Source organism: Drosophila bipectinata, chromosome 3L, assembly GCF_030179905.1.
Source record: "Drosophila bipectinata strain 14024-0381.07 chromosome 3L, DbipHiC1v2, whole genome shotgun sequence".
Lineage (NCBI taxonomy): Eukaryota > Metazoa > Arthropoda > Insecta > Diptera > Drosophilidae > Drosophila > Drosophila bipectinata.
The window spans coordinates 20,515,893-20,576,840 of record NC_091738.1 but is presented as its reverse complement, the minus strand read 5'-3'; the positions used below and the strand labels follow the sequence as shown (position 1 = coordinate 20,576,840).

Below are 60,948 nucleotides of genomic sequence, written 5' to 3'. Positions count from 1 at the left end.
GCACCACTGCAGCCGCAATTCGCAGGAACAGACATCGAGGGATCCTCGCTATACAGTGGACTTGCTGGCAAAAAAAACACAAGTGACTAGCACTTCCTGTCTTGAAATGTAACAATAAAATATGGCCTTTATTAAAATAATTCTTCATTTAAATTTTCTTAGGATTTCAAGGTTAAGTATCTTAAAAGTATTTTCTATTTGGCAGTGTAGTCCTTAGCTAAAATTAAAAACTTTTGGATTGAGTTTACTGAAAAATAGAAAACATCTAGAGTGCTTTTAAACTCCAATGAAAAATGTATTTTCTATATAATTTAATTTATATTAATCTTAAGAAATTACTATTTATTTTACTTCATTGTATTTGTTCTTATATTACAATATTTGACTCCTACTCTGACTCCTTTTAATGAGATTTATCATATATCTTCTTTTTTGATTTAAAAAAATGGAACTTCCTTTTGGCCCAAAATAGTCTTCTTTTGAGCCATAAATCGAACTTCATTGCCGTCGATATGAGTCCATTTGCCTTGAAATGGTCAATGATTTTTGCATCTTTTGGTTTTTGCCAAAAATTATTTATAAAGAAAACAAAATGCGAGAAAAGACAAAAGAAAAATGCAGAAATCTACTTTTGGTCGCCACGTTTTGCACTTTGCATAAATTGTGTGAAGTTGTGGCTCAAAAACCAAAATAAATGCGAACCGAATTCGAATTCGCTTGCCAGAGTACTCCTCGTATCCTGGACGGCCCATAATCGTGTCCTTGTACAACAAAAGCAATTGCTACTGTTCGCCGCATCGTGGGCCACATCATGTGGCATATATCATGTCGTTGAGTCGAGGCGTATTGGCCGTAGACATGGCCATTGCCACGCCCCAACGCCCTCGAAAAATCTCCCGAATCTGCGCCTGCGCACCACCGACCGTCTCGCAGCAGAAATTTGCATAAAATTATGCAAAATCATGCAATGCGCTTAGTGTTTGTTGTCTGTCTGTGGGCCCGAGTGCGCTTCGTTTTATGAATGGAATCGCTTGCAGATGAGGCTGAGATGGTGATGTGGCTGTGGCTTCGGATGAAGACAAGGATGAGGATGAGGATCATCGAGCCAGTTTGCCTGCCTGCAACTTGTTGCCGCTGTTGTACATTAATGAAATTTGTTAGTATCACGACTTTTATGCCTGTTGCCTGCCAAGTCGGCTTTTGTTTCTCCAGTTGATTTTGATTTTCTTCGTAGCTGGCTTTTTGTTGGTTTCTGGTTTTTCAAAATTTGCATTACAATTCAAATATTTGCACATGTTTATGAAAGGTTTATGAAGCGATTATGCCATTTTTGGTAAGGCTTAGATTTGGTCGAGTATTTGGCAGTTATTTTGTCGTTCGGACTTTAAACAGGAAGTAATTTTTAAAAAGACATTGAAGAAGAGTTTTAAGAAACTAACATGTCTGTTAAAATGTCTCAGAAACCCTAGTTCATTGACCTCCAGCTAAGTGTGAAAATGTCAGTCCTTTTCTTGAAGGATCTCTTCTTAAACAATGACATTTTTAGAACTCCCACCAGTCCCTTTTTCCTTTCCACACTCCGTGTTTCATCTCCAATCCAATTCCAGCACAAAGGCCGTGTCAATCAAAGTTTTTGTCACAATGTCTTGGTTCGACGCATTTAATCGCGATTTTTAACATATCGATCTGGGGTTTTCGTCAGCCAGACGTCGGGGGCACTCGAGGGGCGGTCTGGGAGCAGGGTTTACCCAAACTGGGTAAGCATTTAGCCAAACGATGATGCGTATCGGGATAGCGCTCTGGGATCTGGGATGTGCCCGATCTGGGATGTGTCTTTGGGGTGTTCCGTCAGCGGGCGAAACTGTTTTTGGTTTAAATGCTGACTTTTTCGGGGCTTATCGCATTACAAAATGAAATAAGACAGATGAAGGAAAAACAGCAACTGCGCATATCTCGGCTACGATCATACCCACACAATGCGTGGAGTTTTCGGGATTGGGTCTGGGTCTGGGATTCGAGATTGGGTTTCGGTTTCTATCTCCACTCGGGAGTCTGTTTGATGTAATTTATGACAATTTATGCAGCGTTAATGTCGCTGGTCGCCTCGCTGATCGATGTCTGTCACTTCGATCGCGTTCTACGGATGCTGGCTGCTTATATAAACTGCCAGACCAGACCCAAGATTTTTATCGTGAGTCTCCACCCCAACCCTAGAGGTGTCCCCCCCTCGCGGCCAGTCAGTCTGTCTGTCTTTGGGGATCTCCACTGTATTTGGCACCGCCAGCCCCGGGTCCGAGTTATGTTTATCAACAGCGGCTGTTGCATTTATAATTGATCTCCGATCGCCCGATTTGCATGAGCTGCTGCGAACCAAAAGAGGCCAATCGATCGCATGTTTTATGGATGTCAAATACAATTGCTACAATATTCTAAGTGGTTCGCCCCGAGTTGCGCAAGTCCCTTTTTCTCCGTCCATATAAAATATGTACATTCTACAAATAAAATTGTTTATACCCGTGTCCCCAGAAAAAACTGTCCGTCAAGCCCAAAATGTAAAAAAAAAAAATATTTAAAAAACAGCCAATGCCAAAATGAAAATCAAGTTGCTGCCGCGGTGGGAGAAGCCTTTTTCGATCATGGTACCGAATCGGGAATGCCCTTGGTTTGTTTTTGTGATCTTGCATTTAAAGATTCATTGAATATTTGGTCCGTTTTTAAAAACTTTAAACCCGTGGCAGGTAGTCTAGGAATTAATCCAAACTGAAGACTTCTATTTCCGTTTATATTTTACTGAATCATGGAGGAGTATCTTAAAATTCTTTCCTGAAGTTATGGTTATTTTGCACTACTTTTCACCCTAAGATATATATTAAAATTCTTCGAAAACTAATCACAATGCTGGGTCGTAATATCAAGGGTATTTAGCAAAAAATTTTTATTGCTGGCATATATAATTTATGCACTGAACGTTTTGGTTGGCAGCTCAAATAAGGGCATGTCTGGCCAGTGGCCATCGGCAGCAAAACGGCGACAACAGCAACAGCAGCAGCAATCGCGGCAGCGGCAACTGCAACAGCAGCAACCAGGACATGCTTGCCATGCATGCAGCAATGCGGCAGCTCTTGGCCTTCAATTAAACAGCAACAACAGCAACCATATAAAATACAATAAATAACTGCCCGGTCCGGAGCAAATGAAGAGATATAAACCAAGACCAGCCCCCCGCGGCCTCCCACTTGGCTTAAATGCACTTAAAACAAATGTATTTAATAATAAATAATCTAATATGTAGACTAATATTAGTTTCCAAACCTCAAAAAACGAAAGTTAGGGTTGCTTTTATTTTTCTTAGCTTTGAAGTATCCCCCTTTTTTAGAGTCCCTTTTTTCAGTATCCCCCTTGTTTTTTAGAGTGCATGGCCCTGCTGCATACGCAAAACGCATATGAGAAGGCCAAATGAAAATAAAAGACAGGCCAAGAAAAGAATGAAAACCGTGGCCAGAAAACGCCCCAAAACGTACAATCACAGCCTTCCAAAGCCGTTGTTGCTGCGTTTTCGCACGCACCGCAAAAAATGGGGGCTGCGGCGAAAGGGGCGGCCTGCCACGGGGCTGGGCGGTGGGCGTGGCGGCAAGGGCGAGGGCGAGGGCAGCACAGGCGTTCGCAACGATCCGCGATCGCTGGTGAAAAATTCCGTTTGTGACAATGATAAAATAGTTTAACCTCGGCAAGAATCGCGTTTTGAATTTGAAATGCGATTTTTGTGGTTGCGTTTTATTTTTTGACTACGTTTTTGGTGTTTCGTTTCAAAAATTTATATGTCGCTGACAATTGACGGACTGCCGTGCTTCGGGCTACTGTTGTCTTTCTGGTTGGTCCCAGAAAGGGAGGAGGCTTCTGAAAGCGGAGGCGGCTAAGGAATTGGTTGGGTGTTGCTGCCCCTCGGCATTATTTGGTGACAGTTCTGGTGACGATGCCACATCGTCATTGCTAAGGTTTTCTCGCTTCTTGTTTATTTTTGGGTCGTCTGTGGGGGCGATGCGATGTCCGTGGGCTGAAGCATGTCCAGAATTTTGGTTGAGTTTTGTGTACAGAGGTTTTCCAGAAAACTAGATAAGTGTTCAAGAAGGAAAAAATTAGTTGTAATTTAGTAGTTTTCCGTCCTTTAATAACAAGTAAATAAAAAAATAAATATAAAAATGTATTGTAAAAAACAAAATTCTGCCGCAGAATTGAGGAATTCTCATTGTTTCTTCAGAGTAAGAATTTGTAAACCTATTTGAAATATGTACCAATTTTTTTTTTTTTAGGAAGTGTTGTTTAAATCTAAAAACAATTGCTTACGAATTAAAAAAAGAAAATTTATGCAAGTATATTAAGAAAAAATTCAAACTTTTGGCAATATAGTTTGTAACCTACTTTTTTTACTTTCTTTTTTTTTTTAAATCTAATCCTGACTATAAAATTTAAAATACTTTGAACTTTTAAAACTCGCATTTAGCTAAGTTGTCCAACAAAATAGTGAACGTTGTGCAAATAAATAAATTGTAATGTAAATAAATTTTAAAATGTATAATCTGGAAAAACTGTAAAACAAAATGAAACAAATGGTACATTCTGGAGGATTCTTATATGTTTGCATCTGAATAGCCCCCATAGATGGCATGACATACGTGCTTTTATCGTCTGGATTGTATATCTGGCCGGTGTGTGAATCCCAGATTACCGCCACAAGACCAGTAGCCCTAAGCCCAGTCGCAGTTGTAGAGGCAGAAACGCTGAAAACAAGTAGCTCATCGTAAGCTGCAAACATATTTTGACTACGAAATCAGAATGGCTATGGGGACAATGCAAACGTCACGGCGACAATATAAATAAAATAATTGCCGACATAAATAAATTCAAAAATCTTGTAGACAGCTTTTTTATTCACTTATTTCTTTGTGTTTTGGTCTTTTGAGTTGTGCGTGGAACAGTTTGTTATTTTTTCATATAAATTGTCTCTTTTTTGTGTCTCCATGACGGGCTGTGGCTGCCTTGGCATTATGTGCGCAAATTTTTAATGACATTTTGCATGCTCATGTCGCGACTGCGACGGAACCGAAATGCAGGCAGCTCTCCTAGGCTTTCATTGTCGCCGATGCTGAATCGAAAACGAAAGACTTAAGACACGAACTTGCCACGCAGTCAGGGTGAGCTGCATTTTTTTTTTGCACAATGTGTATTTTTTTCGGTTGAGTGTGGTGTGTTGTACGCGTGTTTCGGGACAAATTCTATTTTTATAAACAATTTAAATTCAGGCAATTGTCAGGGTGTGTTCGAAGCTCGACGACAGCAACAGCAACAGCAACAGCAACAAGAAAATTGTGTCTGCATTTTTCGCGCCTGCTCTTGTGGCAAATTGACAACAATTGCTGTTATTAGCCAACTACTCGCAGTACGGAGAGCTCTGATTTATGCAGCTGGAATGTCTGTCAAGGGCGTGGACACTCGCTATAGCCGTTGTGGCGAGTAAGACACGAAATACTTCCTCTTTTTAATTGACTTCTAAGCGAGAGACGCCCTTTTACGAAAGCTTTTCAGGATCTTCTTTACCCTCATGAATATTAATCGGTGGCAGGGTAGCTGAGATAATACTCGCAACGTTTGCACATCATTCACACATTAGGTTGGGGATTAACATCTGGGATGAGGAGTTCTGGGATAGTGGCTTCGATCCTCAATTTGTTGACTTAGCCGCCGTCTTGCCCCAACTTCCCCATAATTCCCCGATCTACGCCTAATCAGGGAATCAGCGTCAAATGTTGTGAGCTTGATAGCCGTCGTAAAATTTGGACGTAAATAGGGAATAGAATAGCACCTTGTGGAGGAAGCCCCTGGCCACTTTAATGGCAATCGTAAAATGGCAACAAGCCCTGGTCCAAATTAATGACTGTGTGTGGGTTATTGTCATGGAAAAGGGCTATCCAAAGGAAGTAATGAATCAATTAAACAGGCAGCATCAGTGAAACGCCATTAAAGTCTAGGAAGAAAACTCTCCCAAATGTGATTATCGCGGGATGAGAGTTCCTTCAACCTGCTCTACGTATAGTTTCTTTAGGCGTACGATAGTGGCTGCCCAAAAGTAATTCCCCCATGATTCGCTGAGCACTCGAAATTGCCTTCGTTATATGCGCCAATTAGACAATAACTAATGAATTTATTGTGTGAGTCGTGGATGTCGGCAAATACTCGTATCTGTGTGCGGCTTACATAGAGTAGATTATAATTGCATGTCAGCTAGCCAGGCTGATGAGTTTTCTCACCATGTCTGGGACTGCTGCTCCTCCCCCTCCCACACTGGCATGTATCTGGGCAATTAAATATCTCTTTTTGCGAGCCAACTTATTTTTTAGCTGATTACTATATTTATCCGGGTAGCCGGGCATTACAAGAAGCCGAACAAATTAAAAGGAATGCAAAATATTTATTGTTTATGATCGTTTACCATAAATCGAACAGAAAAGAAAAAAAGAGCCGACCATAAATATTTGTCGATATGATTGAGTGTTGACAGCCGACAAATTGCCAAAAAAAAGCGGCAAGGAAAAATATATTGTTATTATTGACTTGACCAATTAGCAAGCCCCGAGCTTGGAAATTTTTACTATGATACCCCACCCGACACAGCCCTCAGCCCCTCTGTGTGTATATTTCTCCCAGATGGGGTTTCGGCCTGGTACTGTTGGTTTTGTGTTCTTGTAGTTGGGTTCGAGCATGAGCGTGAGCGGGTTTTCTAATTCGCCCCCAAAAAACCGACGCAATTTTTTAGTGGCTTTGTTTTTGGTTTTTCTCCTGTCCGATCCAATCACGTGCAGTGCTCGACAATAGATTCTCTGTCGTTAAACCTGTGAGCAGTTAACGATATTTTGTTTTCTGTCCCTCCCGCCTTAGCTGCAGGTGCAAACTGTACTCTAAGCCATGTTAATATGGCCGCCATGCCGGGGAGTTGGCTCTGATTGTGGCCACTGTGATTGTTTTGGCTTTTTTGTTGTAACCACGAGTGCGACGAAGAGCAATAAAAACAAAGCGAACGCCAAATGGCCAGCAGCATTATACAATGTGTTTGTACAGTCAAATCGGAAATAATGGGCCTCAATTAATGATTCGAATATATTTCATTTAAGTGCTAAGTTCAAAGACTTGTATTTATTTTATTTATATTAATTATAACAAATTTATTGAAATAAAGCTGGGAAACAAATGTGTCGAATGTTTGAAAACTTGTTTAAAAGCCTTGCTGACAGAAGGTTTGCACAAAAGGTATTAAATGTTAAATGTTTAAATATGTTTTTATATTTATTGCCGTTATTTGAAACTGGTATTAATTCTACAAAGTTTTAATATCAATTTTTTTATTCATTATACAAAAATGTTTACACCTTTCCTGCTTTTAAATTGCACTTGAAATAATGACTGCTTGTTTTCGATACAATATGATATGTAATCTATCTTACAGTTCCACCTTCAAGAGTTTTCACTGTATTTATGGGAAAAGCACCAAAAGACACCACACACACACTATTGCAGAGTGGGGAGGCAGTCAGTGAACTCATATGGCCGCCGCACGAATAACGTTTCGTGACAACCGCCAACAACAATTGAAGGTTGAAGTTACACAGCTAGTGCGTGTGTGCCTTAGTGTGTGTGTGGCAGTTGGGTGTGTGTGCGTGCAACGCCATTCGGCCGTACCACAAAATTATATATATATTTATACACATAAAAATGAAACAGAGGCCACGCAGCAATCGCAATTGGCCCCATCCAACCGCCATCCATCCATCCGTTCACCCACTCCACCCACAAGTCAGCCTGCATTGTGGTTTTGTTTTTGCTGCCACAGCTGGTGCAACTAGCTTTAGGTGTACGCCTGATTATTAACATTATTAAGGGGCAGCCGTGGGTAAGTGGGGTGGGGACTTAATTTTCAATGCCTTCGTTTTGATTGAGGAAATCGGTTGTCGCATTGAAAATTCAGTGAAATTTTCGAATTGGTTAAGGCCAAATGGACGTCATTTGTATGCGGGTAGTGCGGTTTTACTCTGTGGTCTCATATATTTACTCTTTAATTGAGGCGAGAAAGGGGTTAAGAGCTTGAGGATTGACAGGTTCTTGGTTAAGGTTCTGAAAAGTAATATTCAATTATGACTTTGGATAGAAAGTTTTCACAAGTATTTGTATCTAGAGAATCAGCAATCGTGACATTTCGGTTCTCTAATAAACCGAATTGTTAAATGGCCCATCTATACATTTTGTATATTAATTATCTTATATTCTCAGTTCGAATTTCTCACCTGAATGCCAAATATTTAAATGAAAACAAAAGACTTAGGCAACGAACTTGTTGTCGATAGAGAGGTTTTTGATGTTTCTGCTTAAGCCGCATATTTAGAGCAGCAGTTGAGCAACGAACTTGTTGGTCATCAGGCGGATTTTGTTGATCAACTGCACTGGGGACCCTGATTAGCCAGGTGGCCCTCCGCCTCCTCTCCGGCTTCGGGGATCGAAACCAAAGGGGATCTCATCCAATTCGATCCGATCCCGCCGAGATGTCTGTCAACGCAGACGCTAAATGCGGGGGCCATAAAATTAGTTGATGCTGTTGGCTGCCGTTTTTTATGGCGTTTCTTCTACGATTTTATAACGCAGCCCCCTTTGTTTTGTTTCAAGAGCGCGTGTGTGTGTGTGCCGGTGCTGGTGCTGGTATGTCAGGTCGTTTCCTTCGACAATATTTTCAAATTAACAACATTAACAGAGACCTTTTAATTAAGTTTCTTCTGTGTCGCTCTGGCATTGGGAAACTTTATCGATTTTGTCCGCTGATTGGCCCTCCGCCGCTCGGGTTCGGCTCGGCCCGACTCGGCTCAGTTTTTGGAGACACACATGTGAAAGCTTTCTGTTACAAATCGGCTAAAATGACCATCAGGTGCCGGGCCAGACCGTCTTAACTGCCTTTTTAGCTTTCGCTCGTTATCGGTCTGACCTCTTCTGTGGGTTTGGTCATTTTAATGGCGCACAAAACCAAAAATCGTTCCCATGATTGTCGCCAAAGTGTTTTCGTTTCATTCATTGGCTACGTGATTGTTGTTGTCCCTGCCGCTTTTTGACTATTTTTGTTGTCTTCTTGAATACATGCTCTGCTACAAAAAGTGGCCAACTGAAAGAGGAATACTTTCCTGATACTCATCAAGTTATCTATCAAGTATTGCCACCACTGTTCGCTGTTTGTCTCGTCCATTCCTCTGCCACCTCGCACCCGAAAAGAAATCCCCCATCAGGTAAATAATTCTACGTGTATGTGTGTTAGGCGCTTAAAGCTTTTTAAGGGTTTTTAAGATTTTTATCTAACAAACTCGCTGTGCATACTTAATTATGTATTTTGAAATGTGAGACAGGTTGGCAAGGCACCGGACCCGGTATCTCGCTATGTATGTATATTAAGGTACGGAGCGACAACTACTATTTCTGAAGTCTGGGACCTGGGACCAGAGCTACTGTCGTTGACAACTCGGTGGGGATAGCAGGTGCAGTACAGTTTCGAGATCGACCTGAAGATTCGATGTGACTTTTTTTCCAAGAGGTGAGAGAATGTCAGAAGGTAATGGGCAGAGATCAGTTTCGGATATTGGAATTTTTTGGTCATAAAATCTATTACTAAAATTTTAAGGGAACCAAGAACTTTTTGCAAGGTTTCGCCTGCCCTTGCAAGGCCTTGGAGTGATTTTCGTAAAGTCCTCAGATTCTTATTTAAATGCAACAATGTATTGTGATTAAAAGCCTTGAATAATTCCATTTATTTATCGTGACCATCGCTGCAGTCTTTTTCTTCTTTTGTAACTCCATTTATAAGTTAATTTAACATATTCAGGCCACTGCAGTTGGCAGAAAGAGGACTTCCCCACTGCGTATGCGTAATGCATATAATTTGTAACCGAACCTTAAAACCCCGAACCAAAAAACAAAGAGCAAACCTTGGGGCATTCAAATAAAGTTGTGAAGTAGCGCTGGCGTATAAATAACCGTCACTTGAGCAGCGCAGGGCATTTGCGATTCTATTGATTAAAATCAAAAATGAAAAAATGGAATTTATACATCTCCATGTAACATTCGAATGTTAGCCAGAAGCGAGGGAGATGCCGGCCCGATACCGGGCCATAACTATGTGCCAGACCATTTCATTTTTCAACAATTGGCCAAAACTACGCCTCAATAACCAAAACGGGGCGTGTGCTGCCACAAAAGTAATGAGCAGTTGGCCACGCGCGCTCCAAGAGGCAGAAAAGGGGCAAAAAGGCATTGTCCCTCCGGCGAAATCAGAAGGATGCAGCGAGAAGAGGAGCCGGACTTGCTGCAATGGGCTGCACTCGGGTCTATAATTATAATTGAAATAAATTGATTTATTTGCTCAATATCAAACTCGCAGGCGACTCCGCTTCGACTCCGGCCCGAGCTCTATGCCAAAACGCATAAAGCCATAAAGAAAAATGGCAACAATACAATTCATGGCAATTCTCCGCTCGGCGTTGTTGTGCCTGATCGTGTATAGGTGCTTAATTGTTGTTATTGGTTTTTGGTTTTTCGTTTAGGTCGGGCCAAAACAAAAACAAACCAGCTACGAAAAATATGTGTGCCGCTGGCCAAAGTCCGGGCCCCAAAGAGTCCAACTGCAATGACGATGACGACGTCGATAAGGTCATGAGCAAGTGTCATTGCAGCGCATAAATTATGACAAGGGGTAAGGATTGCAAAATAAATAAGCCTGGCACAGGTTGTCTACAACATATGCGGAAATTTTGAAAAAGTCGAAAATAGATGGCAATGGATGGGAAATGGTTTTTGGAAGGTATTCCAACCGATTAATAAAAGCCAACTGCTTGAGGAAAATCCACGTAAGACTTTACAAAATCGGCTTATTCAAAAGATCATCTTTATTACAGTTTAGTAAAAAAACCTCTTCAACGTTAGAATCCACAGCTTAAAAGCCACTTCTAAACGCTTTGTTTGTCTTTGGCGCCATCGTCGCTTGAACGGCCATTATGTCTTATCATTAAAATATTTTTACGCCGCTTTAAATTATTATACAAAGAGGTACAAACAACAGGAAAATATGAAACGTTTGCTGGCTACTGTTAAATGAGCACGTTGTGCCTGGTCAGTCGCGTCCGTGTCCGCGTCCGCGTCCGGGGCACTCCTCTTTGGGGATCTTTGGGGCTGCCTTCTAACAAAACTTACAAGTGATGGAACTACATAATCTAAAAGCAGAAGCGACCGCATCAGCGGCAGCACCAGCAATAATAAAATTGAAACTGATCGCATTTCAGAATGCTCGGCACGTCGCGCAGTTTATTAAAATAACTTGGCTAGAGGGACGCACAGGAATGGACGGATCTGAGGGATCTCTGGGGGGGAACCATCACCTGCTATGGGTAAAGAAAAATTAGTTTAATCATAAAAATGCTCGACATCGACAGCAAAAGTAGAAGCAAAGGCAGACGCTGAAGCTGAAGCAGAAGCCCAAGTAGCCAGCTCAGACAACTCTTTGGGGGCAGCTACCTGTTTTGAGCAAGAAGATGACTTCAATTAAAAGCTTTTAACAATATCACGTACGGCGAATCGCGGGGGGCTACTGGGCAGAGGGGGGCCAGTGGTCCGAGTCTGATTACATCACAGTCCTGTGGCGGCCTCAATGAATGAGTCTCCTGCTTTTTTTGCTTTCATTTTTTTTTGTATTTTTTGCTCTTTTGGTCGGTTATCAGGTGTAAAGCATCGCGCTCAAAGCGGTTTCAATGAAAACGCGTTTGTGTCCGAAGTCTTTTGATTTTCACCACATCTCTGGAGGATAGTGGAGTCGCCGATAGGATCGCCGACTGAGAGTTGCACGTGCTACAACCACCCCCGGTCGCCTCGAGATCAAAGCGGGTTATCCCAACTCCAAAAAGAGCAAGAGCTGACCATGTCACGTCAGGGCGTCAACTCTTTGTCGGCACAAGGCCTTTTTCTCTGCTCCTGTCACCGCCAGCCAAAGTTAATAACAATAACAGTAACAGTATAAACCATTCCAACCGCAGTCACAAAAACGGTTTCGGCCATCGTTTCGTTTCGATTATAAAAATTTCATTTATGTCTGCGATTTTATTATTTTTATTATTTATTTGCGATTTTTGTGCAATTTGCGGCGTCCGTTTTTTGTGTGTTCGGCCCTCCAGTGGCGCGTGCGACTTACGCAATAAAAATCTTCTCTTATGTTTCAATTAAAATTCAGTTGTCCAAGCTTTACAACAAAGTCTGGAATTATGTAATTGCGGCTGGGCATTCGAGGGCATTCTGTCAATAAGAGAGTGATTAAAAGTAAATGCTTAGTATAAAAACAAGAATGAAAGGAAGCGCCTTTTCGAGCGTGCAATTTTTATGGCAGCCTTGCCCAAAACTCACCACGAATTCCACCCCCTGTGGGCAGACGGTTCGTGTACAGGCTAAGACCGGCCAAGGGGTTGGAAGGGTTCACTTCCGCTTCCTATAAGACTTTAAAGCCACTAAGAACATGAGAGGGAATAAAAACAATTGGAAGAGTTGATTGGCCTTTGATGTGTCAGGAGGCATTCGGACGAGGAAAAAAGTGTCAGTCGGGAAATGTGTGCCACTGTTTTTGTCGCTAATGATATGCACCCTTTGGGCTGCCGAGGCCGCGACCCCTCAAATACGATGGATATCGTTTGACGCATTCGTTTATTTTTTGCTGTTTTTCGAAGGAAACCCACATGCGTGCCGTGGTTGTGCCATAGTTTTGGGTTCTGTTTGAAGTCCTCACCTGGGCACAGGAAGAGCAGTATGTACGAATAGGAAGAGGCCGAGGCCGAGAACGCGTTGCCCTTTTGACTGCATTATGCAAATGCGCCTTGAAAGAGATTTTTATTGACATATGTTTCTGGCTTTTTGTTGGGACGGAGCTGGTCCGCTTGTATATGTGTATCGCCGGGTTTCCTGTCGCCACTTTGGTGGGTGTGAACAGAGTTTTAATTTTCATACATTTTCCAGCGGCTATACTTCTAGGGCTGGGCTTGGGCTGCACTCGGATTGGGTTGCGGCTGAAAGTGAGAGCATAGCACACACAAAAGTGAAGTTTATGGAGATTTAACGCCTTAATGAATTATTTATTTTTCTAGTTTTTCCATTTGCCTGACTTTTCCAATAAATCCAAACGATAATCGAAATCGTGGAACTTGCAAGATCTTGAAAGTAAGTTGGATTTCCAGCTTGAAAGTTTTGGAAATACTTTACGATGCTTTTATGATTAGTCGTTATGATCAATATTGAATATTTAACTATGAATTTATTGGTATTTTATTAAACCAGTTTAGGATTACAGGCTAGTCTTTATGACTTTAAAGGAAAGTAGTCTTAAAACACTGTCTTTAAATATTTTTAGATGATTTTGGTTATGCTTCCAATTGGTGTAATGTATTTTTTAATCCCTTAAATCTGCTTAGCAATCGTCAACCTAACTACTTAACAGGCATTAAAAGCCTTACCCCACAAACGAAAAAAATTGTGTCCAGGTGTTGCAACACTTTTTTTCCGTACCTCCTCTATGGTATTGCCAATAATTCACGACCCTGACTGGTTAGCTCTGCCTATGGGACGTGTCACAGCGCCGCAGAGATAAATTAGTTAATAAATAAAAAAGGGAAAAATGCTAACTAATTTGCATATTTGCCCTTTGCGAGGCCTCATTGACAGTTGGGCGCCGGGAGATCGCTTCACCGCCAAAAGCCAATGAGGCGCACCGAGAATGCATTTAAACCCGAAAAGTGGCTGGCGGGCTGGCCCGTTTCCACCATGTTACCCCTTCGACAACAATTGCCATTTTGTGCCCGGCTTGCGTTTTCGTTTTTTTTGGCGGGACGCGGAAATTTTCTATTTTCGGTTGAGCTAATTTGCATATGACAGCAAGGATGTGTTCGGTGTTCGGTGCGTGTGTGTATTGGAATTTGGCAAACTCACGGTGTGGCTGTGGGGTGCCGGCTGTAGGTAGCGAAAGTGAAAGGATCCGAAAGGATAAGCGCCCTGATTGCAATACCCAGAGACTTTTAACGGTCGCTGCATGCAAAATCGTAGAAATTGAAATTGCACAGCACACCCAAAGAAAGGAAAAAAAATGATAAATGGGTTGGTTGCATCCACGGGGAGACTACAATTCGCATTTGCCTATATGCAATTTGCCTACATGAGCGATATAGTTGACCTTGCCAAAAATAAAGACGGGAAATAAAGGGTTGCTCAAGGGTTGTCTTCTGAGGCGGTCTTCTTCAGCTCGTCCTCCGTCTCGCCCTTCTTAGGAGCCTCCTCGAGAGTTGTCTGTTTTTTTTGGCGCGCAAAAAATAATCGAAAGTTGGGCATATGGTAACGAGTTGTCCGAGGCCTCCTTCTACGCAAATGGGTTGCAGCTGAGGCTGATGACGATGATGATGCCTCTGCGATGTGTCTTTCTAATGAAACGTTTGTTTGCAAATGAGCTGCCAGCTAGATCCGGCGAGGGATGGGGGCAATAAGATAGGGTTAAAAATCGGGAGGGAAGATGATGTAAGGATTATTTGCATGAAACTCATTTTGAAGATGATTTAGGTAGGACAGACAGGCTCTGGGGAATCTTGGATTAATTGTTTCCCAATCCATGAATCGATTTTGAACGCTTCAGTGATTTTAAAATATACAAAGATCTTTGAAATTAACTTTTAGACCGTTATTTTTATCTTTTCTAGACTTATAATTAAGACTTATACTGCATATTTTTAATAGTTATGTTTCTCAGCTAAAGAAATTTAACTAAAGGTTTGCCATCTTAAAATTAGCATATTTTGAACCAAAATGATTTTTTTGCGTATGACATTTGTAAATAAAATTTGTCATTATTTGAAATTTGTTAATAAAAATACACACATATTTATTTTCCTAGACTCCAAACTCTAGAAAATAGCCGGAAATATCTGCAACCTTTTATGAAAACCCACCTGAAATATTTCATTTATTTACTCAGCTTGAAAATTTGGCAAAACTTGAGAGATTACCTTCATAAATCTCAAAAGATTCGATTAATGCTAAATTACTGGAGGTTGACATCCAATACGACATCCAAACTACACCCACTACGTAACACACTTACTTTTATGGCCAGACAAATAAAATAATGCTGCGGTTTTTATAATCCTGTTTAAAAGCAATAAATGCCTTCGAACAGAATAAAATTGCTTTGCATTTGCCACAAATTAGTCGTCCCCTGGAGCCCCCACAACCCACTCATATAGGGAGATATACTATGTGCACTCCGAAGTGTGTTTGTGTGCATTAATTGTATTGCGCGATAAACAAAGCGATCAAAAGCAGACCAGTTTATATGTCTTGATTCGGAAATTATGGCACTTTAATTACCAAAACAGACCCCGAAGTCTACGGCCTCTCGCTCTGGCGCGCCGGCCAGAAGAAGCCCGACAACAAATTAATGCAAAATAAGAAGAAAATTATGCTAATAATTATAAACAAGTGCGCCCAAAAGCGGCCACTGAACGAGGTGTGGGACAGAGATAGCAGGCGGGAGAGACAGAGAGGGTGGATATAAAAATGCAGCCCAAATGCTAATCGGGCTCATTATCATCCAAATCAACGGCGCCGTGGTAGCGGCGGCCACGAGAGATCTTCCCATTCATAAACGCAGCGCTTAGATGTTTTTTTCCTTTGCGGCGTGTTTTTTAAAGCATTTTTTTATTTACTCGCATGCGGCGCATAATTATGCAACAAGTCCTTTCGTGGCCACAAAAACCAAAACGCGGCGCGTGCGCACTTAGCATATGGCACTCCGAGGCCGTGGAGGCACAAAGCACAAAACAGGATTTTTTCCATCGACATTTGAAATTTAAATACAGAGTTTTTTCTACCACTCGCTGATGGTATTTAGCGCCGCCACCTAATTATCATGTAAATTTTTGTCTAAGGACGAACAATGCGACGAGTGACTGTGACTTTGTTTTGTCACCGGGTTTTTGGAATTTGGAATTTTGGGATGGAAAACGGTTGGCTTATTAATTATGCCCAAGTGCGTGGCCAAAGGATATGGTCATGGAAAAAATGTAAACAAATTCATGCAAATAATGTTGAACTCCGGCTTGTCTGGCTTGTGTCTGGCTGCCAGGATGACCTTAGTTTGCATAATTTTTGTGATTCGACTTCTTGACCTGCCACACGAGGAGGTCTTGGATGGTTGTGGCGGGTGGTTGACTTTAATATTAGGGACTTTATCCAAATGAAACACATTATTTTGTAGTGAACAAAAAATTGTTTAATTTATTTCTATCTGAAAACAATAGCTTTGTTTTTTAAAAATATCTTTTATAGTCCCGCTCTCCATTCATTCATTGTCCAGAAAACATAAACTTTTGAGAGGTTTTCCGTTCGATTCTTCCCTTTGTCCCCCAACGCTCCAAGCCGCTCCACTAAATCAAAAATTGCACACTGAGAGACAAAAGTGGAATTTTACGAGATGCCAGCTCCCTTAGGTATGCAAATTGGTGGCAATTTCGCAAAGTGCCCATAGAATCAATGGAGCTGACAGATAAAGTAAATCAATAACTATTGTAAGCGGGCACATAATTTAACTGTAAACTAGTCAAAACACCGTCACACTCACAAAAGCCGAAGAAAGGTGCCTTTTTATGAGAGATAATAGACTGATATGCATAACAAAAATAAACGATAAGCGGTTTGATTTAAATCAGCAAGTAAAGTGAAGTTTTTGTCCACATTGGCTGGAAATATAAGAATCTTATAACCTAAGACTTTAACAAAAAATTAAAAAAAAAGGTTTAAAAAAACAGCCATATTTGTATATCTCATTCACACATTTTTGCCATTTTTCTGCTGCTATTGGCAGCAATTTTAATTCATCTTGTTAACACCAGCAAGTAGAACATGTTTGTTTAGTTTTTATTTTATTTTAGCACAAAATAGTTTAAATATTCTGGAAAACAAAATGACAACCCCAGTTCCTCCCCCTTCCCGCACACACCCTCACACACTGGCAAAGGGAAAGCAAAAGTTGTCTGACCAAGGAGCTGCAAGGAACTGAAACAAAGCTCCCAAAGGGAAAGAGATGTCCTGCCCGAAAGCTCCACCGGCACTCCAGTATCCAGTATCCCGAGTCCATGCCCGGAGAAATCGAGAGCTGCGCCGTCTGTTCCTCTCGCCCTCTCGCTCGCACTCCGGGCAATTAAAAATGTCACTCTGCATGGGAATGCACTGAAGAAACGCTTCGAAGCCTCAGAGCCGGCTCGGCGATTGTCTTTTTTTTTGTCCTCTTCCACTCAGTCAGTCAGTCAGGCCGTCTTTTTTTGTTGGACTCTTTTTGGGGGCGTAACGCTGGAATACAGCGAGCCCAATAGAGCGCAAGTCGCCTTCCAGTTGACGGGCCGCAGTCCGTCCCGCTCTGCGCACCGCTGGCTGAGCTACTCTAACGCGCTGGTGGCTGGAAGCCGAGCTGAAAACTGGTTTCCCAGCGCCAACCGCCAGGGGTGCGCGTGTGTGTGTGCCTGTGGCAGCGACGGCGGCTGCGGATGTGTGCGTGCGTATCTCACAGATACTCGGGACCGTCGAGAGCGCTCAACGTAGCGCTGCGGTGCGAGACATGACGTTAGTTCACTTCGATAGCTCTACGAGTCTGCACGTGAATTTTCCCTGGGCTCTCGGCTGTCGTCTGGCTTTCTCAATTCTCAAATTCAATCGGAATCGGTCAACCAACAAACACGCACGCACACACAATCAGAGTCTTAAACTTGAGTCTTCATCTCAATCTGAATCTGAATCTGAATCTGAATCTTAATCTGAATCTGAATTCGAGTCTCAATAACGCATCTCGCATACCGCATCTGTGTAGCTGCATCAGAGTTTCGGGCTTATTTGTGAACAGAGAGCAAATGATATGATCGAAAGCGAAATTTCCATAACGAAATACGCCAAAAAGTGCCAAGTGTTTAAGAGTGCTAACTAATAAAGAAAATAAACAAATTGATGAAAAAGTTAAGTTGAAAATCTCGAAAAGAGTTAACGCAGCCTAAGGAGTACTACAACTAGTCAAGAGTGATTTGCCGACGGAATTTATTTTTGGTTCCATAAACTTGTTGAGCGCGCGCTGCGGGAGCCACGCCCCCGGAAGAATTAGAAGATTTTTGCGCCTGCCACGTTACCCGTAAAAGACGTCAAGACGGTTGCCTCACGGTTCGAGTGGAATGAGCATAGGGACCCTGGTCTTCCTTTCGATCGATCGGTCTACAAAGTCGTTAAACTGAGCCCCAACTTGGAGCCCTACCCCGCCAGCGTGGAGGGCCTGAACAGCCCCAGAGCGGTGGGGATGGCCGCTACATCGTACATGACCCCTCCGAGCGGCGACCTGGACATGGCCCTTGGCGGCGGTGGCTACCACACCTCGTCGCCGCGCTCGGCGGCCGATGCCGGTGAGATGAAGTACATGCAACACCATCACCATCACCATGCCGCTGCTGCGGCGGCAGCCCATCATCAGTTGCCCTCGTCCCCGTCGCCAAATGGCCAGGGCAACGGCACTGGCGGATTGGGTGGCCTGGGGCCCGGCTCGGGCCTGGGTTCCTGGAGTGCCCTGCACCCGGATCCGTGGTCGCTGCCGACCCATCACACGCACCATCATCCCGCCGCCGCCGCCGCTGCCGTCGCCTCGGCGGCCGACACAGTGAAGCAGGAGATGTCCCATCTCTCGCAGCAGACTCGCATCCAGCAGGGCATGGCCTCGCCCTCGCCCCACGCCGCCTGGCACGCCCCCCATGCCGGCCACTATGCGCCCACGGGATCGCCGCTGCAGTACCACCATGCGATGAACGGGATGCTCCACCATCCGGGCCATGCGGCCGCGGCAGCCCACCACCAGAGTGTGGCGCCACTGCATCACGCCCTGCGCGGGGAGTCTCCGCAGCTGCATATCCACGCCCACCACATGGGCGGTGGCGACCGGGATGCCATCAGCGGCGGCGAGGAGGACACTCCGACCTCCGACGACCTGGAGGCCTTCGCCAAGCAGTTCAAGCAGCGACGCATCAAGCTGGGCTTCACCCAGGCGGACGTCGGCCTGGCCCTGGGCACCCTCTACGGCAACGTCTTCTCCCAGACGACGATCTGCAGATTCGAGGCTCTGCAGCTGAGCTTCAAGAACATGTGCAAGCTGAAGCCGCTGCTGCAAAAGTGGCTGGAGGAGGCCGACTCCACCACGGGATCACCCACGTCGATCGACAAGATCGCGGCGCAGGGACGCAAGCGCAAGAAACGGACCAGCATCGAGGTGAGCGTGAAGGGAGCCCTCGAGCAGCACTTCCACAAGCAACCGAAGCCCTCGGCCCAGGAGATATCCTCGCTGGCCGACTCCCTGCAGCTGGAAAAGGAGGTGGTGCGCGTGTGGTTCTGCAATCGGCGGCAGAAGGAGAAGCGCATGACGCCACCGAACACCCTCGGCGGGGACATGATGGACGGCATGCCGCCGGGCCACATGCACCATGGTGGCTACCATCCGCACCACGACATGCACGGCAGCCCCATGGGTACCCACTCGCACTCCCACAGCCCGCCGATGCTGAGCCCCCAGAACATGCAGTCGGCGGCAGCGGCGCACCAGTTGGCGGCCCACTAGCAATCAGAAATCCAGGAGTCGAACTCAGCTGCAGCTGCGTCCACTCCTGCATCCCTCAATAGTCTAAGCCAGCAACAGCAGCAGCAGCAACAACAACAGCAGCAGCAGCAACACCAGCAACAGCAGCAGCAACACCAACAGCAGCAGCACACACCCAACACACCTTCGTCGAGTGCGGGATCGTCGGTGACGATGACCAGTCAGGTGATGTCGCCGCAAAGTCCGCTGGGCAGCTCCTCCGCTGGCAATCAGTCTAACAACAACAATAACAACAATAGCAGCACCAACAATAATAACAACAACAACGAGGAGCAAGTGAAACACCATCAGCAACAGCAACAACAGCAGGCCTCCAGCATAGCAGCCGCTGCAGCAGCCGCCATGTACATGGATCCCATGCGCTACCAGCATCCGCACCACCCGCACCCGCATCCTCACCAGCATCCGCACCTGAATCCCGCCCACCATCCGCACCTGTTCCACACCAGCGACCAGTTGCAGCATCCGCAGCAGCAGTCCGGCGGCGGCGGCGTCGGTGGTGGCGGCGGTGGCGGTGGCAGCGGACCCGGCAGCAACTCCCAACTGTCGCCCGGCGCCGGCAGCAATAGCGGTCTACCGCTCCAGCCGCCCAGCTCCGCCTCGCCCGCCGGCTCCGCCTCCAGTGTGCTGGGCGGTCACCTAAATCTTAATCCGCTGCACCAGCACCACCACTACCAGCACCACCACCACCAGCAGCACCACCACCATCAGCAGCAGCAGCAGCAGCTCCACGCCCGCCGCCTCTTCGAGCTGAGCCTCCAGTTTGGGGCGGCGGCGGCGCCGGGAGCGGTCCGTCACTTCAATAGCTTCGGTGGGGCGGGCGGAGCGGGTGGGGAATAGCATTCGTCGGCCGCCTGGTTCGGCTACGAGTCCTCCTAGGACTCGGTGTCGAACGGGTGGCCGCAGTTCAAGCGGGAGCAGCCCTAGAGCCGTACAGTCGAGCTTCTCCAACGTCAACTCTTCCGAGGCCAGTTTCCTAAGAGCTACGACGTCCTGTAGCCAGTTATTCGTTTGAAAAAATTATTTTAAAGACTTTAAAGTGAGTAAGCTTGAGGTTGGAAGAGTTCGACTGTCTAAGGAAATCCATAGAAATATTAAGTAAGGATGTTAGTTGATGGGGAGATCCTCTTTTTTACCAGTGCATTAATCTGTGTTAACTTCAGCTAAATAGGAGCAGGGAGCCGGGAGCAGGGAGCGGGTAGGAGCGATGGGGGCTGCCATCCACCAGTTTAGTTTGTTTTAAAGTTTGAAAAACTTGCTTAAATTAAATCAAATTAACTAAATTAAATGTAAACGAAATTTCCTTTGTATAAAAAGCGAAAGAAACACGCAATTCAAATCAAACGTGAAACCAAGTGATGTTGTTTTAACCTAAAAACTTAAAAAAGAAAACTAAACGCTAAAAATTAAACTTAAATGAAGAAATTAAAAAACAAAAACTAGTTAAAAGTGCGACCCAAGTGTTAATGAAACCAAAAAATGGAAAGAAGAGTAAAGAAAACACATTCCTCAGCTGCTCTCCAAAAGCAAGGTAAATGTTTCCATGCCCAAAAGTCCGCAAATATTATTTCGTTCAACACTATGTCGGCGTCTACATAGATCAAGTTATAACGCTCAAGAAAAAAATGAAAAAATAAGAGAAAAACACGTCAGCAGCAGTAAGACAGTTTGGTCGGTTATAGCTAGGGTTCTAGGTTCTTAAGCAAGCCGTGTTTATATATATTATATATATATGCAGCCAGTAGATTGTACTCTAAAAAATTTATATATAAACAAAAGTAATAATAAATAAATACACGAAACCAGAAAAATGAAAAATGTAGAATTTAACGCGCGGCGAAGTAAAAAAAGACGAGATGAAGAAATGAATTAAGTAAAATATGAAAATCGAAAATCCAAAACATCTGTAAATAAACAACTTACAGTTAAGTCATATTTTTAGCTTTAAATGCAATTGTAGATTTTTTAATAAACCCTTAAAAAAATGATAAAAATCCAACAGAAAAAAAAACAAAAAACCACATTTATAAAATATAAATTGTAATTTCTAGGCGGTAATTTTTAATGAATAGGCACGTGAAGTTTAGTTACTTAGTACTGTACTTTCTATATAAGCAAGGAATCGAATGGAAAACAAACAAGAATATAGCTAAATCTTAAAATTTAAACAAACAAATAATCAAATACCACAAATGCTAAATTGTAATATATTAATTGATGTACATTAAAAAACCGAAGGCAGCATAAATGCTAAACCACAAAATTGAAATTATTTCAACAACAAAAATAAACGAAAATTGTGTAAAAAAATCGTATATGTGTCTTTTGATTTACGATAACTTTGTTGTATAAATTTTCTCTTTAACATTTTTTTATTTTTGGGAATAACCTTATATTCTAGAATCTAGGATCTACGTTCTAGAAAGTAAAATAAATTTCTGTTTAGTGTACTTTGTTTTGGAATGTTGACAAGAAAAAGAACCTATGCTATAAGAGCGTGAGAAGTGAAACCGAATATTTAAGATTAAGCCATGCCCTCAACTGTATAATAAATTATATATACACTCACACAGACACACAGAAATGGAAAAATGGAGGCACCAAGTCAACAAAGAGGTGCACTTCCCACCCACACAAGTACTTCCACACACACACACATGCAGATGAAAAACCAAGAAGAAAAAATAAGCAAAAAGTAAAAAAAACTCTTAAAAACAAATAAAAATGAATATTATTCAAAAAAAGATGGTCCTTTTATTATTATTTAATTAGCGTTCAGTTTGTTTTCGTTAATTTTTCCCGTTTTACGCTTTTTATTTCTCATGTTTTTTGTTTGAAATTTTTTCCCCTCGCTCGCTCTCTGTCGGTTTTGGCCGAAAAGTTTACGAGTCGTTGGTTTTGACAGTTTACAGGATTTTTACGGCCACCTTTTTGCAGATCCTGGGTTACGATAGGGCGTTAATATCGATGGATTCGCGATAATTGGCCGTATTATTAATTTCGTTTGTTTGCTTAAAGTGTTCGCAAAGCCATTAAACAATTAAGGGGCATATTATAATGCGATTGCCTACGTCAGCGAGCGGGCAATTGGCAATTAACTAACAACACCCCATTGGCGATCGAGTTATTGGGCTCGTTAATGAAAGTTGCCATTAAAAAGCGTGGCATTTCGTGAAATTGCCGTTTTTTATAAGGCCTTAAGTGCTCTGCTCGGGAAGCAGGCTTTTGATGGATCTCTGGTCAACGCTCAATCATCAACCGAATTTGACGTCAATCGGTGGGCGATTAAAGTGACAGCTTGCCAGATTTACGCGGTCAGCTCGAAAATTTATTTGCTTGGGCACACTGAAAAATACGATTTTGAAGGATTTAAAAAAAGGGTTCCTTTAGTTGGTGAACCCAAAAACAATATCATAAAATGCCTTAAAATGTGTCTCATTCCGTCTGCCCATTGCCCCCTGCCGCCTCATTGGAATCTAATGTGCCGCACGCTTTTAACATTTAATTCATAATTTAAATGCATATTTCATTGGATGTTGATTAACACACATGTGTGCCGAACACATGTATTTGCCAGTCGAATTGATATTGATTAGTAATTCTGCATAAAAATTGCATCAGCCTGTAAATATATCCTGAAAGCCCCCAAAAACCAGCCGCCTCCGCCACCCGCTTTTGTCATCATTTGGCACGAAATAAACTCGCATAATTGAAAGCCAGTTTTAGGCTTAAGTATATAAACAATAACCAAACAGCAAATAATAACAATAATATATATAATACAGAAGCGCAAGTGCAATGATTTTTATTTATGTTGAAGCGAGACAATTTCATGGAAATTGAACTTTCGGCGCGTGGCTTATAATGTTTCAATAACAATCCTACAGCTCTGTGCACTCTGCCATATATTATATCGCCATATATAATTATTCTCTATGCTCCCTTAATTATTTTCTAACAAAAACAGAAAAAAATTGGACGATAGACGATAAAATGAAATGAAATTTAATGGGGAAACAACATGGCTGCCCACAAGCCTATTTATACTTTTATCTATTGCCACCTGCTATTTTGGGGTTGCTGAAACACACTCAGATACTCATACTCATACTACAGCCCTCACACTGAGACGCACACCCACTCGTGTAGATAAAACCTGCCCCTCGGGCTATATAAACTTTTATATGGAAAACGGAAAGGAAAGGTTTTTAATGGTCATGTGCTATTTAGTTGAAATACGCTTAAAGAATTTATGGGATTTTCGGGAGGATTGTCGAAGCTGAAGCGGAATTGGGTGAAATTCCTTTCAGATTAATCATAGTTAATGGATTTAGACGGTTGATTTAAATATGAAACACACTGTAATTCAATACCCTGCCTCCAGTTTATAGTTTCGTGCTTCATAAATGTGAAATTACCTGGTTTTAGAGTGACTCCGTATTTAAGAGGCGCGCATTCAATATTATATGATGATGATAAAAGAAACCTCAAATATGCGAGGGCAAATTGTAGTTTTCATTGGTTTTAATGTTGCTGCCGTGCGTGCCAAGTGCGACAGCGGCAACACCCCCTACACCCCATTTGGCCAGCACACCCTCCCCCGTGCTGGTATCTACTATATAGCCATATAACCATAGAGCTATAGAGAGAAACCCAAAACCCCTCCTCGAGGCAAATACCACCGACATTTTCATTATTATTTCGAGTGGAGTTGCTTTTTTATTATTTCGCGTGGCAAAGCAACACGCCGCCTGCTTTTGTACATTTCACTGTGTACTGTGTGTGCTTTTTGGGCTGCGTGCATACAACCGTGTCAATAATTACCCGTGGGACTGACACGACCAACGAGAATCATTCAAATGTTGCAAGAGCAGAGGCACCGCCGCCGCCACCACCACCACCACCACCTCCGTCACTAACAATGGCTAAAAACAAAAGCTGGGCCAACCCAGAGACACAGAAGCTGAGCCAGAAGCAGAAGCCACGGCAGAAGCGGCAGAGCTGAATCTGGTAACAGAAGTTGGTAACGCAGCTGAGAGAGTTGGGCCACAATGGCCAAGCCAAGCCAGGCCAGGCCGGGCATATTGCCATTGTGGTGGCTGGCGCAGCTTTTTCTTTGGCTTTGGCAAAATGGCTGACACTAGTCAACGTTACCCAAAGTCGGGCTGACGAACTGGGTGACTGACCATCTCTCAGGGGCGGACTGAGCAATACCAGACATTGTTATCAAAAAATTATCAGAATATTTAAAGGTAAGCATCTACATCCAGTTGCCGTTACACATTTAAATTAAATATCTTCTAATTCGGTTATTATATTATATATTATGATATGGCTTACAGACAATACTAAAATTATTAGAAAATTGTTAAAAATAAGTGCCTTCCAAAAATTTGAAAGCCATTTAATCTCAAACCCCACCAAAACCAACCCGAAACATCTTTAGTCCGCACCTGCTTTTGGGCCACACACTTTCCGTCAGTGGAACTTGGCTTTTGGCTTCGGCTGGGCGACTTTTTCACTGCCATCCGGAGTGTCGGGGACTCTGTGCTCATTATCTATGCTTCCTTTGGGAATTTTCATTTTCTTTTTCGCTTTTTATTTTATTTTGTTCGTTTTTTCCAAGTTCTGGCCGTGTGCGTTCGTGTGCGACAGTTTGGCTCGAAAACAAAGCCAAGAAATGCTGGAAAACACCATCCATCCAGATGGGAAGTACATATAAAAGAATATATATAGGTATACAACTTTATACTGGGACTGGGATTTCGCTTCGCCCCCAAGTCTGGTATTATAAAACCTTATACTAATTACTAAATTTATGGGGCTTTTAACGCAGCTCTCGGATACGTATTATTCGGAAAGTCAAATGCAGTCAAAAGCGTTGGAAATTCTTTTTAACTACCCACAAAAAAAAACTAAAAACACTGTACAGATGTTCGTCTTTGAGGAGAGATATACTCCCACCAGCGAATTAAGCTGTGACTGTGTGGAAAATGCAAGCGAAACAAGCCACAAATTGGGATGCGGCAGGTGGAGGTGGTGCCGAAGGTGGTGCGGTGGTGCGGGGTCGCCATCCAACACCTTCGACAGTGGAGGCACTTACTTACAGCGCTGGATCAGCAGACACCTAGACAAATAATGCGGGCATGCTATATATGGCCGATCATTGTGATATATGTGAGCCAGGGGGATGCCGAGGGGGGCTATTAAAATGTTTGGCTTGAAACCAAAGGGAATATTTATTGGTCATTCAATTATCACCTTTCCTGATTTAATGATGTAATGAAAATGCTTTATGCTACATAACTTAAACGTAACTATTTTGAACGATAGTATTCCAATAGCAAAGAAAGTAAAGAAAAAAATTAAACTTTAGAACTAGATGTAGATTATGAAAAAGACTTACTTTTTTAACTCCTCATTGAAGCATACTTACTAAAGAACTATTTTTGAATAGATGTGTGTATTTCAAATAATTTTATAGATTTTAAAGAATTTATTTTACAGAAAATATACTATTAATTTGTAATACATATAAAAATACATAAATGTTAGGACTTTAATAAGTAAGATGCAGGTTTTTTTTGAGCAGTACTAATTACCAGTTTTTTGAAGAAAATAATTACTTATTACCTAATTATTTTCTCATTAGTGATGATGAACTACTGTAATTTAAGTGGACGTTTTGTTTGCCGTTTGATATATTTTTATGTCTTCATTAGTATAAGTTATAAGACCACCCTCGCACCCATCTCGGCATCTATCGCCTCTGAAACAAACATCTCTCTAATAAGCAAACGCAATTGATGCCTGAACCATGACATTGTCGCCAATCTCCGGTCTACGGTCTCCGGCCTCCTCGGATCGCCTTTTACGTCTCGTGTTCACTCTCGGCTGAAAACTGTTGAAAATGCGCGGATTATTAATGGCTTTATAAGCTGCTGCTATTGCCGCTGCCATTGCGATTCCGCACCTTGTGCCCCGGCCCCACCTTTGCCGGGGTATTGGCAAGCAAATTGGCAGCCAGAAGTCGCTTGCTTGGCAAAGAGTAGTCCGAGTGGAGTCCAAGTCCACAGCCAAGACCGCCGCGATCGAGCGGCGCAGTGTCAAAGCCAACCACTTTGCGATATTTTTCTTTTTTTTTTTAAATGAACGTACTACTGCTGGTAAGGTTGTTGCTGCTCTTTTCGCTGCTGTTTGCATAGATTTTTAACGTATAAATAAAAAGGCAATGGGTGGGGTGGTGCTGGCAGGGGTGGTGCGCAAATAAAGTCAAACTGTGGGCCACCCTGGCCAGGCTTCGTACAAGATTCGATCTACAAAAAGAAAAAAATTAAATAATAATGTTTTTTCTCACACACTATTTGCAGACAGTCGCAGACGCCGCTTGACATTTTGCCAATCTGTCTGTCGCCCAAACTGGCAACAAGGTCGCCCAGCGCTCAAGATGGCTATCTAAACGCCAAGTGCACTGAACGAAATAAGTGTACGAATATATGTATACTGGGGCTTTCTCATAATTGTAATGCAGAAAAACTTTGGGCTTAACTTTGGGCATAATGTCTAGTAGAGAAAAGGATAGAATAATTATCTATCTAATTATTTGTAAAAGGTTTAACCATTTTATGGAGGACCTGGTCATTAAGTTGATAGCTGTTATTCAAAGTCTTAAAGAAAAACTAAAGATGTATATTTTTTAAAAGTTTTTTAAATGCTCAATTTTCTCATAAACTTTTAACTCAATGTGATAAAATGCCATACATGGCCTTGAGAGATAAATCTTCGGGATCGAACATTTTCCAACGTCTGAGATCTTGCATTATTTTAAGCCTAATCTTAGCAGATGTTTTTAATAAATTCCAAATAAATTCAAATTTAAAATTGGCTCATGTTAAAATACAAATATCTATTATTAGTTTCAGTGCACTCCAGGTGCAGTGAAGAATTTGAAAATTTGAATCTCGTTCCGGCAGAGGCCGTGAACGAATGCCAGCGGCACTCGGCGGTCAAGTGCATGGGGAGCAGCTGATTCCGAAGCGATGAGATGCGATGCAGAGGAAGGCAGAGTCGTCTGCGCAGTGACTGCCATAAATCTCTTAATGAAAACCGGCAATAATCTTTTTGCCGGCGGCCAAACCGAAGAGCATCCCAAACTCCGGCTCAAGCGAGAAAAAATGCGCAAAAGAATTAATAAACAAAGTAGCCGGGCATGTTGGCATGCCCCTCCGTTCTCGATGGGGGGATGCACTCCAGCTCCGGCTGCAGCGCCGCATCCAATGCCCTGCTCCAAGAGTGGGAGGTGGGCGAGTTATTTGCTGCGCATGCGCGCACGTGCTGGCTGCCTTAATGCGCTTCGGTATCAGGAGATGTCGATGCGACGCAGTCACTGTTTTCCGTGGCCGCACGTTTTTGCACTCGGCCATCCATCCGCCGCTGCGCATGCGCATCATCAAAAGGCAAACAACGACCAAGCCAGAAACTAAAACTGCAACTGCAACAACAACGACGACTCATCAAAGCGCCAGCATCGAACCAAGCGACTTCTCCTGCATTTGCATTTCTAATTTTTCCAGAATTTTTTGCATTTGCAATGCAATGCGAATGACGCCGCGGTGGCTGGGGCGTGGAAATGGTAAAGGTGGAAAATGCTGAGGCGCCGCTTCAGCGTTTCCTCGTGCTCACATTGCTGCCCCAAAGCCATTGCTTCTGACCTAAACAAATTTTTAAAAAATGTTAAGAATCAGTGCCGAATGGAAATTTAATCAAATAAAATGTAATTTATTCAAAACTTTTTTTCTTTCATTAGTTACTCGATTTTCTGTTTCAAAAAGACTTTGATTCAACTTTTAAAAATAGTTACAGAGTTACAAGAATAGTTATATTCCTTCCTTAATCGAGTATTAAAAATGTTGTAGACTAAATGGTCTAATTAAATATAAATTATTATTTGGTATTAACTAATATACTAGATTTATATTTTTTTGATAGTTTTCCTTTCCCTGCTTCATGCGTTGTTTATAGGCTTTACTTACAGCTCTCTTATGAGTGGAATATAGTAGACAAAATTAACAGAAACTAAATGATACTGTTTTATCTATATTGAAAAAAAAACCTATCAATCGAAATTTTGAAACAAGTCACTGTTACGCTCTATAATTTTTGCAATTTTTGCAATTTCGAAAAACTTTTGTTCTATTTCCTCCATTTTACTAAAAAACTTTTATGATATTTCTCAAACCTTTTCGAAGCTGCCGCACCTACAAGACGTTGTTACACTTTGATTAGATGCAAATCTGATTAAAAATCAGATTATAAGAAAGAGCTTCGGAGCCATAGACCTCCCAGCTATATGAGCATTGTCGTCAGGTTGTCTAGACTTTCAAAAAACTGACAGATCATCACGCACCCAAAAATATGCGTTGATTCAGCTGTAGCCCGGCAAGAGCAACAACCACATAACCAGATCGATGAATCTGAGTTTTCAAAAGGCAAAAACAAAGCCGGACAGGTGAAGAAGTTGAGTGTTGTAACCGCATGGGACTTTTGCTGGAGGAATGTTGTTAGTGTCGGAGGCAATTTGACTACCGAAAAGTATTAAACAAAAAGCTCTCCCAGCGTGACTGAAAATCAATACAAACAGTCCAGCAAACAGAGGCTAAAAACAAAAAATAAATGTTTAAATATTTGCAAAAGAAATCGCTGGAACTGAGAAAAAAGAAGGAAAAATACAGAAATAAAAAAAACAATCTTTGGCAACGCGGTAGCCATAAATCAAAGTCGCGTTAATGAAAGCGCAATTAAAACGGGCTACCAACGTTGGGGTGTTTGGAGTTTTTGTGGAGGGGCTGCTAGGGGCTGGGAGGGACGGAGGGCAGCATATTTGGGCCAGCTTAAAGCGCAGGAAATTAAATTTTATGATGCCGAGTCGCATTGGCAGCTAAGTTGGCCATTTGGCCATTTGGCCAGACCCAGACCCCAAACGCAATTGTTGTAGTTGTCGCGCCACTGCCGTCGTCGTTGACTGCAGTTAAATTTTTGCAGTCTTTTGCGAGCTTGTAGTTTCTTTTGCTGTCTGAAAAGTTGCACAAGGTTGGCCGACTGCACACAACCAACAACAATAAGAACAGAAACTGCCACAGCAACAGCCACAGCAATGAAGTCGCGCCACACCGTTGACGGCTGCGAAAAGTTTTATGCAGCGCCACTGACACCTACACACTATACCGCACCGAGAGTCTCGGTAATATATATAGCTATATAGCCATGGCTATATAGCGATATGGCCATAAGCCCGACCGGGCCAGACTTGACCTACAAAACGCCAAATCGCGTCGTCTGTGATTATGGCGCCCTGGGCGTAAGTGTACCTCGGACTTTAGTTCTGGGCTTAAACAAACTGCAGGCTGCAGCCAATTGGCCGTGACGTCATAGCCGGATCTAGACGGATTCCTCGGCTTAGCCCAAAAAACAAAGCCATTTCAAAATGAGTAGTCATAATAAATGTGCTCATAAAATAAAGAAATGAGAAATGGAACTGAACTTGGATACTCTTCAAGGAGATTTTTTGAAATTAATTGAATTTATGTAGGAAGCTTATGATTTTTTTAAAACAATATTAAATATTTTAAAATAAAAAATGATGAGGCTTTGTTATGAATTATCCTAGGGAAATCCCATTAATGGTAAAGTAAACATAGAGCCGTAAAACACGAATCCCTAGAACCTCGTTAGTAGCCCAGTCGTTCTGCCGAAACTGAACCGATATCGATTGGGTCTACTCGCACCCTAACCGAGGCTATAAACATTTCAGCAATTCACACAAGCTGCTTAATTGAAATCAAAAAGTAAAAAAGCAAAAAACCAAAGAGGCAAAAAAAGGCAGCAAAGTCGCTCGGTAGGCCGGTCGTCGCCTGTTTGGCTTACTGACCATCAGCTTCATTACCATTAACCAACTGTGGCCACAAATCATGCATTTAACGCCTTCTTAACAGGCCAGTCGGCATCGGCGGTGCAGCGGGGCAGGTTGGAGAACTGAAAACTGGGCACTGGGAATCTGGGAATCAAGGCATCGGGGATGTGGTTTCGGCCGGGTCCGTGTAGCGCCTGCAATCAAAACTGGCAATAAGCATGCAAAACAGCCACGGCAAACGAAATGAAATGAAATCAAACAGGCTTGGAATTGGACTTGGACTTGGGACTGGGATGGGGATTGGGAGGGGTGCTGACCCTGGCAGTGGCTTTTTTTCGCTTTTTGTGGTCAGGTGTAAGTCTGAGCCACGTTTATTGAGTTGTACATGGTGCTAGGGATGCATATTCAAAAGAAAATATTTTAGGAAAAATAGTTTGAAAAAGATTAACAATATTTAGTTGATGGGTAATCGGGCCATCTTATTTAAAATATATTCATATCTTTTTCGTCATTTGGTAGTGTGTTACTAATATGGTTTTGCCAACCCTAACAGGAGCCGGAGGAGGCTGGTCGGAGCCTGATGAGCTGTTGATGCTGCTGATCGTGCCTGTTGACAATTACACAACGAATAAAAACGGCCAGGGAGGCGGCCAGGGGGCTACCTGGCCTAATGGAGCGATCGTTGGCCAATTTTATGGGTCTTCGGCAGCAGGCACTTGGCTACCAGTTTGCATGAATGAATGAATCTGAAGCCGGAGACTCTGATTCGGACTCGGAGGCCCATAAAGATAAAAAAGGATTTGCTAAGTGACGGGCTTCATGCACTGGCTTCTGTCCGGGATTCTGTCCGGGACCCTGGCTTTCTGTCAGCTTGTAAATCAATAGGAAGTCACATCATCATCATCGTCGTCGTCGTCGTCGTCTGACCACAAAACGAGTTAATTCGTAGTGAAGACAAATCAATCCATCAGATTAGTTGGCATTAGCCATTTGAATGAAATACGAGAGGGAGTGTTTCTCAGACATTTGTGATTTGGTGCCTTAGGTGGGAGTGAGGGTATTTGGAAGAAGGGCTGGGATTGTAAAAATAAATTAATATATCCATTAATTATCAAATAAATATTAATCACACATAAAGTCAACATGTGTTAATCATATTTGGTTTGTATATTTTTCAGAAAAAAATTATTATTGGTATACATTTTATTTTAAATCTGATGTTGTTAGTTTAAGGTATATAATTTTAGAGAATCCCATCTTCGATTCAGCTTTGCCTGAATTGGTTGAATTAATTCTTGTCAATGGCCCAACGACTCAATCATAGCTTCGACAAATCAATCCATCAGATAGTTTAGCATACGAATTTGAAACTGGACTCCACAAAAACTTTATTTTCTGTTGTGTTTTTTATGGACTTGGCTTTGAGCGGCGTTATCGATTCCAGCATATACTTATAGCCCGATAGCTGTATAGTCGTGGTCACTTAATTTCTACAAAGGAATATAAGACTCGGATCGGCGGAGAGTAGTGTCTCTGGCCAAGAGTTAAAGACCAAAACCGACCGGGCCACAAAATTAGCCGCTCGTAAAAAACCTGACACAGGCGCACGTGCCGTTTTTGAAATACCCGTAGTCCGAAAAAAACGCTGAAAAAAGCCACAAAAATCCGAAACGCCTCAATACAATAACAACAGGCTAAACGGCTAAAACCAAAAACAACTCGCCGGAGACAACAATAATTTCACTCCGCCAACATCGTCATAAATACCTTGTCTTGTGTGTCTCTGCTGGCCGTTGACAATTTTGCGCCAAATTTATTAACCAGAAATTGATTGGCCAAACGGCAATCATCTATGGCCCGATTGTGCTTCTCTTTCCCTTTGCCAGCCAGCGACTTCATAACTTACTATTAGCCAAAAAAAAAATATATATTGAAAAAAGATACAAAAAACAAACTACTTTTATCAGGCCCGGCGTTGTTTTTTTATGGGGTTTCGATAACGTTTTGGTCCGTTGAAATTTCGCATAATTATGATGCCTATAAATTTGTTTTCTTTCATTAGTTAAAGTTTAAGTTTTTGTTGTTGCTGGTCCTCTTATTAGACGAAGGTCAACGACGACATAAAAAGCCAAATTTTATTTCAGTTGCCAGCAAACCAAACAAAACGACCACATTCTGGCAATGTGTGAGTGAGCGTCAGGTTTTTGTCTTTCGGATTTGGGGTTTGTTTTATGAACATTTTAAAATCGATTAAAGTATATGATTGCCAGCTTATAGGGGCTAATGCAGAGTTTGTTTTGATTTGGTAAAAATTGTGAAACACTAAGTGGATTTTGTTTTAATCCTGTTTCTGGCTAAATGGGTCAAAAAACTACACTTTTCCCCAAAGTGTAAGAAATGTTTAAATACCCACTCTTTCCACTCTACTCTGTTTAATGGCTACTTAAAAATTGTTTTATTCGTGTCTGCCATTGTTTCGGGTTTATAACTAGCCTATTTGTGCAATTGCACGAAATTGTTTTTCGAGTTTTTTATGGATCCATTAGTAGATACAAATTTCAGAGCGGTACGCGCCATACGCCCTAAGTAGATCGCTGCCCACTGCGCGGACTGATAGGGAAATGAGCTCCAAGGGGGGGCCGCCACTAAAACTAATACCGATGACAATTTTTGGGTGAAAGTTTTCGTTTCAGTGGATGCGATGCGAAATAAAAGCCGTTTAGAAATAGAAAGTAGGGCGTGGCAGTAGTACACCCTCCAGCCCTTTCTTTCTTTCTGATAGTCCCAGTTCGAGTGCAATTTATGTGCCAAGTGGCCGGGGTCCATCTTCTGGCTTAAGTTCCCCCATTTTGGCCAGTGTGGCGAGGTGTTGGTGTTGGGCTACATCAAATGTGCAAACAAGCCACATAAATCTCATATAAAGCGAAATTATTTTTTACTACTCAATTGCAACAGCAGCCCGGCCAGCTCCCCGCCACCGAACAAAGGGTCCTTCCCGGGGCCAAGTGCATAAATCTCGCACTTCCCCGCCAGACTTTTTCGGCTCAGCTGAACTGAACTCATCTTGGCCAAGTCTCGGTGCTGGCCAAGAAGCAGCGGAGTTGGCGCTCTGCTCTCAATAGTTTGTTACGGCTCCGAGTCCGATAAATAATTGCGTACATTTGAACAAATCGTGTTTGATGTTTGCTGTTTGCTCTTGTTGTGTCTGAGCTGTGTGTGTTGTGTGTAGTGTGTTGTCTTGCGTTGTTTTTCCCTCTCGGTGTGGTGTTGGTTTTTATTGGCTTGGCCGTATTTTTCGGTTTTGGTTTTTGTACAATTTTTTGTTTGGTCAGTGCTTTTATTGCTACACATGTTGTTCAAAAACAACAAAATTTAAAACAAGTGAAGAATGGTCGAGTGGAGCAGGATACCCGACGGAAGTGATTCGCTATAGATACTATATATTATTATCATGTTATAAATAAACAAAATTTTTTACAAATAATACGACTATAATCTTCTGAGTGCGATTACTTAAATATACTTTTTCCCATTTTTTATAAAGAGTATTAGATTATTCGCAGAGTTGTTACCCCGCCATACATTGATTTGTTTTTAGTGCGTTTTCATTGAAATTTATTGCATTTAACAAAATTAGCTAAGCAAATTTATTAAGCACTTTGCTTGGCCAGCATTTGTTTTATGAACCCTTCCATCCCGAAGCAGGAGAATGAGGGGAATCTGAGCTTTGGGCCATTGATGAATTTCTTGGCTTCGGTCTGGTTTCTGGCTTTTTGGCTGCGATGGCCACGTGTAAGGCATTTCAAATCAAGCCAATCAATGAACCCATTAAAGTTTAATCACAATCACGTAAATAAAATGTAGAACTTGTCGCATAAATTATGTGATTGCCGGCCACAGACAAATATGTATAAACCAACAAATTTTTGTTGAAAAAATTAAGCTGAAATTTTTTTCCCTGTTAATGAATTGCAAATTTATGCAACATTTCGAGGCGCGCCAAAAAAGAACTTGACTTCTAGTTCATTTAAAGTTTCCATATAAACACATATATATATTTGTCCATCTGCTATTTATATGTTTTGGCTATCATCGTAAAATCCAAAATGTATTAAATTAAGAGGAGCTTGTGGCCTGAAGACCACAAGAGTTTAATGAGAAAGAAACCTGACAGCTCCTCTTCCAAGTCCGAGTCTGATTCCTATACCAATTCCAATTTCCAAAAATGTAACTTTCGAATTTAGCGGTACGCCTTTTTATTGAAATCCAACAGCGCTTAGATTTCTTGGTCTCCGGCTTCGGCTCCGACTCCGACTCCTATGTGGTTGTAGGTAGCCCATTCTTTAGGTTGTCAACTCGATGAGACATAAATTTACAAAAAGGCCAAAACGAAAAGCTGAAACTGAGCTCAGTCTCAGCCAAATGGCGGCAAATGGTTTTTGGACACAAAGGCGGCCCCATCAGCCCAACCATCCCGGCCAGCTCCCCCAACCTGTCCCCTTTCCCAGCGAGTGCGACTGCGCCATGCTGTGTCACTTGTGCTCCGACTAACTTGCTTTTTTCTATCCGTTTCTTATATGTATATGTTGCCCATACTATGTATTTCTTTCAATTTCATTTTTGGGCTAATCAACGCCATGACCAACCGACTCTGAAACTTCGGGGTAGCTGCCATAAATTTCCGTCTTAGCCCACATGTAAAGATGGAAGAAATATATATAAACACACATGGGCAGTTGGGGACTTTGATCGGAAAGGGTTTGAAGCTGGCTTAATTACAGAGTCTCGATAAGGCGTCGATGGCTCGGAACAAATATCGCTCTCCCTCCGGTAACAAGTGTCTTGGCGGCTCTTTGATTAGCCCGAACGCTTATCGATGCGATTGATCGAGTTTGCTGCGGTGGCCCCATCCTATGGCTTTTGTTTGGCTTTAATTTAGCGCTTGTTTTAGTTTTTATTAAAGATCTCCCGATGATGCTCTCGAGATGTGAAAAAATAAAATGTTTGTAGCTGGTTTTAAAATATGATTAACTCTATGATGAGCTCTCGAGATGGGAAAAAATTGAATGTTTGTAGCTGATTTTAAAATATGATATAATACCTAAAAAGTGTTTTTAGAAGCCAATCGCGAAGAATATTGTTCTTCCATCACATAAAATGACTTCCCCTGGGTTTATTGTAAATAAACTTATAAATATTAATTACCATGTACTATCTAAAGCAATGAATTTTGGGTACGTTTTCGAAAAATTTAAGTTCTTAAATTGTAATATTTCTTATGCGTATGCTATATATTTTAGATCCAGTAAGCCCCATTTTAGATCCAGTCCCAGACATAAAAATAATTTTGTGTTTTAGTATCAGGTTGAGCTTGAAATGAATCCGAAAGAAAAATTAATTGAAGAGTCGTAACCACTCCTTATCTTGAAACCCAGAAAATTTCCCATTTTGATTGTGACCGGCTCTTCATTTTTATTGCTGATCAAATTTGTTGTGGGAAAAGTTTTATTTCAGCAGATAGCGCCGGCAGCGGGCTGGCGATCTTGACGAGCTAGCTAGCCGGCCAGACGAGGCTGACTCAACGAGGCAGGCGGGGCCACGCCCATTTTCAGATCAGTCAGAGAGCTATATCGAGATATAGTGCTCAGACCAGACCCTACAGGTTGCCGCAAAAACAAAAAATGCAACTGCCAATGCAATTGTCGTTGGTTGTTTGTAGTTTGTGGTTTGTTGTTTGTTGTTGTGGGTATCTGTGGGCATTACTCAGCGACGGCGGCTGAGCAGCATTTTTAATTGAAATAATTGCGGGTTGAGTTAATTAAACGATAAATAATGTAATTGTGTATAAAAAGGCGATTCACAGAGACGCTGCGGCGAGTCACGGCAAACAATGGGGGATAGCAGTCTGACAGTTGGATCTGTCAGAGCCAAAGCCACAAAAATATTGCACACATAGGTTGGGTTGCATAATGCACATAATGCACACGATGTCTTGACATTCTTAACCGCAACTCAAGCCTGAGACTGGGCCTCAGCCGGAGTCTGAGCTGAGTCTGTAATTAGTGGCATATTTGTTTCAGCTGCAACGGCAGCAGAGTCACAACACCAGCCACACTCACAATCAGTTGGCCTGTGATTGATTATGGCCACATTTGATTTGCCTGCTTAATGATGTCGATGGATCGGATCGTATCGGATCGGATCATATCGTATCGGACTGAAAAGGTGGAGACTCCCGCTCGTGAGTCAAAGACAGAGCGTGGGTATTTTCAATTTCAGACTGGCACCGGGGCGATGGGGAGAAAAATGAATTGCTCCATAATCGAAGGCGCGTGCGCAGCGCACCCGTTTCTCCCATAACCATAATCGATTTGAAACAGTTTAATGATATCGAATCTTGTAGCTGTCATTTAAAAAATATTTAACGCTTGGCGCACGAGGATCGTCGGGCTTGAACCGCGGTTCAAACATGTCGTATACTTAATATTTTGCACGGGGGAATATTCTGCGGCTCAGCAGGTTTTTATACATTTTCTTAATACGTTCTGTATATAGAAATAACTTGTTATGGGCCGAGCGTAGGGCTGCTAAATGTTGTGCTAATTAATCAGGAAACTAATTGACTGGAAAAACCCGACGAGAGATCTGGCTTAGAAGCCATTTTCCCCAGATCGAGCTATGATCCACAAAAGCCCCTCTCATATAGATTTATCTGATCATAAATGGGAATTACCTTGGCCTTGGTTATTTTCTGATAAGCTTAAATTTATTGTTTTATTTTCATTCCTGGTGGCTAAGTATTTCCCATTTAAAAATAGAAAATTATTTCAATTAAGTTATTCGATTAATTGCGAGTGACCTTTCTAAAACTTGTATCATTTTTTTGCCTCTGCCTGAGAGTGAGAACTCATTGTTTGCCGCCACAATTATTATATCATATTAATTGCCTTAATTAAGAGAGTTTCAATCATTTCGCTGCCCTTGATTTTCCTACATAATTTAAAGTTTTCCTCTCATTTATCACATGACTCTGCTGTTTGCTCCGTAAGCTCATCTCGAGGAAGGAGGGCCCACACAGGGCCACCTACACTCCGAATCTGATTCCGAATGCCAATCCCAAAACGGGCACAGACACAGCCGGAGATATGGCAAAAAGAAATAATTATTTCTGCGGCTTTTTCTCCGCCAGTCTCTGGGGGCGCCGTCTACTGCCCAGTCGATGTCCTTCGTCCAGTTTTTGCCCTTCAGGATCCGAGTCAGAGTGCAGATAGAGAGGCAGCGAGCAAACGAGAAGGCCAGCAACAAAAGCCAAATAAAATAAAAATTCTACAGCAAAAAAACAGAGTACACTTGAAAAAACGTTTTACTAAAATAAGAAGTTACAAAAATATATATTATACATTCATTTAAAAATCTATCTTCTATTTCTCTATCTATTTCTATTAAGATCTATTTCTTATAAGAGCTTTTGTAGCATCTACATTTTTTGCTTTGTGTAATTCGCCCTACAACATATTTTCGCTGTGGTCTCGTGGTCAACCAGGGCACTTACGCAGTCCCGGCTTTAACCATGCCCCAGAGCCATGATGCGGATGCTGCTGCAGATGGATGATGGAACTCCAGTTCCAGCTCCAGCTCCAAGCTCCACAGCTCCGTTGCACAGATGACGGCTATGATGAGCTGCCTTTGCTGCCCAGGCTCCTTCGGCAACTGATTTCGATTTCAATTTGCAATGGCAGCGCTTCATCGTTCATGGAATGCAAAAAGCCAAAACCAAAACCGACCCGGCTGACAAACAAACAAACAAACAAATGTCTTTTAATGGCCACATAGAGAAGTGCCCTGTGGTTGCTGCTGTTGTTGTGGGCGCAACAAGGCTTGCAACGCTTCCTGTCAAGTGATTTATGCCACAGGCGAGGCAGGGCTCACAGGCTCACAGGCCGAAACAAACTGAAGCCCATACAGAGATGCCCAGACTTGGCCAAAGAGGCTCAGAGCCTCGGATTCAAGCTCACACTGAATCTCAGCTGCAGACTTGGTAACTAATTTTCTTGTGTTTGGTGCAGAAAAATTGACTGTCTTCTGTCTGGGCTGGATTTTGCTTCTCATTCGTCTTGGTCTGTTTGCAGCAATGCACTGAGAGAAATATGGGATAACAGTGGATAATAATGGTAATATATGGAGGTGTTAGTAATACTAGTAAATAGTAAATATGTTCATTTATATAAGGTAAATAAAATAATTTAGATATTATAAAGTGCAGGATATGTTTTGGTATAAGTATAGATAGTAACGTATAGATAGGAAGATAGGAAGTATAGATACATAGGTTCTAGGAACAAAATATCTAAACTTCCCCCTGTAAGCTTTCACATAAAATTTTTTGTTTTGAAATCAGAGCTAGTTGTTCTTATTATGTATTAGTTTCTTAGTTTATTTTGCCACATATCGAATACACATACATATATACATATATTTAATTTAAATTTTTTTTACCAAAATCCCAGTTGGTTGTTTCTCTGTAATTTCGGCTGTTTCCTTGCTTGTGATCTCAGTGATGTATGCTGGCAAGTACCACGCACTTTTTAGTCCGCTGTGTAGGTGCAATTTGCGCAATCATCGGATGGATGTTGGCGATCCTCGGCTTGGGCACGGCGCGTGCCTTCGGTTTAATGGAGGAATGCTTCCCCCAATTGCACTTAAAAAACAATTCAATTTGCCATTGCTGGCTGGGCCAGGCGATTTATGAATGAACCGCATATCAGTTTAGGCTTGGCCAAAAACACGCAAGCTCACAGCCAAACACAGACACCGTTCACCGGCCCATACAGAAAATTAATTAATGACAATCAGTCAAAAAACAAAAATACAAAAAAATGGAGGCGAAAAAATACGCAAACGAAATAATTAAACGGCAAACAGGTATTCAATTTCCATTTCTACCTACCCATTCTACACACATTAGTCAGTCAGTCAGTCAGAGTCCGTCAGAGGCATCGTCATCTCTTGGGATCTTGGGCACTCGGACTTGGATCTCTGTAGCTCTCTGTTTGTTTTGGTAATGAAGCTCATTTCCGTTGGGTATTCAAAATCAAAAAAAATATGCATATGACCGGGCTAGTTGAAAATGGTAGTTAGAAGGCTCCAAGTGATTAAAAGTCGTGAGATTTATTTCGCCAGGCCTTAAGTACCCAAAGTGTTTCGGGCCAAATCGGAGGCTAACATTCGAACAGACTTCCTGAGAAGCATCCATATTCCGTTCGATTTTTAATAATATTTGTTTTGGATTATCTTTGGCCGGCCGCTAATTTCCATTCCGACAAGTTGTCTTGTTCGGCGTTTCCATCAATCGACGAGCGCGACAAGATCTCGCTGCCTAATCCAATTCGCAGCAATTATGCCTTATTCGCGTTAATTTATTATAATAAATGTAAAATACAATGCAGTCGTTTGTTTTGTGTTTTTTGGCTTTTTGTGAAAAATTAAAATTTTGCGCCAAGTGTTAAAATATTAATTATTTAAGCGATACACGCAGCTTTTTGGCGCGCGTCTCTTGTATATTTTATTTTTTATTTGTTTTATTTTTTCAGAAATACGGCAAACGGTCTACACATGTTTGCTGCTTGTTTGTTTGTTTTAAAAATTGTATTTTGTGTTGTTTAATGAATGATTTCTCGGTTCAAGAGCTGGCTGGAGCAAGTGAATAATTATCATGGAGATTTGGGGTGTTGCTTGGCTGTTTTATCTCCAGTTTTGATTGACAAATTAACTGTCACGATTTCTCATATTTGCATTCGTATTTATACATATTGTATTTAAGACTTAATTGTTTGTTTTTTGTTTAGCCACAAAGAAGCTATTTGTTTGCCTTTTGTAATGATTAAGATATTAATTAGGGTGATCAAGACTATCGAATGCTTTTTGGGTGAGACGATCAGGCTGTTGGCCCGGCCAACCCCTTGCTAGTGCAAACACTTAAAATTCCATCAAGTGGAGGCCCAGTAAACAGTCTCTCTAATAGATCCAATTACAGTTTATGTCACGTACTTAATTCCACTTAGACGGTGACCAAACGCTTGACGTTTCGCCGCTGCCGTAGTTGTTTTTACCTGACAGTGTTTTGCACCTGCAATTAGCCAGTCCAGCCTCATAACAACTCATTTTTTATGAGCTTGGTATTGTTGACGTTTTTTTTCCTATTTGTCTATTTTTCTTTTCCATTTTTATTTCAGTTTTTTGTGTGTGTTTGTTTGGCTGGTGGCTCAACTGATTGCGATTTAAACGCTTTTGTCTAATTGCATATAATCATAGAGATTTGTGGGGCCGGCTCCAGCTGAGGTGCATTAAATTAAAAGATCTATCGGTAATCGATTTCTCGACTTTGTCACACGATCCACATTCGTGTCTCCCCCACAAAAAATCAAAAAGACTAAAAAAAACATTGATTGGGAAACCTGTAAGCAGGCTATATATCAGTCAGATATCGTCTTATAGAGTGGCCCAGCTTTCACTGAGCTCGAGAAGGTAACCCAAACACTCCAAGACACTCTAAGATATCACTAAGCTAGTCCCAATCCAATAACTTAAAACAAGTTTTCATTTTTGGGTCCAACATCATCGCGACCAGAAGAGAGAACCGGTGAAGAAAAGACTCGAAATCTAAGCGCTATGGTGTCCCACAAATAAATTATTACCCAAAGGGCATTCAATGCCTTTTAACAACAGGTCAACCTTATCATTATTTTTATTATTATTATTATTATTTCCCCTCGCAAAGGGCCCCAAAAATCGATACCCAAAAAAAAATACCCAAAAAGAAAAAAATTAAAATGATCTTCGCTTAAGTTGCCTTTCCAAAAATTTTCAGCTGGGTCTTAGATATTTGTGCGTGCGTTTTAAATTTTGGTTCGTCTTCGTCTTCGATTTCGTCTCGCCCTCTGCAGTGAAAATCCGGCAAATGTGGCTCAGACTCTTTGACTTTGGCTTCGAACTTGTCTGGGGTTTTTTTCCTCTTCGGCATTTGGTTGTTGCTGTAAATTTAATACAAGCGCGACACAAAAGACGCACCAAAATGTCATAAATTACAAAGCGACCCTGATAGCAGGGATGGGCAAGGCAGCCCAAAAAGAGCTCTCTATGGTTCGATATAAGCGTCTATATATTTCAAACGGGCAGCATTTGATACAGGTCGGGTTCGGCTTCGGGTTGGGGGGATAGAGCTTTGATTATTGGTATGTGCGTCACTAGTGGCCAAAAAAAAAACATCATATGAAAACCGATTATACGATGAGGTAATCCACAACACAACTTGGGGAAAAACATAGTCCCTTTGTAATATTTTTAACCAATATACAGAGAGATTAAATGATAAATATAAAATATAATAATAGAGAGGAAGCAACACCGAAATTTCCCAAGGACTCTACAACTCCAAACCCTTTATCGAAGCAACAGTTCGAGGGAATCTGTGATATTTCGTATTCACATGAGTATCAATCGCCTCATTTCTAACTGTTTCCCTTGTATCCTGGAGAATCCTTTAACGGTAAAGCCTGTCGGTTATTGTTCGCTATCATTATTGCAATTATGCAACGGTATTGCCAAACATTCTTGCCACTTGACTGCGTGAGAATTCTCAATTCGAGGCGACACCTCAGCCTCTCAGTGTTTTCTGGGTTGCTGCCTGGCCTTTGACCTGTCGCTGTGAACCCTCGAGATTCGTATCTTTTGGGTGCAACCCGATGCAGGTGTCTCTCTCACGCCGGCCTGCATCATTAGGATCTGTGGCAAATGTCGTTAACCCCTTTTTTTCAGAGCGAGATGGTCTGGAGAGAAATGTAGTTTAATCATATGCTCAAATGCGCAAACACGCAACACCTACACACAGGATAACAAACAGGCAGACAGGACGAGGGAAAACAGGAGCCGCGCCACTGCAACAGTCCGTCTCTTTCGCTCTACATTCTCTCTCTCTTTTTTAGAGGGCACTTTTTTTCTCCCTCGCTCGCTCCAGTTTTGTAACGAGGTCGTTGTCTCCGTGTGTCTGTGTGTGAGGAACGCATCCTGCATACCAAATAGCTACCGGAAATTCCTGCCGACCTGTCGTCCTTACCTCCCATCCCTCCTCCGCCCCTTTTTAGAACTTTTACATCCTTTTTACCCCATATTTTGTCTATCGATAACTTTATGCAACTATTTGGAAGTCGAACAAAATGCACTTCTCCCACTTGCCGCCCTCTGCATTTTTTAATTGTCTCATTTGACAACTGAGCAACATGTGGGAGGCACCGACACACACACACACACTGGCTGGGATTTGGCCCCCTTCCCCGCCCACGTAGACACACCTTCGCCTTGGCTTGTTTGGCATTCAGATTGCATCGCATCGCGTGTGTGTTTTGAATGTCCTGCTGCCGAGTGGCGATATGAATTATTCAAAAAAGCAGCAGGAAAAAAAAGCTGCAGGAAGGGGTAAACAGGCAAATGATGGCGGCGGCGGGTGGCGGGGATTCCAGAGGGGGCCGGGGAGAAAACAATTTTTCGTCGCCGCCAAGGACGAATATTTTGAAGCGCTGCGCGGCATACAAAAGAGGCCAGCTGAAAAGCAGGACGAAGCTGCTGCTGCCAGTTACCATTTTGGATTTAGCCAGTTAGAGAGAGCTTTCTGCCACATGTGCTAGACTGTGTATGTGTGTGTCTCTCTCAACTTTCTCCACCGCCCCACCGTCCCACCTTGCCACCGCCCACTTTCTCCCTCTCGATGTGTCGCATACAAATGTCCTGAGTCTGAGCTTCAGACTGAGTCTGGGTCTGGTTCTGGTCTGGTTCCGTCTGCGGTTACATTTGTATTGCGAGCTGTCGCGCCACTCAAAGTTATATCCTTTGACAGGACGCAGTGCAGCAGCACCAGCAGTGGCAAAAGCAGCACTACCACCAGCTTTCCTCCATCGAAAGTGAAAGTCAAGGTTAATCCGTCTGCAAAAATTCAATATTTTATGCATTAAACTTTATGGTACGAGGCCCCCTGGCACTCTCCCTTTCGATTTTTCTGGTTTTTAGAAAGGGGGAGGCTGCCTGGCCTGCCCTGCCTGCATACAATATTTCTTGTTGTGTGCTTTTGGGCGCCATTTTGAAGCTGGACTGAAGTCCTGGCTGGGGGCGGTGGGTGGTGATGCATGACATGCTAGGTTGGCCATTGCGTGCTGCACTTTTTGGTGGAGTTGCTTGATTAATGAGGCCCAGCCAAGGCTACTCGGGGGCAGCGTAAATCATCAGGAGCAATTGCAGTTCATGCCCAAGGGAATTCCAAGCCCTTTGACATGGTCACCTTCATTTTTAAATAATTAGCTTTGGTCACAATTTAATATTCATTAGATTTAGGGTTTTATTTTTTAGGAAGTTCTCATATGAATATTTAAAATATAATACAAGCTATAATACTTCGTTCCCTTTTATATGATCTTGGAAAGTATAATTTCTCCACAGGGAAACATCTCTAGTTGAAGGCATCGCCACCGAGCATCTTGTGGGGGGATAGTGAGAACACAGCCGTACACTGAGCTCATTGACCCACACGTATCGTCTTCGCAGTTGTCACATCAATTTGAGAGCCGCGACCAGGGCCAATGAAATTGAACTTTAAATTGAGGCAAACAAAGGCTGAAAGTAGCTGCTGCTTGCCGGCTCAGTGGCAGAGTGACAGAGGCAGGGAAACTGGGTTAATGGGTCTGTTTTGGCTGAGGACAGGTTACATGCGACTAGTATATGACGCACTAGTGGCCGACACACGCGGCGTATACGCAACGGCCTTTCACTGCAATCGTACACACACATTCTGCGTCCATTTAATTGAATAATAAGCCACTGTCACTGCACAGAGCACTCCGCACTGCAGAAATCTCGGCGAGAAAATGCAGGTCAACCTGCAACGATCCGCGGCATGTGAGGGCATCCATTTGAGCGACTGTTGCACGTGTGCACAGTTCGCAGATTGTTGCGCAAAAAATTCGTCGGAATTTGATACTGCTTACGTATATCTGTCTTTATTGCTTTGGCTTTGTTTTCGGTTTCTTGGCTGATCTGTTACAATATATGTAGCCCCTGGGAGCTGCGAGGTCAATTGATTGAAACAACTTTGAACTTGTTGATCTTGTCACAAATTAAAAGAAGATTTATAAACAGACACCGACACCGACTGGACATAAAGCGGTACAGATGCAAACTACAGTGAAGAATCGACAAGGGGACCCCTAACTATATTGCTTAGTTTTGACTTTTCATATCTCCCTGTAGTTCCCCATATCGACCAGATACTGTTGCTCTTTTGTATACATTTTTGGTTAGTTTTTAGTACCCTTGCTTGGGGCGTTAAAACCGATCAGAGCTTCTTCCTCATTCAACCCATCGTCTTCATCCGAGGGCCTTTGTCTCCGTGAAATCTTCTACTCTTTGGCGTACTTTGAGTTTTGGCTTTTATTTTTGTGTGTGAGCTGCTTGCCATGATTTATAGTGTTTCGAACTATCAGTTTTTCTTAACTTTTAATCGTTTTCTAGGGAGCGAGGGGGCGCCGTAAAAGCTTTCTGTTTTTCAGTTAGCGGCGCCAGTTGGGTCAATTGGCTATAGGCCATAGAACGTGCTAACACTTGTCCCGATACCATCCGAAAAATAGACAAAATAAAAGAGCTTGTGGGGCTTACAAAACAGTCTGTCTGTTCGTTTCACACGCAAATGTCTCGGAGCCAATTCAGTTGATGTTGATGTTTTTATATCGCATTTTATTTGGCATCTAATGAGCCACGGACCGATCGATGGCGCGACCTTCGCGTTGTAATCGATCGCTCGGCCATAAACCCACCACGAAGACATCTGACCAAGTGGAATGTCTTTGGCCGGGTTTTAATGATCAAGATTTGATGCAGCTCCCTTGTTTGTTTTTGAAAATAGCTGCACGGAAAAAAATTAAAGCCTTCATTGCTATAAGGTTAAAGAAATATTTGAAAATTATTGAAGAGGCTTTAACAATTTCTCTTTTCTATGAAAGTGCTTATAAAAGTTATCCTTAGCATGTCCTATAGAGCTTTAGCTTATAGGACTTAGCATGCGGATTATTTCACACCTTTTCTTTAACTTTTAAAATTATTTTTTGATCTTTTAAATTAAAATTGGAATTTCGTTAATAATTAAGTAGCCAAAATTAAATTTCTTCAAGTATATATCTAGCTTTTTATAAAACAAACTTGCCTTCGATTTTTATTTTTATTTTTTTTGGCTTGTGGTAAAGGGAATTTCGATCTCATTTTAGTTTTTGATGAACAAACAATAGAAATCCTTCAAGCAGTGAAATGTTACTTCTTCTCTTGTCGGATTTTTTTTGAATTTTTTGAGGAATTTCGTTTTTTATTTTAGAAACAATAAGGAGGCAAACGACAAGTCTTGCCTTTGGCCACGCCACATAAAGGCACAAAAAGGGCTCTTTTTCGGGTTCGTGGAAGTCTCGTGTTTAGCACACGCGTAAATTTTAGTAGCCCCAGCCCCCCAGAGGCTCCCTGGCCCCCGTCACTGTCGGTTGGTGGAAGGTTCTGTGGCGGCATTCGCTTTGAGCCGCATCCGCCATTCGCAACGCATGCGCACAAAACGGTACCGCTAGCGGGTATGATATAGGGATGTGAGTGCCGGGCTCGGGTGATTCGGAGCTCGGGGCTTTTTGTCGCCGCATTTCATTGTTGCATTTTGGCTTGTTTCCTTTCCTTTTTAAAGTTGTCTTTTTTTGATTTTTCGAGTTGTCGCAGTGTGCACGTTTAAGAATGAATCTTCGTCCGAAATGATGATAAAATGTTGCAAGACACAACATCCCGTCGTCGTCTTCAAGGTCAGAAAGAGTTTCTGTCTGCACTTAAGCTCGCTTTGGCTTTTTCTTGGCCTTCTCTATTTTCTTTATTTTTTGTCAACTTTATAAACACGTCAGTATGTCAAATTGCGACTGAGTTACGTTTACCATGCCTAAGATGTTGGCTTTTGAAAAAAGAAAGAAGTTTACGAAGGCTCTTAGATCTAATAAACTATATAACAATGCTATGAATAACAATGCTTAATAAACAATTAAATATTTAAAATTCGAAAAATAGGATTTTTATAGTCATTTGATAAATACTGCTTAAAAAAGTAAAAGTACAGTGACGAACGCTTTAATCAATTTAATTTTAATTTTACGAACAACAATTAACAATTTGAAGTTATAAAAACAATATGTATTACGTATTCAATAAAAAACAATTTTTTTAAATATAATAAAAATTACTTTCTTCTTGGATACAAATTTTTGGTGACGAATATTGGCGATGAACATAAAACAATGCTCATTATTTTATATTCCATTAAATGGGACCTAAACTAAGGAAACTAGAATTACGGTGACGAACCTTCAGTGAAGGCACAAAATATATAATATGACTTTAAGTGACGAATATTGGCGAATAAATTCTATAACTTATTAAAGTTACAATAATTAAATTTATGTCAAGAAAGTCTTAGCTATCTATAAACTTTATATCTTAAATTTAAATTGTCCTTTAGAATATTAATGTTACCGTAAGCCCATAGCTAAAAATTCCTTTTAAGGGTATTAAATGCTTGGATTAGCTTTGGTAAGGAAACGTTCTTCTTCATTTTTTCGGTAGTTCCAATCAAAGTGCCAAACTGCCTTCTTGACTTGATTCCTTTTCCGTCCCTCGCTTTTAAAATATCCAAACTGAAAACACAAAAAATACAAAACAGAACGCAGCACCGCACTCAGGCCTGGTTATTTCCATTGTTTGCTCTTTTGGCCCTTTTCCTCGGATGTGGATGAGGCTGTGCTGTGGCTGTTTGGATTTGTTGTATTTGCTTATGAAGTGCGCACAACTTGACTAAAAAGGGGCAAACAATTGCATTGATCTGGTCAACCCGCGGGCTCTCCAGCATTTTGGGCATAAAGTATGAGTAAAGTATTTTGTTGCTGCTTCTGGTGCTTTGGCTGCTTCTTTAGCTTCTGGGATCTGGGATCTTTTCGGTTCGACTTCGGCATCGGCGGCGGGGCTGTGCTGGGTGCATTGTTTTGGGTCATGTCTTGGTCTTTGGGCCATCGTTTGCATTGGCGTTGGCGTCGTTGTTGGCAACGGTAGCATCCTCATCCCCATTCCAAAATAAAACCCCAATCTTCATCCTGTGCCCCCACACTTGTGTTTTGTTTTTTGGTTTTTCGTTTTTGTTCTTGATCGTGTCGAACGGCGAGCGCCCCTTTTAACAGCGCATAACAGCGAAATCATGACTTGCCATTTACATTGTTCGCTCGTTTTGGACTTTATTGTTTTTGACGGCCCAGGCCAGGCCAGGTCCAAAAGTCTTCCCTGCGCCTCGGCCTTCTGTCTCCTGTCCATGTTCTTCGGTCTCCGTTCGCCGTCCTCGAGTCCTCACGGCCAGTCTCTACTGTCTACGGCTACTGCTGCTGCTCTGGCTGCCTCTTAATTCAAACGAAAAATAATGAAAAATTATTCAATAAAAATTATTTCGAGGGAAAGAATTGCATAGAGAAGGAGAAAGACTTCTGATGCACTGCGGAAAAATAGAGTTCCAAGTTGAAAAAATTCGGATAATAAAAATTCCATATACTGCCAATCGAGTCTTGTAATTTTCTGGTTAGTTTCCTCTTTTTTTTTTGTTTAAAAATATATAATAATTATTAAACTGTATAATTATCTACATCATTTTTTTTAATTCGTAAAGAAATTTTTAATTTTATTTTTAAAAATTTTCTCCCTGTGACTTCGTGCGTTTTCATGGTCCGAGGCAACTTCCGTTGCCAGTAGCTGGATAATCTCAATGCCCCCAACTGATCGCGATCGCGATCGTGAGTTAAGTGATCGCGCTATAATTTTCCCTTTGGCCCTGGATCACATCGCTCCTTCTTCGATGTCTTGGCGAGCTCATGAAAATGATTGTTAAACGATTTTCTGATTTGTTGCTGGCTACTGTGCGCCTGGCCCCGACCAGGCTCTATTATTATTAGCCCGGATTGAAGGGTGCTGGGATAGTAGAGAATAGTACGGATGATATCGAAATTGTTTAGGGTTTATGACTCTGGATTAAACAAGCTCCAAGTGGCTGCCAATGCCATGAGATCTGGCGGGAGAACGCACGATTCGTTTAAGTGCAGACTGACCCAGTTTGTGATTTCTTCAGCGCTCTCTTGATCTTTGACTATGACTTGATAAAGTGCAGTGTCTCGGATTTGTGCGCTTGGCACGCCAAATGACAAATAGCGAATAGCAAATGGCAGAGACAACCATTGCAACAACTGCAACATCAGCAACATGAACAACAATTGACACAACAATGAGACTTGGACTCGGACTCGGATTCAAACCGGCAACGGATGCGCCCAATGAACAAACAAAGCTCAGCGGGAAATTGCCTGAAAAGTCTAGGAAAACTTTAGAGAATTGGGTGGCGGACAGGGGCAGAGGCTCTGGGTATTTATGCGATTGCCGCTCGGCAAGTGGCATAGTGACTGCCACTTGAGGAAACACGCGAGCCAAATTAGCGTGCCGCCTTTACGGCTAGATACTTTATGGGTATCTTGCAGATACACTTGCACTGATTCGCTGCCCAGCTCTTCCTATGCTTGCCCTTTTTTATTTTGGTGTTCCAGCTGATTAAATGGAACTTCCCCTGGCACGGGTCAAATGCAGAAGAAGCACTAAACTCAAACTATGTGTGTTCTTTGTTTTGGATTTTTTATTTGCTTCCAACTCCGGCCAATCAATTTCAATTAAGATCAACAAAACCAAAACACCAGAATAGACAGCTAGACATCGGACACATCACCCGGTCCAAAAGTGAATCATGAGAAAATTTGTTTCTTAGAAATCATGGATGAATTTTGGGAAGTTTAAAAACCGGTTCCACTTCTAGATCCCCCACTTAATGACTCTGATCTTGAGGGCCCGATACGAGCTGTCCAGTGAGAAAAATTATGGCTTAGATTTGTTTGGAAAAGAAAGTTTTAGCTTAAGCGATTGTGATGCTCAAAATTGGCGCCCTTTTTTCTGATTTTATTAAATAAGGTTCGATGGCCGTTTTTTATCAATCATATTTCTGATCATACAATATCATGGTTTGGAATAATTTTCCCATATTATCAACTCATTTGTCTCACTCACTGTCCGACTGCCTAACTGACTGACTGACTGATTGAGGGAATGAGAGACGGAGGTATCAGCTACTGCGAAAGTGAACCCGAGCCCAAGTAAACCACATAATTGACACATTAGCTCGTTTGTGGCTTCGGTCTTCGGTCATGCCCGCTTAATTGGCACTGCCCCGGCCCCGAACCCGGTCCGGGCCAGGTCTGAGTCAGAGGCTCTTCTTGGGCACTTTCATGCTCATCGGGTAATGCGTTTAAGAGGCGTGATCTTGTCTTTTGCACGCCCTCCTGCGGTGACTCGCCGACGTCCCATGTCCTTCCGTCCCAGCTCAGCCCATCACCGTCCTGGCTGATTGATCATTGTGCGATCCACTCCTACCTAGGAGTGTCCAAGTGTTAATAATGCTTCTTTCTGGTGTTTTGGTAGCAAAACTGTCCGGATTATGGCCCGAGACACAAAAAGTGTTGAGCCGCAAAATTAGTCAACCACATGCTGTGAAGAAATCTGCAAGGATTGAGGAAGGAGCTAAAGAATCATTTGTTAATTGCGAAGAGTTGGCTAAAAAAGGGTTTATTTTGGGCTGGGATTTAGTGACACAATTAGTATTGGATTGTTTGCATTTGCCAATGTGTGAAAATTTTAAGATTCAGGGCTATACGTAGCTCTTGTAAAAGGTAAACTAGCAACTAAAATGAATGCACCTTCTTTGTTATTCATATTTTTAAAAATACTTAAATAAAATCCGAAGTACAAATAAAATTCAATTCTCCTTTTTGTTGTAATAGTTTTTACTTTGTTTTTGAATAAAATCTATCCTCTAAAATAATAAAGGTAAAAAAATTGGCATTCCTAACTCTCCAAAAAACAGTAGCAATCTGAGCCTGTTGTTTCGTTTTATCTTTCGCCAAACGATACCGAAATTGTATTTTATTTATTTATTTTAGCTACCTGTCCGAGTGCTGTCCGCCCGTCCGCCTGTCCGCGTGTCCGCTCAGTTCCATCGCTCTCTGATTCTGCTGTTGCAACTGTTGATTTTATTTCATGCCGTTTATGCAAATTAAGTTCAAAAGGATAAGGCCAAACCAGCAGCAGCCAGCCACCGAGCAGAAGCAGAAGCAGCAGGCAGCATCCGATTCGACTCACAACATTTGGACATAAAAATTATTTCTGAATGAAATTCGTATGTCCCGAAATTCGTATCGATGTCCGTCCGAGAGTCCCCATTCCTCGTTGCCCGTTGCCCGGGCCTCTGACTCGGTCTGTCCAAATGCAAATGGCATGCCGCAAAAAAAATCAAGACCGGTAGCCGACAAAAAAATTGTTGTGATATCGAATTAATTAAAAAGGAGCCGAGCCGAATCGAGTCGCGATGAGCTGAGTTGGGCAAAGGGAATTGGAATTGGATAGTATGTTTTTTGGGGGGCAGGGCAGGCTGGGAATGCTGGGAAGGACAGAGCAGGAATCGAGACGACCAGACCGTGGCGCCAAATGTAAATGAGGCAACAGTTTCGGAAATTAGACCTGGCCTCTCCGGGTGAGGATGTCGGCCAGCACCTTGTGCGGCCCGCTTCAATTTGGCGCTGATTTGGCGGTCGTGTTTGGACTCTTTTTTGCTCCTTTTTTCCGTGTGTAGTATTTGGGAAGCTGAGTGCGCATGCGTGTTGTCGTTGTTCCAGACTCCTCGCCGGCCGACGTGCAACAAGTTAATTAAGCCGCATTTGCATGATATTGTCAATGGCAACGAGCAGTAGCTGGAGCTGCAAAGGATGCTGACAACCCACACTTCCTGTGCAGGGTTGGGAGAAGAAGCAAAAAAAAAAAAATCCAAAAAGAAAAGGACTAGGGAAAAAACGTGTCGCAGGCGGCGTCCGGGGCTGTGACATTAGCCCAACTTATCCCCCGATTTCTCGGCCAAAACTAGCAACGATCGATCACATGCTGTGAGCTGCGGTAATCCGCACTTCCACGCCTTAGTCGCATTTTCATTTTCATTTTCATTCTGATTTTCATGCGCGCCCCTTTTGCCCGAAAAACCCAAAATAGAGGACAGAGACAGGCAGTTTATTTTATGATTGATTGCAAATAAAAATCGCAAATATGAAAGACACACACACATGAGGATGGTATGTTTACTTTTCGGTTTTTTTTCGGTTTGGTGGCACATGGGTTCGTATGTGGTTGGCTTGTGTGTGGGTTCGGTGGTGGTTTCATGCCCAGATTGGACATATGTCGTTGACGTGACTGCTACTGTAAGCGATTTGCTATTTTCGCTAAGTAGCCAGGGCGTTACTTTCCTATTTTCCTGGCCATTTCTTCAATCTTCTTTTTTTGTGTTGGCCTGGCTAATTATTGTCAGCGTGAGGAGCGCATATGTTCAAATATCCCATATCCCATATCCGGGTGGGTTGGTTTCAATCGACTCTCAAAGGGTTCGATTTGCAATAAAAATATGACTACAGTGTTTATTGTAGGCTAATAGTTTGAATGTGCAACATAATACACTGTTATTACTAGCTAAATCAGGTAATAAATCTTTTCCTCGGAGCTGAAATCAGAGCTCTGATCATTCATCATTCTGCTTATTAGACTGCCTGCTGCACTTATCGCCCATCCTTGATCGCATCACTTTAAGCCAAACCAGTAAGTTGGCCACAATCGCTTTAGCCATCACGGAAGCCAATTCAAATTGACTTTAATCAGAGGCCATTGTAAATGTGGAAAAAAACTGCAGGCAAGTGGCTTCAGTGGCTGTATTGGCGATGAGCAATCGGCACCGCCTCAATCACCTGAACCACCTCAGCCGCATGAACCACCTGAACCACTCAGCCACTTGCCAGTGGCGGCGCCTGTCAAAAACTTGTCATTTGCCGTTTTCCTATCAAGAATTTATTTCTGACATAGCATTGAAATTGTTTAGACAACAGCGCAGTCACAGTCACAGTCCCAGTCCCATTCGTTTAAAAAACAAAAACAAGAAACGAAAACTTTTATATTATTTCGAAAAGTATCAAATGCGTTGCACATGCGCAGCAGCAGCAGCAGCCCCAACAACGATCGCTGGCTGGCTTCAGTTGCCGTCGACGCTCGGTTTATGCCGCTCCATAGATAAAAAATACACCTGTCGCATTACAGCTAAATTTATGTCCACCGGTAGACCTTTACTTCTCTGTGGCTAGAAACGCGCCCCGACTTGCCGGACAGTGTGTGTGTGTTGGCTTGGGTGTTTCAAACGATTCGGGACAAAATGCTAGTGACGTTAATAATTATATTATTATTAACTATATTATTAAGTTTTGTTATTATTTCGATTAATGTTTTTCAGTTGAATAAAAAATGTTTTTCATAAATGTATCTTAAATACATTTTTTGGATTATTATTACTCCCTGGAAAATGAACCCTTTTTAGTAATGGTACTTCATAAAAAACGATTTTTTGTTATCCAATTAAAGGTTTATTATTTTCCTTTATTAAACATTTCAAAAAATGTGCGTTTATGTAGGATGTCGCTTGCATTTGTTAAGATCGATAAAGTTTTTCAAAATTCGACCTTAAGGTTTTTCTGTCCTCTATTTTCTTAAAAATATTGTTGTTGATAATAAATAGTACCAAAATAATTTCCTTCAATTTTATCTTTGGTGGCTTTTTCTTGACCTGGAGTGTTTATATTTCTGAGTGCGAGACGATTGCACGCTTCGATCGGGGCGATCGGTGGATCGGCGGATCGGTGGATTGGTGGATCGGTGGCCGTTTCGATTGCCAGAGATGTTCGGTGGGGGTCCGAGTGGTTGAGGCATTTCAGGTTTCCAGCCAGCTTGTTGTTGATGCGTTGCCTCTGGCCGCTGTCTGGGCCGCTTTGTGTTTTTATTTTAGTTATTTTTTTGTTTTTGCGTCGTTGGTTTTTTCTTTGCTTTTTCGAAATAAATACATAAAATTCGATCGAAAGTTTTGTGCTTGACAACGACGGGTCCGGGATTAGATTTCGCACAGATACCCAGAGATGACGTCAAGAGAGAAACAACCAACCTACCAGCCGACCAACTAACCAACCTACGAACCAAACAACTCTTGTAGCCAAGAAACTTGAACAAATACTTTACGGTACTCAGACCGTCGGAGCTAATCCAGCTGCTAACTGTTTCGGACCCAGCTATGTGATCTCCGATTAGCAAACAAGCTGCCAGAAGAATCTTCCCCTCCACCAGCCTGTAGATTGGTGTGCTCTATCATTAACTACAAGACCCGAAACAAACACTTCTGCGCACTTTTGATCAAGCCAACTAGCCACCTAAAAAACACTTGGGTTAGAGTAACTGTCAAATACAGTGAACATTGTATTCTACAAATAGAAAGGAATTTTCAAGATTTTTCTAAAAATAAAAATAAAAAGACAGTATTTCCTCATTTAATTTAAGAAATAATAATTTATTTTATTACCAAATGCAATCTTCTCTAATCAAAATTATTTTCAGACTTGAAATATATTCAAATATTTAAAATAAATTATAATTATATTTTGATAATTTATTAAACATTTTTTACAATATTTCCTGAGTGCCTTTAATTGGAAAGCCATTAAAAATTATACATATAACAAGTAATACAACAATATGATATTATTTTTGGATATGTATATTAAACTCAAACACGTAAAATATACTGATATTGAATCTTAAAAATATTGTTGCTTAGCAAGCTGAAACAATATTATTTATGGTTATAATTTATTACAAGAATTAATCATCAAAAGTATAAATATTAAGATTATATTGTTCTCTTATTGTATTCTTTCAATATATTAGCAAAAAATTATTAGCTCCTTAGGGAATTCATTTTAAGCGATAATTTGTAAAAACTTGGGAATCTATTGCTATAAAAGTTTTAAAGAATGAGATTCAAACTTTATTTGAAATTAAAACCCACCGTAGAGCATCGAATAAACTTTGTGGCCCAAGTTAACTATTTGTTTTAGCTTAGATCTTGTATTTGCTTGGCCCATAGCTGGCGGCGTATTTTATTCGACACTCGGGGAATTTTCAGTACGTTGTTGGTTTTTTATTAAGGTTTTGTTTTGCTTTTTTCTAAGACAACGCATCGGCTTCGGCATCGCCAGCTCGAAAGCTCATTTATCAAAACGTCGATTGATAGCTTAAGCTAAACGCTTAAATTTTGCACCGGCTTCGGTGAGTGGCCCAGCGATGATTCACAGGTGAGTCAACTAATTGCGAATGCGACTCACTTTGTAGTTACACCGAAATGTCAGCCTCACCTGCTGCCCCATTGAGTCGAGGGAAAATGCAGCGGCCCATCTCCATCTCCATCCATGGTCCAAATACATAATTAACCAGAGTCGGCGGCAGCAACCCTTAGAAGTCAGGAAGATCGGGAAAAAGGTCATTGCTATCTGGGGCTGGTCTAAACGCTATTATTAAAGGTCACAAATCAATGAAGACTTTATCGAAGGGACAAGCAAATGGCTACGGGAAAGGGATTGGAAATGCTATGTGGGATACGGCAACAGCGACTCATTACAACAAATCTGGGATCTTGTGATTACAATAAAATAAAAGCCGCGCTTGGGAAGCTGTGACCCCAAAGAACAGAAAAAGAAAAAACACAAACAACACGAAAAATACAAGCCGAAACTAAAATTTATTGACAATTTGACCAGGGAATAGGGAATAGGAAACAGGGAACATAATGGAGCCGAGCGATACAAAAAAGTGTCCAGCTGGGGAAAGGTCTCCGAAGAAAGGTGGAAAGAAAGTCAGTTAGCCAGCAAGTGCAGCCAACAGATTCGTTAGGGCGACACGACTAAAAACCCAAAATCTACAGAAAGAAAAGAAACTAAAAAGGGCAGACTATAAATTGTGAAAGATCTGTTGGAGCAGCGGGGTAGGCATCTTGGTGAGATCCCATCCCCATGGCCAGGACAGCCGATCAAACGCATCATTAGACACCGCCGTCGCCGTCGCCACCGATATTGGTTCGATTTCGGTGCATCGCCTTGGGTGCCAGACAGGCTTAGACCAAGAAAATTGAGGGGCCCCTCAATAATTATGCAAATTTTGGAGTTTAACGCAGGCCAGGATTATCCACATCCCTCGATCGATCGATCGCAGCATAGAAGCTGCGCCGGAACTAACCCGATTTGCATATTTCTTCGCCACTCGAGCAACACGCGTCGCCGATTGCCCGGGACAGGGGACAAGGACCTTCATAATTTAAATAATTGTGCCACTTGCTGGCTTCCTTTCTGCTGCTTAGAGATTCTTTCAGCCGCTGCTCTTTTTTCGTAATATACGGGAATATATATATTTTGTGAATTCGACGTTGTGGCACGGCATTTGGCATAATTATGTAGGTCAAAAATTGTTTATTGACACGCAAGGCAGCCGAAAACAACAAAGAAATTTGCATAATTTTACGCTGTTGCAGCCCCCGCCCGGCGGGCCGGCAGCTGTTAATTATAGTGGCTGCGGGGGTGGTGGGCGGTGGGGTCAAGTGGCATGGCAAATTGTTGAAAGGGTTGGCCGGGGCAAGGGTTCGCTACATTTGCCACATTTTTTTGCACCTGCTGTTCGGGAATTGAGACATAAAAGAAAATTGTGGACAGAAATATTTGGGGAAAAAGTGAAAATATTAAAACGGAAAAAAGAAAATGTCAGCCTAGCCTGTTCGGCTCCTAATTTATGTCTTTTAATTAAGTTGATCTACGGACTAAGTGGACTAGAATAATCTTCTACCCTGTATGATATCCGATAATTTCGAGAAGCTTAGCTTTTCCAAGCTCACGTTTTTTTCCCTTACAATTTTTTAGTGTTTTGTATTCCATTATTTTGCGCACAATTCGATTCGAATGCTGACAGCTGGCGGAACGGGTCAAACTCGTTTCGAAAACGGTGAGACAGAATTTTCCATGTGCCGCGTGCGGGTCCAAGATTTAGCGGGTCCGAGGAATGCCCCATTGCCAAGTAGTGGGTAAAAGTTGTCCCGGGTGTAAATTAGATTAATTTATAAGTTGACTTGCGATGCTGACAGATAGACACCATCCGACACCTGTCCTTGGGAAAGGGTCCGAAAAGGATACACCATAGTGTAGACTTCCGTTCCGACTCCCAAGCCTTTGCTCTGTGTAGGTCTGGAGAATCGTGATAAACATCTAAGCCCTGGCACATTCGTATATCCTCGGACTGCCTTTGTTTTGTGGTTGTGTCAGAGTCGATATCAGGTACACTTGAATAAAAAAAGGTTCTTAATAAATGATATAGTGATGACACTTTACCTATAATAAGAGCTGAGGAGCTGCAGGTTTTTTCGAGTGCTTGGAAAAACTGAAATATCCCAAACGGAATGGCAATGTCAAACTCCTGACAACAGCAGCCGTCTGTCAGTTTTGTGTTGTCTGCTTGTTGGTGTCATAAATCGTTATCGACCACGAACATCAGGTGGCACTCGGGCGCACTCATTTCACACGAGCGGGGAAAAACGGCTACCACTACTGATCCTGCCCCTGCTGTTGATGCATTTTCCTGGCCATAATCCGAGGGACAGGGGATTGTCGTAAATTAACGCTGCCCTAGCCCACCTCCAGCTCTGGGGGGTGTGGTGTGGACTGCGTGTGTTTGTTGGTGGTTTGGTTGCAACATTAGCGTCAGCCTGCGCCACTCAAAGGCAAACATGCAAAACAGACCAAAACAAAGGCTCTGCAGTTTATGGCTCTGGATTAGATTACAGGTCCTGTATGAAGAGGTTTAAGTCCCCATAATTAGCCATGGTCTAGTGGGGAATATTTTTTATTAAACTGCCAAGGCAGCTAGAGAAAACATTTGAATCCTTGGGTATATATTTCCTTCATAAATATTATAGTATGTAACTTGTTAAGTCTAATATTTAACCCTACCTACCTGAATATCTTCTTGAATAGATTTCCAACCTCAATCCAACCACCAATCATCCATCAAATAGCCAACACCCGTGCTGAACCGTGTTCCGGTTACTTTCCCCGCCGCAGAAACAGCTGTAAGTGACATTCGGACAAAATCAAACATTTTAACACGCTTCAAAGTTGAGAGTGAAAAGGGAGAAAAGCGAAAAAACAGCAGCACCCAAGGGGCTGGGGAAAATGTCAAAAAAGTACGGCGCTGGAAAAGCTGGCGGGCAAAACTCAATCAAAGGCAACATGGCCCAGCCCGGCGTCGCATAATGTGGAAAATTCTACAACAGCAGTAGCAGCAACATCACTAACAGCAACAGCAACAGCAACGCGTGTGTCCTGCCACATCGTCTGGGGGTCACAGGCGAGGACTCCGGCCCGTCAGCCCGTCCGTCTGTCCGCCTGTCCTCCTGTCCGTCCGTATGTCTTCCTGTCTGGAAACATTGAATACGCATTACAAGACCGCGGACCGAAAAGCAAAACCAAAACCGCGTTACCACATGTCAGCGGCCCCGGCTCGGGGCATATGGGAATTCGTACAACACACAGAATGTGCAACACATGTTGTTGTTGTATGTTGCTGTTGCTGTTGCTGTTGCTGTTTGGGCTGTTGGTGTTGGCGGTGTTGCTGTCTGATTTTGGCCGGCTTGATTGGTTGAAAATGTTGGATTTGGCCACCTCCTGCCCTGTCAGAACTTTTGTTTTGCCGTAATTTTTGCTTCTGTCATTGAAATATTTTGATTTGTGGGACAATAATAGGGATTTTCTCCAGCCTGACGTTGGCCTTCTGGTTATTCTTGATGAATTCCTAAAACTAAAACTAAATGGTCTGGAGTGAAAGGAGAAAGGAGCTGTTAACTCACTTCCAAGTACCCGAAATAAAATCCCGCCAGCTTGTCTACACATGTCTTGACATTTCTTTGCTCAAGCTCTTCTCAGCTCCATGACATTCTCCAATTGCATACAGAATTCCGTGAATTCTTGTACACACAAGCTCCGTCCTCCAGCTAGTTGGCAGCAGGGGCGGGGCGGAGTGGGCCAGGTCCATTAGCGGGCCAACGAGGGTTTTTCGAGCGCACTAATCTTCACACCTTTCGATACAGAAAGGAGCCATGGCCCGAGCTGCAGCCTGGTGGGGGCCGCTTCTTCGAATTGTCGGACAAACGCGAGCCGGACAGCTTCTGGAGAAATGCACTGGCCAATGGCGCTGACAATTGGCTATTGGCCGAAGCAATTAGTACTGCATCCATCCAAAAGAGTTGGCCAGAATTTTCGGGCCCTGGCAAGTGCAATGTGTGCCAAGCGGTTAATGAACAATTTCATGGAAATATTGTCACACTTTTGTTGGCGTTGGATTCCTCAGTTGTCAGTTGGGCCTCTGTCCGTCCGGGCCTCCTCCTCTGCTCTTTGGCCATTCACTTGGCCAATGCTTGCCTAATTGATTTATTGATGTTTACATGTGCGTGCCTCGCCAGGCTGCAGCAACTCGACTCTTGCAGCTCTCGGACCCGGCCGAACTTACAACATTGCCCACAATTTGCTCTAAACGCTCGTCGAGAGCATTGACAATTGTTTGGGCCATGTTTGTCATCATCATCGATGTGGTTGTCAGTGCACTTAAAGAAATTTATTTTATTTCAAGCAATCATTAAGCATATAAGATTCTGGATAGTATAGGATATGATAGGATGTTCTTGCCTTTATCTCCAGTATCTTCTCTTCAAATCAAATCCTTTTAATATATAATTTTTTTGAGTGCCTAGTCCATGTTTCTGTTGTGTTGGGCCGGCAAAACATCTTCGAGTCTGGCCGGACTAGACTCTTTGGTAGCCAAAGTTTAGACAGACCAAACAATTCGTCAAAACCAAAGACGGACGGACCAAGTAATTGTTGACCTTTTACGTCGTCGCAGTACTGGCCACGTTTCAGTTTGGCTTTCAGCCTGCTCTCCCTGGCATTTGTTGTTATTGCTGTTGGTTATTGGCTGTTGTTGGGCCTTAGTTGTTGCTGCTGTCGTCATGTTTTTATTACTGTTTGCCCGCCCTGGCCAGAGGCCTCTGGTTTCTGGTCCCCGGTCTCCGGTCTCCGGTGTCCGGACTCTGGTCTGTGTGTCTGTGCCTCTTATTTGCTCTTCATAAATAGCATGAAATCTTTGGCGCTGCACGTCGAGATGCCTGAAAGTCTAACACGACAATTTCCAGTCTCCCGTATCCAAAGCCCCCATAGATTGTCCCCCATCTGCTCTCGACGCGTTTTCGATTTTCATTGGAATTTTTACTCCTCCAGTCTCGAGCCTCTAGCATGGGTCCAGTGCTCCACTCGTCCACTGGAGATTTCACAGTTTTTGGCTTTGTTTGATTTGTCGAAATGTTGATTTGATTCCCGAGGAAGAGCCAGCTGGTGTAACTAGAAATTGGTCAGCAAATGAAAGTGGTTTCAGCCTATTTGGAAGAGTTACGATTTTATTAGACTATGTATGTACGTATGGGATTTTTTTTTCAGAGGTAGCATGACTTTAAGAATTTATTTCCCGATTCGAAGCTCATTGAAATTCCCACACAATCCAAACACTTGTGTGTTTCCAATATGTTTCCAATATCTCTCAATAATTCTGGGCTGATATGATTTGCTAGTCTTGTTGCCGGTTGTTGGTGGGTTTTTATTTTCATTTTTTATTTTGTTGTGTGGCTGCATTTTGAAAAACCACTTTGATCACCAGGTGCGCACCGAAGTTGTTCTGGTTCTCCTTGTTGTTAACTCTTGTTGCTAATATTGTTGCTGTTGTTGGTTGTTGGTGCTGCCGCAGTTCGCGATTAGGCCAAAAGCGAAATATGTTTAGAACCTTGTTAAATGTCACCATTTTGGTATGCGACCTGAAATTGATAAATCGCCCAAGTGCGTGTCGGCTAATTTCTGTGCGATATCTTGTGAATTTCGAATCCGCCGTCCTTGAGAAAAATGACAAACTGGACCGAGTCGAACTGGTTGGCTTCTAATCAGATCGAAAAGCCACTAAACCGGGGCACCCAGAAAGTTATCCGATCCACTCGGCTGCTCTATGTGCAATTTCTCTGATTTGACAAAATGTTATTAATTGAATGGCTCGGCCCTGGGCAGACAATGCTCACTCAATTTGGCGAGATTTCTCG

At 42.3% G+C, this 60,948-nt stretch overlaps 1 protein-coding gene and 1 long non-coding RNA gene across 2 annotated transcripts; one reads left to right on the top strand and one right to left on the bottom strand.

Annotated features, from left to right (window-relative positions):
- The first annotated feature begins 17,705 nt into the window (after window positions 1-17,705).
- vvl (ventral veins lacking) lies at window positions 17,706-21,543 on the top strand. Its single transcript, XM_017239851.3, is given in 1 exon segment — window positions 17,706-21,543. A coding segment is annotated over 1 exon segment (2,181 nt). The 5' UTR covers window positions 17,706-18,433; the 3' UTR covers window positions 20,615-21,543.
- A 35,234-nt stretch (window positions 21,544-56,777) lies between these two features.
- On the bottom strand, window positions 56,778-60,344 carry LOC138926321 (uncharacterized). Its single transcript, XR_011442784.1, has 3 exons — window positions 58,663-60,344; window positions 57,771-58,613; window positions 56,778-57,715 (listed from the first exon to the last, which is right to left on the bottom strand). It is a non-coding gene; the product is annotated as an uncharacterized lncRNA (long non-coding RNA).
- Window positions 60,345-60,948: the final 604 nt, after the last annotated feature.